General features: G+C 40.1%; 5 protein-coding genes and 1 pseudogene across 5 annotated transcripts in view; all 6 read right to left on the reverse strand.

Moving 5' to 3' along the window:
• Positions 1-2,183, reverse strand: part of LOC105921765 (extracellular calcium-sensing receptor-like) — a 3,727-nt gene extending 1,544 nt beyond the window's left edge. Inside the window, exons 1-4 of the mRNA XM_021313569.2 lie at positions 1,908-2,183; positions 1,451-1,740; positions 990-1,285; positions 29-234 (exon numbers count right to left, since the gene is read on the reverse strand). Of these exons, the coding sequence (XP_021169244.2) occupies positions 29-234; positions 990-1,285; positions 1,451-1,740; positions 1,908-2,168 (1,053 nt within the window). The 5' untranslated portion in view covers positions 2,169-2,183. The remainder of the gene's footprint in view (positions 1-28; positions 235-989; positions 1,286-1,450; positions 1,741-1,907) is intronic.
• Positions 2,184-11,337: 9,154 nt separating this feature from the next.
• On the reverse strand, positions 11,338-15,879 carry LOC105921763 (extracellular calcium-sensing receptor). Its single transcript, XM_036128875.1, has 8 exons — positions 15,569-15,879; positions 14,884-15,178; positions 14,506-14,795; positions 13,967-14,262; positions 13,055-13,260; positions 12,742-12,963; positions 12,509-12,632; positions 11,338-12,368 (listed from the first exon to the last, which is right to left on the reverse strand). Exons 1-8 carry the CDS (start codon positions 15,877-15,879, stop codon positions 11,470-11,472), a joined length of 2,643 nt encoding a protein of 880 aa, XP_035984768.1. The 3' UTR covers positions 11,338-11,469.
• Positions 15,880-21,246: 5,367 nt separating this feature from the next.
• LOC118558360 (extracellular calcium-sensing receptor-like) lies at positions 21,247-27,042 on the reverse strand. The gene is made up of 5 exons (XM_036128876.1): positions 26,794-27,042; positions 24,666-24,854; positions 24,318-24,539; positions 22,228-22,349; positions 21,247-22,147 (listed from the first exon to the last, which is right to left on the reverse strand). The coding sequence occupies exons 1-5, from the start codon at positions 27,040-27,042 to the stop codon at positions 21,247-21,249; spliced, it is 1,683 nt and encodes a 560-aa protein (XP_035984769.1).
• Positions 27,043-29,367: 2,325 nt separating this feature from the next.
• Positions 29,368-39,226, reverse strand: LOC118558365 (extracellular calcium-sensing receptor-like). The gene is made up of 8 exons (XM_036128886.1): positions 39,093-39,226; positions 32,913-33,207; positions 32,543-32,832; positions 32,043-32,338; positions 31,128-31,333; positions 30,812-31,033; positions 30,584-30,707; positions 29,368-30,433 (listed from the first exon to the last, which is right to left on the reverse strand). Exons 1-8 carry the CDS (start codon positions 39,197-39,199, stop codon positions 29,535-29,537), a joined length of 2,439 nt encoding a protein of 812 aa, XP_035984779.1. The 5' UTR covers positions 39,200-39,226; the 3' UTR covers positions 29,368-29,534.
• A 19,809-nt stretch (positions 39,227-59,035) lies between these two features.
• LOC118558364 (extracellular calcium-sensing receptor-like) lies at positions 59,036-63,014 on the reverse strand. Its single transcript, XM_036128879.1, has 7 exons — positions 62,739-63,014; positions 62,361-62,650; positions 61,828-62,123; positions 60,640-60,845; positions 60,292-60,513; positions 60,059-60,182; positions 59,036-59,978 (listed from the first exon to the last, which is right to left on the reverse strand). Exons 1-7 carry the CDS (start codon positions 62,997-62,999, stop codon positions 59,080-59,082), a joined length of 2,298 nt encoding a protein of 765 aa, XP_035984772.1. The 5' UTR covers positions 63,000-63,014; the 3' UTR covers positions 59,036-59,079.
• A 4,451-nt stretch (positions 63,015-67,465) lies between these two features.
• Positions 67,466-71,115, reverse strand: LOC118558363 (annotated as a pseudogene).
• Between the last annotated feature and the right edge of the window lie 506 nt (positions 71,116-71,621).

Below are 71,621 nucleotides of genomic sequence, written 5' to 3' on the forward strand. Positions count from 1 at the left end.
GTTTTGGATACACTCTATTCAAACTGACCTGTTTTGACTCCAGTTTCTTGTATTTTTCACATTGAGTGGTTATGTTTGTCTCCTCACAAACAGAATTATGAATGGCATGTGCTATTGCATAAACAGCCTTGTACACCATGTTAGTAATTCTTAACTGAGATGTTTCAGTGTACGGACTTAAGAGTGTTTTAATATCTTCTGATCCATCACACACTCTATTTTCTTGATCAGAATCTAAAGGTAGTACAAGAAAAATATTGCATAATGTTATTTGTTAGGACAATGTATACTAAAAACTGCTGATGCAGATCTTTCTTAAATTTCCCCAAAATGCGAGGCTGGAAAGAGAGAGCAAAAAAAAAACATAGACAACAAGATAATGTAATACAACTTCTAAAATGTAGCCATTGGCAGTTGCAAAATGTTTGATTCACTGTAAAATCACTAACGGAGTAATGAGTTAAGATATCTGGCTCATATAGTTCTGAGTAAAATTAATTAATTAATTTTTTTAATCAAGAGAGTGTGGAAAATTTTCTGGGTAAGTAATTTAGTGTAAATATTTTAATGCAACCATCTAATTGCTAAAAAAATAATATAAAATGACAATTATTGAGCTTAATATTTTTTTTATAATTATTGGCTGTGTACAAATATATATATATATATATACATACATATACGTATATATATATATATATATATATATATATATATATATATATATATATATATATATATATATGTAATAAAACATTTTAGTAAAATGATGCCAATATGTTTTTTTTTTACCAAGAAACATCACAATAAATAACTAATATAATTAATAAATTATAAAATACATAAATAAATGATTAATGAGACATCTTTTTTTTTCACTGGTTGATTACATAGTTTGACAAAGCCTGTCAAAATAGAGACTGAACATAAAATGGCATTTGGAATCAACTGTTTTTACTGAATTTTTCTAATTGAAAATATCTTCTCACTTCTTGTCAGCTTGCAATCGAATGCATCCTCCCAGAACTCAGTCAGCACTGAGGAGGCAGCCACTTCAGAGGCAGAAAGATTCAGAAGGAAATCTCTCAGACCTGGGATGACAGATTGCTGAATGGCAACGCCTATGGCACCTGCACAGAAACTGAAGCTCATCAAATGCGGGTCAGTTACCCAGCCCTCACTTCCAATCCACTGGCGGGGTGGAGGAGGGTTTAGAGCCAGTTCTTCCAACAGTGCCCTCATATCACCAGAGGCTGTAAATGCCACAACAACAATGGCTTTTGACCTGGAATGACATTTACATATGTTGATTTATACTAGCATGATTCAGAATTTAACCATGTGTATTTAATGTAACTTATTCTGTAAGCATAGTATTGATGAATATTGAACTCTCTTTGAAGAAGATTCATAACAATAAATTGACATGCGAAATTCTTAATTTACAAACCAACGGATAACATCTGCAACTCTTTGGATTTTGCTTCGTGGGTCAGTTCGAAAGTAGGATTCAATGTATTCGACGCAGATCCCCTCTCGAAGTGCTGCATCAAGAAAAGACGCCATGCCATTATTCCCATAATCTGAGTCAGAGTGGACAGCACCTATCCAACTCCAGCCAAAATGTTTCACCATTTTGGCCAATGCGTCAGCCTGATAATGATCACTGGGAATCGTTCTGAAAAAAGTTGGGTACTCCTGCTTGTCTGACAGGCAGGCACAAGTGGCAAAGTGACTCACCTATAAAAAAACAACAACAAAACAAGGTATATATATATATATATATATATATATATATGTATATATATATATATATATATATATATATATATATATATATATATTAATAAATACAATGTAAGCACAGGTATATATGAAAATGTTTGCAATAAATTTAGAAAACATACCAGTGGAATGTTAAAGGACCCGATGATGCGCAGCATGCCAATCGATGGTGTGGATCCGGAGTCTCCAACAACAGCCATCACAACTCCAGATTGTGAGCAGTTACTGCCTTTGTAAAACACTGGGTTCTGTCCATTTGACAGCTGAAATGCCACGTGCATGGCCATGGGCACGGAGGCACAGGAGTCATAGATCTGATATCCAAGTTTGATTTCGGGAAGCAGTTCAGTGCTGTTATTAATCTCTTCAATAGCAAAGATCATGGTGCGGGAGAAACGCAGATCTCGAGCATTAAAGCTGCACAGAATCAAATCATGTAAGCTCTGATGTCAAAACGAAACAAAGTGTTTCACAGTGTTTCACATAGTGGAAAAAGAAAGGAGACTGACTAATGCTATAGATCACCATACTTTAAATCAAAAGGTTCACAAATAAAAAAAAATATTTACATGTTATTTCTTTATTTTGAATTCTAAATGATTAATATGTATAAACCAATACTCATTTAATTTAAAATGTGTTTGTAATATTTATTTTACGGAATTAGTAAATTCAAGTGCAAAATATAATTTATTAATGTTTTTATTAAAGAAACAAACTATGCCAATGTAAAATTTCAACTTACAAAATATATATTTACTATCCAAAACATGTTTAAAACAACATAAGAACATAAGCATTTCAATCTCAGTCACAGTGCCAATTCACAACAAATATTACCTGAAATAACTTTATACAAAGAAGTCAAATTTATATACAGAAATACTTTATCCATTCAGTCCAATCAAACAGACAGATGGGTTGGACTGAATGGAAAAGTCAGTTACAGGTATTCCAATTTGATCCTAGTTTTAAAACAATGCAGTCAAGTTTAGTTTATTATTCCAATTGGGGAAAAAATGCTTTCTACCTAAGAAAACCTATTCTTACACATTAATCCTTTAATATTTTTTTCCATTCCACCCTCTTACCTCCCAGTGCACCTTGGTGACTCAGGCTGGGTGGTGTAGTCATAAATTAGATTGTACAGTTTGTAGTGAAAGGAAAAAACGCCTCCAATGATAAAGTCCCCGTCTGCTGAAAATGCAGGTAAACCTGGGGTTCCCTGCAAGGTACATTTCACTGATGAGTCCTCTGGTCTGATTCCAACAACCTCTGCAGGCTCAGTCCTTTTCTTCTGATCATTAGCACACCAACTCAACTCAATAAGTAACACCAGCTCCAATAAAGTCAGAATTAAATTTGGCCTAATAAAGAGATGGCAGATATCCATCACTCAAGTGTTATCAGCTCTAAGTGAGCTTTGTTGGGTTATAAATGTCTGTTATTTGTCAGGTGATCATCATAAAGGGAAAAGCCTCATTGGTAAGCATGGTGTATACACACACTCATTCTTTGCCAGGGGAGGCTACTTCCTTTCTAGCCCCCACAGACAAGACTGGCTCATAGAGCTCCTCCACCATGACCGTGAAGTAATTCACAGAAAATATATAGTGATTGTATATTTGGGTCAATTCAAAAATACTTTTTGACCCTGACCCTTTGATATTTGTTGATTGAAATATAGTGTTAATTCAGATAAACAGCATTCTATATTGTTAAATAATACACCTGTTTGCGGTCACCCCAGGTTCTTATTTCTGATAAATGTGCTGTTTCTATAGTAAACTTCTGTAGTAAAAAAGAGATTATTGAAACTGTAACTATATATTACCATATTTAATCTAAAAGGCAGAGGGATGTTTACTGCTTCAGTACTGCACTCCCACACACAACAACGAAACAGGTACCAGAGAGCCCCGTTTATTCCTCCAAGAGACATTAAGTAGGACCCATTGTGTACGTGCACAGTATGATGTCCGTGTTCCGCTTATCACATTGGTGGAGAAGATCATGCTATAATGCAGACGTGTCCTTGCTGACATATCTTCTCCTAATCAGTCATTCTGTCCAATCCAAGTATGTCAGACCCTGTGCCACCAGAGTCTGTTTATCTGTAATTTCCATGGTAACCAATTTTGCAGTCTAGTCTCTGTAATCTCATAATCTCTAAGAATAGTGATGTTCTCTGGATATTCATTTAATTTCTTTTAATAAATTATTGAATTTGAGGAGAACTTGTCACTCATTTATTTTACATGTGTGCAGAGTTTGCTGTTAAAAGAACATCAAAACTTGAATCATTCCTTTCAAGTATTGTCCCGATATCAGGCCTTGGGCCGATATTCACCAGTTAAAACCTGACAGAGAGAGAGTTATTTCTTAAACAGTAAATAACTTTAAACAGTGTGTAATAGCACAACACTACATTGTGGACATGACCAAGCTGACCCACTTATCCTTTATCAGTCATTTTGTCCCATTTATGTATGTCAGCCTCTGAGTCTCCAGTGTCCGTGTATTATCTGTTGTTAACTGCTTTCTGCAGCTCCAGCATCAGTAATCTCATAGTTTTTAACAGTTTTAATTTGTTACCAAGGTTAAACCCTTTCATACTTTGATATTTTTATCCATGCTTTTATCTCAACTTGTTAAGACTACTGCTACACGTTTTGTTTTGGGCTGAGTCAGTCATCACTCACTTAACTCCAGTTGGTTAAAAATGTCGCTGCACAGCTTTTAACGAGTACCAAAAACCATGAGCACATCACTCCAGTTTTTGTGTCACTACATTTGATCCCAGTTTATTGGACATGTCAGTGTCAGGGGTATGTTAGGTTTGGGTTGGTTCCCTCCCGTCCTGATGATGGGGTTCACCTCCCAAGTCTGGGGGCTGGATACCCCTCTGGGGTGCTGGAAAATGGACCTGGGAATATAGGATGTGTGTGATTAGTGTGTGTACAGTGTCCTTTTTTATGTGTGGTTAAGAGCGTTTGCATGTGGGGGCACTAGGGTGGGAACATGTGAATGTGACTGTATACCTGGTTTTCTGTTTGTCTTTTTATCAGGTTGGGATTTGGACTGCCCACCTCTCCTGGAGCATCTGAGGTCTCCATTAAGTCTGCCTCAGCACTCTTGGGGTGGGTCTGTGGCTTAATCACTATCAAGCTTATTTTTTTATGGATAAACCTTACATATACAAGCTTGCTCTCACAAACACCTACAGGGTGGAATCCAGGTGGTTAGAGATTCACTTCTACACAGACTAACCCTATAATTTGTGTGTGTGTGTGTGTGTGTGTGTGTGTGTGTGTGTGTGTGTGTGTGTGTGTGTGTGTGTGTGTGTGACAGAGAGAAACAGAAACAGAGATGGGGAATGAGGAGACTATCTGATTTCCTCCAAAGTTTGCCCTACCGGAGAGGTCTCAAACTCAAATCATCCAGGGTCCTAAACTAGCTCAACAGCATGCAGTCAATCTCTGCAGGGCTCTGCTAATGAGCTCATAATAGAGTCAAGTGTGTTAAAGCAGAGACAGATCTAAAAGTTGCAGGACACTGGCCCTTGAGGACTGTAGTTTGAGAGCATAGCCTTAAATAGTGGTGGCTTAGTGGTTAGAGCATTGTGCTTGGGAACCTGGAGGTTCAGATCTAAAAGGAGCAAATCATAAAAATCTAATAAAATCAATACGGCTCATCTTGAACCAAAAAATAAAACAATTGAATGTGGTCTATTAAATATAAGGTCTCTCCCTCCAAAGACTTTGTTAGTTAATGAATTGATTTCTGTGGAGGGAGGTCAACACTGATCTCTGCAACATCTTACAAGCGGTCAGAGGCACCACCCTGAAGAAGCTGGAAAGAATGGGTAACTATGACTATGGATCGGAGCGGTTCGGAGTGGTCGAAGGCAAACGATCTACTCCGACAATCTCCACCATGTCCCGAAGGCAGACGGAGATAGACAGGCTAGTAAAGGAGAGGAGGCAGCTGAAGAAGCAGTGGAGGAAGGCCACGGAGGAGGAAAAGGACGGAATAAACGTACTGCAGGAAGAGATCAAGGGCAGGCTTGTAACTCTGAGAAGAGCAGAGAATCTTATGAAGAAGCTCAGAAGGAAAGAGCAAGCAAGATTGTGGTCCTACAAAGACCCCTTCAAATTTGTGAAGAGTCTCTTCACAAAGGAGAAAAGTGGAAGTCTCTCTGTGTCAACACCTGAAAAGAACTTGCACAGATGAACGATACCAGGAAATGGTTACACTCCCACCTGACATGCCACCCCTTAACACACCAGCGCACGAGCTGGATATCAGTCCACCCACCCAGGTGGAGTGAAGTAGAAAAAACTATGCATAGAGCAAGGGCTGTGTCAGCGCCAGGCCCTATTGGAGTTCCATACAGACTCTACGAAAATGCACCAGGTGTCCTTCAATTCCTCTGGAAGCTGATGAAGATCATGTGGAAAAAGAAGGATATTCCAACATCCTGGTGGAGAGCTGGAGGGATCCTTATCCCCAAGGAAAAGGGCACCTCAGAAATGGACCAGTTCCGCCAGATCAGCCTTCTGAATGTCGAGGGAAAAATCTTTTTTCAGCATTGTTGCTCATCGGTTAGCAAGTTATCTGCAAAGAAACCACCTGATTGACACATCAATCCAGAAAGCAGGCTTCTCAGGATGTGTGGAGCATGGCAGCATAATCTGGCATCGAATCCAGCTCGCCAGGAAGGAGGGGACAGATCTCCATGTAGTATTCCTGGACCTTGCAAACGCAAGTCCCTCACAACCTCCTGTGGACAGCCTTTGATTACTACAGAGTCCCATCAGGGCTTACATGGATGACCTCACCACACTTACTGTGACCAAGGCTTGCACAGTACGGCTACTGGGAAAACTCAGGATTAATCGCTGTCAGTAGCTACACCGAGTGATATGGAACTCACACTTCTCAACACACAGTTTTCTACCAGCCTCTGTAACATCAACCTGACATGCTGCCAATGATTGTTAAGGCTATGGGAGTAAACAAGAATGTCATCTAAAAAGTAGAAAACAAAGTTATGGATGAAGTCTTTGATCAGAGCCTGGGAGACTGCTGGGACCTTAGTGATTCCAAATGGCATGACAACGCATTCAAAGTGAATCATAGTGTTTTGAAAGTGATTTTCCATTCATCCAAGTCCCTGGTGCGGACCAAGTCGTAAGTATTACAGAGATCAAGTTTCATGAAAATAGTAAAACCGTGAACAGAATCGAAGGCCGAGGTGAGTAGGGGCAGTGAGTACTTATTTTTTACTGTTACTTGGTTAAGTTCACATTGACTAATGCAAGGCCGTAGGGAAGTCTTTTTTTGTTTACAAAAAATGAACACTGCTCCAACAGGAGACAAGGAGGGTCTAATGGAGACCCACCTGCATGGGCTCCTCCAAAGAGGGCGCTCCAGTAGCCTTTGCATCCCCACTCTCTTCATTGAAATTACTAACAGAGGGCGAGGTGGAAGAACAAGCCCATTTTTTCTCATTAATGCACTTCTGCAAGTGACTATCTATGCAAATGGCCAAACTGATTGATTCATCTGGAGTTTGCAGTTCATCGTGACTAGTCAGTTCATCCTTCATTTTCTCATTCAATCAATTCCTACAAGCATCCTTAAGTGCAAGCTGGTTCCAACCAGCAGCTGCGGCTAAAGCCCTAACCTTTACTGCTAAAGATGTCACAGGGTGATGACCTTGCTTTAACACAGATAGTCGATTACCAGCTTCAGCTTCTCCAGACTTAGGAGCAAAGGTCTTTTTAAAGAGATCCACAAACTGCTGATAGGAATACACAGTGATATAGGATTCATTGAAAATAGACTTGGCCCAATATAGAGCCTGGCCTTTCAAGAGAGAAATAATGTAAGAGATTTTACTCACATAGTGAAAAAACACTAGAGCACACTGTAAGACATAACCCAGACATTTATCAAACTGCCCAGAGAGTTTAGAGCTGGGCAACACCGACTCCTGGCCAGTAAGGGGAGAAGGAATAGTCATGATGCCAGGAATTGGGGTGACGGAGGAACCACAGGTAAACCAGGAAGTTGATCACAGATTTCGGCTAACTGGACTGACAAGTTCAATATTTGGACCATGAAGTCTTGCTGACTGCACGTGGATTGAAAGTGAGCATCATGTTGTCCTTGGAGTGCACCCTGGTGAGAGACTGCACTCTGTATTTTAGCTCAAGGGTCAGATAGATCAGAGCATTCTGTCATGATTAGGTTTTCCATAGTGACCCAGAAGCAACAAACACAGAGGCAAGTTACGGTTTGGATATTTATTGAAGGAATACAGTACAGAAAGGTTAATGGGTGGAATGTTGTAATGGCCGACTGGGAAGACTCTGGTCTCAGTCTGTGAGAGAGAGCAAGAGAGGGAGGTTGTGTTCTGGCAACATACACGTAGCAGTTCAGGGGAGGAGAGCCTGACATACAGATGATGGTTTTCTGTAGGACTGGGGACGGTAGTCAGGCAGTGGTAGTCAGTGACAGACTGAGGGGTGGTTCAGGGATAGGTAGAGAGTTCTATGGTGGAGGGTGGACAGGCCTGTTGTTCGGCAGGACGCCAACAAGAAGAAAAAACTTCAAATCGACAGGAGCTCTAGGAAGACTCAAGGAATTCAGAACTGTCAGCGGACTGGGGTGCAGATAACTACAGAGAGACCAAACAGGATGAACAGAAGAAGGACTGGATCTGAAGAGGTAAAAGAGGAAGCATTGGCAGGATGGAAACGGGGAACCAGGAATGACAGGGACCTGTCTCACCCTGGTGAAGAAATGTAGGAACAACTTCACAACACCACAGCTTCCCTGAACCACATAGCTGACAGCCATGCTGGCATTGACTATGCTCCAAAGACTGGCCCATTCTTTCAAATATGTTTGTAGAAACAGTGGTTTGGTTATCCTCAAATCCTGTTTGTAATTGTGAAACTCCTGCTATAGATGTCGAAGATTAATTAAAAGCTGACTGACTTCTGCTGTTTGGAGAGTTAAAGTGTGCAAATAAACAATTTAAGGTGTTGGGGAGAGCTAGGGCTTTGCCTAGCTGCTGACAGCCATGCTTATAACCTGTGATAGACCTGATGCCTGTCCATATGTTATGTGAGTTGTTGATGAAATGTTCCTCGATGCACTGTTTGTATCTGGTCTTTGCCTTCTGGATACCTTTTTTCAGCTCACTTCTAGCCCTACTTTATGGCAGTCTGTCTCCTGATCTGTATGCTGCATTACATGCCTTCAGCAGCGACCACAATGTGCTGTTACCCATGGTTTTTGGTTAGGAAACATTGTGATCATCATAGGTAGGTCAGTATCAGTGCAAAAGTGAATATAGGTGATGTGTATTCCACCAGATCAGTGCACTCTTTAAACACTCCCCAGTCTGTGTGTTCAAGATAGTCTGTTAATGCTGAGGAGGCCTCGTCAGTCTGTTAAGAAATTAACCGTACCTTTTTATGATACTCCCAGGTTCTGTATGCAAAAAAGTAGTCTTCTCTAATGTAGACTTATGTAGTAATAAAGAGTCTTCAAACAGAAATTATACTTTAACACATTTAATCTAACAACGCAGAGGGATGTTTACAGCTTCAGTACTGGACTGTCATACATACTGTAAAACCATGCGGACAGATTAAGATCTGGAAGCAAGAGGGAGTCCCACTCTCGGTTATCAGCTTATATAGATCAGTAAAGCCCAGCTCCAGGATTGGTGAATTTGGCCCATGTTGCCTTTGGGATATGTGTCACCATTATTCTACCCAGACAGAGCACACAAACACAGAGCTGATCTTGAGAGTTTATTGCAAAGAAGGAGTAGTGGAAGGTGAAAACCAGAGTCAGTTACCAGGCTGGAGTTGATGAGTTGCAGGAGCAGGCTGACTGGAGAAAACAAAAGTAATGAAAGACTGGGGTGACAGATGTTCCAGCCGCAAGGTAGTAAACAGGCGTGGAGTGCGTGGAGGTTGCAGGTGGAGATTGCAGACGACCCGGCGACCAGGAACAAACTGAGCAGAGTATTTAAAGAGGGGTGAGCAGGTGGAGCCAGTCACAGGTGATTGCAGCCTGACAGGTGATCCTGATCGGGCTGCGCTGGGAAGGAGGAGGCAGGAAATGCTAAAAATGCAGCCACCAGGCTGCATCATGACAATCCCTATGTCCATTCTGCTCCGAGATAGCTGTCCATTTGTTTATGCATGCAACATCTGTGACATCTTTAGCATCCATCGGTTATTTGCTGTGTTCCTGTTAAAGGCATACTATGCAACATTTTTCAGTTAATTAATGTGTTCCATACCGTTTTGGATGATTAAATGAGTCATTTCAGGTCGAACAAAGGTTTTCTCGGCCGCCCTGGGGGTCTGTGGGGGAAATACTACACTTGCAATTGCAAGAGCTCTCGGCCCGCACACACAGAAGTCTCGCTTTACGGCGAGAACTCCATGTGTTTTTGCCCTGCCATTCACTATATGCACGCGCGAAAGCAACAACAAAGAACAAAGAACCGCGTGTTAACGTCAAATAAACATGCAAGCATATTGAGTTTTATTATTATTATTATTTTATTTTTTTATGTTGGCGAGACGCTACCGCGGCGGCGAGGCGGCGGCGGCTGCGGCTTGGCGAGGCGGTAGCTTCTCGCCAACATAAAAAAATAAAAATAAAATAATAATAATAAAACTGGCGAGGCGGCGGCAGCGGCGGCGGCAGCGGCGGCGGCAGCGGCGGCGGCAGCGGCGGCGGCGGCTTGGTGAGGCAGCCGCCGCGGCCGCCTCGCCAAGATAGCGTTGCGGGAAGCTTGATGTTCATACCTTCACTGTGTTAGTCATTGTTTGTACTGCCGTTTTTTCCACTTTTCGTTTCGTTCGCCTGTCTGCTAAGCTCAAAACAACCGCGCCTGGCTTGACGGAGAAACCAGAACAGCTGAGCATCTTTACGACAGTGCACTTTTACTTTCGCCCTCTGGGGGGAGCCTCGCTGGAAAATCAACCCCGGTTGCATAGTATACCTTTAACTGCTTTCTGCAGCTCAAGCCTTTGTGATCACATAATTCTTAACAAGTCCAAACCTGAATGTTTCTGATGACTGGTCTTATTCTGGAAATCCGCATTTTGATGTACTGTATTAATACATGAAAGGTACTAGTTTATTTGAATGAGTTCTGCATTTTACATTAACACTGTTAATTGTATATTACCATACACTGTATTTTTGAAGCTGTATACTGACTAGGATGGTTAACAAGCTTTAAATAACTAATCTACAAGGCAGAATTAAAATAAAATTCTACTCACTACATCAAACATCAATATACGTATCTAAACTGAAATCCCACTCATAAAGCTGTGAAAAAATTTATGAAGGAATGAATAAATTAATGAGAGAGAGAAATTCAAAAGGGATTTAATATTGTTTATTTAATTTTTTCATAAAATGTCAGAAAAAACAAAAAAATTGCATATTGATCTACTTATGTATAGAGTAAATATTTAATAATTTTCAAATTATTAGCTGGTTTCAAATGTTTAATGCTGAAAATGTTTCGAATGTCTATTTCTGAAGCAGCCTAAAACACAACATAAATGTTAATTATTTACCATAAGCTGTCATATTATTAAGATTGTGTCAGTTTTTACATTCCAGAAGTTCGTGTTAGTTTTTGTTCATCACATACTTTTTGGTGTTTTTCTCTGGTTGACACAAAATGATGAAACACTTTGGAGCAAATATACACAGAATCAGTCCAAAACTGGAGGACAGAATGGCAAATATCTCCACAGCCACAGTAAATTTTCCAGGAGAGCTGACATAAGCTGGGATGAAAGTGATCCAAACTGCACAAAATATCAACATGCTGAAAGTTATCATCTTGGCTTCATTGAAATTATCAGGCAGTTTCCGAGCTAGAACAGCTAACACAAAGCAAAGTACAGCCAGCAGGCCGATGTAGCCGAGCACAGCCCAGAAGCCAACAGCAGAGCCTAATGCACATTCCAGGATGATCTTCTCCTGGTATGTAGTTAGATTTTTCATTGGGAAAGGAGGACTCAGAACTAACCATACAGTACATATTAAAACTTGAAAAAACGTTAGAGCCAGTACAGTCATTCTTTGCTGTTGTGGACCAAACCATTTCATGACATTGTTACCAGGAAGAGTAGCTTTAAAGGCCATTAAAACCACTATAGTTTTCCCCAGGACACAGGAAATGCAGAGAACAAAAGTGATGCCAAATGCTGTGTGTCGCAGCATGCAGGACCAGTCAGAAGGTGCTCCAATGAATGTTAATGAACATAAGAAACACAAAGTCAGAGAGAAGAGCAGCAAGAAGCTCAGCTCAGGATTGTTGGCTCGGACAATTGGGGTTGTCCTGTAATTAAAGAAAACCACTGCTATTATGATGGCCAGAAAGGCCCCACTAACGGAGAATGCAGCCAGGATGATTGATAGGATTTCCTCAAAGGAGAGAAACTCCACAGGTTTGGGGAAACAAGCATTTTTCTTTGGATTTGACCAGAACTCTTTGGGACAGGAGAAGCAATCAGGAGAATCTACAATACAAAACTTATTTTAGGTCACATGTTAATATAAATATATATATATATATATATATATATATATATATATATATATATATATATATATATATATATATATATATATATAATGTGTCTTTTTTTAACATACACACCCGTCATATTACTGATCTCCCCTTCAGGACACGGTATGCAATCATAGCAGCAGCTGGGCTTTCCTTTTTGCAGCACTTTACGAGTTCCAGGGGGACAACTCTCGGAGCACACTGACACTGGTACCTGTTAGAAAACCAGTAGCAAAAATATTTTAATATTCTCATAAAAGGAGCTTTGACAAAACAGTTTACAAAGTTCTTATCTGTTCAATTATTGTCGTTAGGGCTATTACTTGGGTTTCGCCATCCATCCAGGTTAAGTTTCTGTTGATATGAAACTCCTGGCCCGTGGGAAGTGATGCATCATAGTACCCGACTGTTACCAGTTCAATAATTCCACTATCACCTCTCTGCCAGTTAACCAGCTCATAGAAAGCTACAGGATCCCCATTAGCATCAAATGACACGTTGTAGCCATTTATGGAAAAGTTTACGTCCTTTAATTCTTTAAAAACCTTTAAAGTAAAAACAGACATGAAGACAGAAACCAAAAAAGTCTTTTAAAATAATGTTCAAATTTATTTTTTTCTATATCAAGTTACTGACCTGTTTGGGCTCCAGTTTGATATGCTTGTTGCATTGAATTGTTGCGTTTTTTTCCTGACACACTGCATTGTGAATGGCATGTGCTATTGCATAAACAGCCTTGTACATCATGTTTGTTACTCTTAACTGAGATGTTTCAGTGTATGGGCTTTTGAGCTTTTTAATATCTTCAGTTCCATCACAGTCTCTCTTGTTTAGATTATTAGCTGAAGACAAATACATACAAAGGCATATTTTTTATTTGTTTGTCCATGCAAGCATTTACCTTATTCTATGAATTAATTAAAAGCATTTGTCGTGGATACATTTAGCAGCTGTTTAAATATTGAAACACCTAGGTGCTTTTTTTTAAAAGCAATTGGTGAACTTTTCATGGGCATTATTTGTTTGTAATCATATAGAAACGCTCAGCACATTTGAAAAGACAGAAAAACAAAAGCAAAAAACAAACAAACAACAATACCCTTGATAATAAAAGTATATATATATATATATATATATATATATATATATATTTTTTTTTTTTTATATATATATATATATTTTTTTTTTTTTTTTTTTTTACAAATTCTTAAAAATACAAACATGTTCATTGCGGTGGCTGCTAGTCAATAGTTTTATGGATTTCTTAGGGCAACATCATTATCTTAAAGAACTAAGAATGTACACAAAATCTTTTAGCATATTTAATGAGCAGATCTTATGTTAATGAAGACTAGATAAAACAAAAGTCAGAAGTTAATTTGTTTTAAGTGGAAATTATTAAAAGAATTGATGTCATAGATGAATAATTAAAATAAAATAAAACATATGGTATAAATACATTGATCCATGTAAATATGTGATTGAAGCATTTGTTAAAAATGCCTTAAAGAATGTAAAAAACAACTTTGTATTGATGACACATCTCACCTGCTGTGAGGCTGCAATTGAATGCATCCTCCCAGAACTCAGTTAGCACTGAAGAAGCAGCCACTTTAGAGGGAGAGAGATCCAGAAGGAAATCTCTCAACCCTGGAATGAAGGATTGCTGAATGGCTACTCCGATTGCGCCTGCACAGAAACTGAACCTCATCAGCTCTGAATCAGTTGCCCAGGCCTCACTTGCTATCCACTGACGAGGTGGAGGAGGGTCCAAAGCCAGCTCTTCTAAAAGGACTCTCATATCACCAACAGCTGTAAATGCCACAACAACCTTCGCTGTTGATCTAAAGAGACATTGGAATGTATTTATTCATTTATTTATTTGCAATTAAACATAGACAACTCATTTTGAAGAAGAAAGTATTAACAATGACACTGATCATCTTTGCTTTGCGTTTCCAGTTTCCAGCCTGTCTGAAAAATACCTAAATAATAGAAAATGTGTCTATACATTAAAAGCACATTCTCTAATGTTACGGTTCCTTCAGGTTTCAAATTTCCAAGGAAAACATAACAATATTACAAACCTACGGATAACATCAGCAATTCTTTGGATCTTTCTTCTTGGATCAGTTCTAAAGAAAGATTCAGTGTACTCCACACAGACCCCTTCCCTCAGGGCTGCTTCAAGAAAAGATGCTATGCCATTATTTCCATAATCTGAGTCTGAGTGGACAGCACCTATCCAAGTCCAGCCAAAGTGTTTCACCAGCTTGGCCAGTGCATCAGCTTGGTAATGGTCACTGGGAATTGTTCTGAAAAAAGTTGGGAACTGCTGCTTATTTGACAAACAAGCACAAGTGGCAAAGCTGCTAACCTATACAGAGCAAATAGAAAAACAAATCCAAATGAATATCAGCACAGATGTTTTAAAACTTCAGGTTACAATCATTTTACTCTCTTACCAATGGAATGTTGAAGGATCCTAAGATACGTGATATGCTGATGGAGGTAGAGGATCCTGAGTCTTCAACAGCAGCCATTACTACACCAGACTGTGAACAATTCATGCCTTTGTAGAACAAAGGGTCCTCTCCATTTGATAGTTGAAATGCAACATGTGCTGAAACAGGCACTGAAACGCATGAATCAAATATCCGATATCCAAGTGTGATGCCGGGCAGCAGCTCTGTGCTGTTGTTTATCTCCTCAATGGCAAAGATTATTGTGCGAGTAAAACGCAGACCCCGGGCATTAAAGCTGAACAGAATTAATCAGGTAATTGTGTACATGAAACTGGAATAAAGGACTATAATGGAAAAAGATAACATTTAAACAATCAAACATAAAAGAAAAAAAAAGTCTGCCATTGGACGATGTGTAAGTATAAAGAACTAATCTGCACAAAAAAAACATTTTCTTGTCTAGCCAGTCTAAGAGGTTCAAAGCAAAAAATGCTTTTATACATTCAAGTAAATGCTTCTACTTAAGCTTCAATTTAACTTGTTCATTTTTTCAAACAATCATAAATAAGGCTGTAAAGACAATTTCTGACTACAGAGCCAAGATTTCAGCATTTTCTAAAACAAAAATATGTGTCTCACATCACAACAAAGCTTGCAGAAAACAGAGATTACACATGCAACTAACCTTCCTTTGCATCTAGTCGACTCAGGCTCGGTGGTGTAGTTATAAATCACTGCATAACGTTGGTAATGGATGGAGGAAACACCTCCAATAACAAAGTCCCCATATGTTGAGAATGCTGGTAAGCCAGAGTTACCCTGCAGAGTACATTTCACAGATGAAGTCTCAGTAGTGACACCAGAAGTCTTTAAAGGTTCTGCAGATTCAAACTGTATTTTCAAGCCATGTACAAGGCCGGGCAAACCAACTAGTGACGTTAGTTCAAACAAACCCAGCGTCAATCTCAAGCCAATAAAAACAGCCCTGGTCCCCATTTGGAAAACGTCTCTATTTGAATGTAACTGTCCTATTACTAATTTATAAATATCCTCTTCTTATACGTCAGATGATCTTTTTAAAACATGTAGCCCTCCCCATGTTATTATTTATGAAATGTAGATGGATATAATTTCCATTATATGTTTATTACGATTTTCTTTCCTCAAAAATTGGCATCAGTAATAATCTCTTATTTTTTTTAAAAGATAAATTGTTGCCCCTCTTTTTTGTCCTCTGGGTGTGTTTATAGGACATTATTTCTATACTGAAAAACACTGAAAAACCTTTTTTCCATATACGATGAAAAAAATTATAAAAAAAACATGATTGCCCTCAGACTAACGTGCAAGCACTGTTTAAGGTAATCTCTTGAGTTGGGGTTCTGAATGAGTTTCTAACTGACCAGAGCTCATTGTTGATGTCTTACAAAATGAAATCCTAAATGGGCATCTATTTGCAGAAGCATCTTGTATCTGAAGACTCAGAGGTTGGTTCTTCTTCTGAAGACTTTGAAGTCCATCCTTCATAAATTTAATCAGGAGGATGAAAAAAAAGTTGAAGGAGGTTATCTGCAAATTATTTTATCCTTTTTTTGCTGTTGTTTCCCAAAATGCCACCTTTTGAAAGAAAATGTGGAGGACTGTCTAAGCCCATTTAAAAAAGAACATTATTTTTTAGACTTGAGTGGAAAACCAATGAGTGACTATAGAAGAATTTGCTTCAATTTCCTTTATGAGACAAGGTGCTTGTATTAAGACTCCCACCCACGTGGGCTTACTGTGTGCATACTGTGAGCCGCAGAGACTCTCCACTGATATTTTACCCATCCATCCATCCATCCATTTTCTGATCCGCTTAATCCCTCATGGGGTCGCGGGGGTTGCTGGTGCCTATCTCCAGCATTCACCGGGCGAGAGGTAGGGTACACCCTGGACAGGTCACCAGTCTGTCACAGAGCAACATAGAGACAAACAGGACAGACAACCATTCACGCACACCTAAGGACAATCACACCTAAGGTCGTAAAAACTGCGCTGAGTACAGACAGTTGTCTTAAACAGCATGACCTGTCGGAGGATATCAGCAGGGTGTCTGTGCATACTCAAGGCGGACTCCATGTGGACGTCCACACACTCATGTCCACACAAGTATGTGCAAGCCTTTACGCCTGGTTTTAAGCTCCCAATAAATTACCAAGTGGCATATGGAAGAAGGTACCTTGATTACAAAGTTGCACTTTGTGACATAGGTGGAGAAAATCCGATATACTACCTTAACCTCCTTAATGTGTGAAATGAGGCTCAGGCAGTTTCTATGATGAGTGCAGTGAAGGATAGGCACCTGTCCTTCTCCTGCTCTGCTCCACTGAGCTAATTGGGTTATCAGCTTCACCTGCCGTTGTTCTAATTACCTGCAGGTGTTTCCACCTGAGACTCTGTCATCAAATCTTACTGCCAGTCTCCGCCAGATTGTCTTATTTCCATGTGTGAGCTGCTTTCCAGTGCTTGTGTGCGCCAACTTCCTGACCTGTTTTCTGTGTAAATTATCTGCTCACCCTTCCCTCACTGGATACCTCATCGCCTTTTTGATTCTGGTTGTGACCTGGACTGTTCTTTGGTTTAGATTCCTGTCTCGCTCACTGAAATGTTCTGCTGGTCCTATCTGCCTGTCACCAGCCTGTTCAGCCAGTCACCCCTATTGTGAGCAGCTTGTCTTCAGTTCAGTCTGTGTCTGCTCACCCTGGAGTCCAGCCTGCCCTAGCCACTCTTTTTATTTACAATAATCCTTTTAAATGCAACACCGTGCCCGGCTTGAATATTGGATTTTCTGGTTCAGTCATTATACCTCATGCTTGCGATCTACAAGATCCTGGACCGGTTCGACACAGCTTTTTGATGACACTGAATTTGACCAAGGTCTACTACTTGACTCTCCTTGCTCCAGAATTCGAATAATGAATGTCCTCATCCACTTTTGTGAGTCTTACATTGGGGTTGCTTGTTCCCCCAGCTACCTTGCAATTACTTACTCAACTACTTACTTTGAATTACTTACACCATTTTATCCAGATTTTCTACCGTTACATTCCTTTTTCTTAAGGTCACAAGGGTGACATGTATCACAGATTAACAGAATATTGTGACGAGGTGTGCGGCAATCAGTTTGATTGCCTTAAACAGTAAAAGAAACTTGTTCCGAATGGTCAAAATGCCACTTAGACTCCAGCATTGCATTATGCTTGGGAAAGTGGTTGGCTGGTCTCCCTCCCTCATCTGTTGATCTGAATGCACAGCCTCAGAAGAATCTGAGCACAGAGTACGGCTGTCATCTGATGTTTAAAACAGCAATCAGGTTTAATTTCTAAGAATTTTTTTTATCAGAGAAACATGTGATTTTACCTGATTAACACATTTAATAAACAACTCTCTGTGGATTTTCTTTCAAAGTTTATTTGCTTTTTCTCTGTGGTTCCCACTTCACCAAGATGAAAAAAAGTCAGCTGACTAATTTGAATACACATTGCTTTTAATGAGGTGCTTTGCATTGACTATTTATGGTTGAATATGGGTGAATATGGTATGCAAACATTCAGGTACAGCTGTGATCTATAAAGGAAAATTGTGTGCTGGTGTGCGTGGTTTTACAAATCAGATTGTTTAATTGTTCTGGCATACACCATTTTCTTTTGCTTTGGTGTGCGTACACTTTTAATATGGATTCCATGCAATGTTTTATAAATGACACTCCATAACATCAACATGCAGTTACATATACCTACTCAACACCAAATCCAAAGGTACAACTGGAGGATTTCTTTAACGTCATAAGCCTTACTACGAAATCTGATCACTCAATCTTTCTATAGTCAAACTCAAGAATATTTATAGTGTCTGGGTGCCAATGATTATAGACCAAAAAGCAGAGCTGGCGACATCGTTTTTATGTAAAAGACAATGTTACTAAATGTGAACATGTTATCTATGAAGCAAAAACACTCTTAAATTTGTTGCCATTAAAATTATTTTATCTCAGCTTGTCTTCAGAAAAACCTATATTGAAGGAACTGAGAGAGTTTATTCAAGACAGCTTTGCTCTTGCTTTCTTTAAACACAATATGATAAGACACATCAATTGGAAAATCCTAAGTGCAGAAAATGTTTAGCTCATAAAAATGCTCTAAAAGCAGATATCAGCAACAATAAAATATTTTAAGTAACATAAAATGCTTTATCCTACCCTATTACTCATTTAATTTAAGTGTCTTTTAAATATGGTACGTTAAAGCTACTGCCCCCTTTCGGCAGTTAGACACCTCTTTGTCCTGTCCGGTCCATTTACCCCAAAGAAGGGGTAACACACTGAATACCTCTTTTTTATCTGCCTAAGTGTACATGTTGCCTCAAGATAACTGACCGCTTCCTTTATCAGTCCCATTGTCTATATCTATGTATGCCACATGTGACATCCACAATGCATGTGAATTATCTATTATTTTCCCAATAACTGCTTTCAACAGTTCCAACAATCTGTAGTTTCATATGATACCTAACAGGTATATATCCTGAAGATTGGAAAAGTGCCAGAATCACATCTATTTTTAAGGTTGGAAACTGTCTTGAAGCTATATATGGTAACTACCAGAGGTGAGACCAAAAGTAAGTCTCAAGTCTTTATCCTCAAGTCCCGAGTCAAGTCTCAACTAAAGACAATCAAGTCTCAATTAAACACAGGTAAGTCTCCAGTCAAGTTCCAAGTGTGAAACGTAGAATTTTAAGACGTTTTGAGTCTTTTAAACAACAATTAAATTAATGTGATATGTAAACGATGGACAATGTGTTCTTTTTTAAATCTGTATTTATCTCAACATGTGATAAAACCACGGCAACTGATCTTACAAAATATACAAAAAGTGTAAATTAAACCTCTATGTTGTACAGTAAAATTTAATTTGACAGCAAGAATAGTCTTAATTTGAACTATTAATTTCCAGAACTGTGATGGAATTAAGTATTTTCTGTTCAGGAGTTTTCTGTTCTGTAGCTTTTGCACCTCATGGTGGTTTATTTGTGCATTATATTCTTCCAAGAGCTAACCAGTGAGAGTTTCACATGTTTCCCATCCATTGGTATACATGCCTTTCCAAGTTGAAAAATACTACTGTCTGTAAGTAATATTGTTTGTTATCCTTGAAGCTATGAATGTCCATTACTATATGTTTTGGAAAAGTTGTAGATTTTGTACCTGACATTGAATTTGAATGAGTGTAAAATTTAAGATAGTAATGATTGATTTAAGTCTCATGCCATGTGGTTTCTCTGACATTTTGATTTTAAATGCATCTAAATCAGTTAAATTTCACTTGATGTTTATCTGATGAGTATTTACCTAGATAAATAGTGTATTGATGTTTAGTGGATATGTGGTTTTACTGTATTATATTGGATACTGATGTAACATTTATTGGTTTATTTCTATTTTGCCAACAGTTTCACACTTTATTCTTCATCTAACTCAACATATAAGCCTGTTCCTTGGATTTTGATTAGGAGAGTGTTTAGCTGTCTGTATAGCTAAGTCTAAGTCTATGTTCAAGAGGACAAGCGACACAAGGAACCAAAATAAATAAAAATCAATGTCTCACATCATTTTCATGCGGTTGCGAATGCGGGTCAGGCTATGGAAGCCGTACAACGCTGTGAAAACATTACGCAGGACACCGCAGCGTTCCCAGGATCAGGCTCCCGAATTCCACCAGCCAAATGGGAAACATTGCCCGCCAGAGACTATAAAGGTTTGCCACCAACTTAGGTAGCTTGACTAATGTGAACAAAATGTCAACACAGAAACATGCAAATGGAGGCTTTTGGAGGATTATTATCAAATGTATTAGATATTTATTATATTATTATAATTTCCCAAGACAGATATCTCAAAATATGACCCATCCTCTGATGGAAGCAAACTGTTTATCTGCCGTTTCACTGCATAGCTGCAGCCCACCAGCTTTCTTGAGCTGAATGACAGTAGCACTTTGCGGGGAACGGCTTTGGGTAGCAAGTGCATAATCATTATTGAAACTGCTATAACATCACCATTCACCTGGTTTTAGGTTTTGTGATTATATATATATATATATATATATATATATATATATATATATATATATATATATATATATATATATATATATATATATAACCATGATTATTGCACAGGTGTGCCTTAGACTGACAATACATGAGGAGGAAACAACAGAATTATACATACTCTGTGCCCCAAAACATATATCTGTTATAAATTGAGAATACAGATATTTCTGGAATAAATGTCCCTAGGTTAAAGGCAATATGGTTGTTTATGTTTTAGTTTTTGTTTATTAAATATTTCTTGGTGTTCTTCTCTGGCTGAAACAAAAGGATGAAACACTTTGGAGCAAATATACACAGTATCAGTCCAAAACTAGAGGCCAGAATGGCAAATATCTCCACAGCCACAGTAAATTTTCCTGGAGAGCTGACATATGCTGGGATGAAGGTGATCCAGACAGCACAGAATATCAACATACTAAATGTTATCATCTTAGCTTCATTAAAATTATCAGGTAGTTTCCGAGCTAAAACAGCTAATACAGAGCAAAGTACAGCAAGCAAGCCAATGTAGCCGAGCACAGACCAGAAGCCAACAGCAGAGCCTAATGCACATTCTAGGATGATCTTCTCCTTGTATGTGGTTATATTTTCCATTGGGAAGGGAGGACTCAAAACTAACCACACAGTGCATATAATGACTTGAATAAATGTAAATGTCAATACAGTCATTCTTTGTTGTGGAGGCCCAAACCATTTCATGGCATTACTACCTGGAAGTGTAGCTTTAAAGGCCATTAAAACCACTATAGTTTTCCCAAGAACACAGGAGATGCATAGAACAAAGGTGATGCCAAATGATGTGTGTCGCAGCATGCAGGACCACTCAGAAGGTGCTCCAATGAAAGATAATGAACATAAGAAACAAAGGATTAAAGAGAATACTAACAGGAAACTCAGCTCAGAGTTGTTGGCTCTGACAATTGGAGTTGTCTTGTGATAGAAGAAAACCACTGCTACTATGATACCCAGACAGGCCCCACTAACAGACAATGCTGCCAGGATGATTGACAGAATTTCCTCAAAGGAGAGAAACTCCACAGGTTTGGGAAGACAAGCATCTTTCTTTGGATTTGGCCAAAACCTTTTGCCACATGGGAAGCAATCAGGAGAATCCACAATAAATAACATTAAACAAATGATTACTAATACACATTTTTTAAGGATATGGTTATATTTACACATTTGATTTTACCCGTCATATTACTGATCTCCCCTTCAGGACACGGTATGCAATCATAGCAGCAGCTGGGCTTTCCTTTTTGCAGCACTTTACGAGTTCCAGGGAGACAACTCTCGGAGCACACTGACACTGGTACCTGTTAGAAAACCAGCAGCAAAAATATTTTTATATTCTTATGAAAGGAGTGTTGTGCCAGTTCAGACGTGACAGAAAGCGGTAACGGACTACGTTACCCATGATGCAATGTGGTCAAAATGGCCACCAACTCATGTGGTCAAAATGGCCACCAACTCCCATCACGCAACACGGCAAAATGGCCGCCGATCAAGGAAACGGCATCAATTCGGGACGTAACGGACTGCGTTACCCATGATGCAATGTGGTCAAAATGGCCACCAACTCCCATCACGCAACACGGCAAAATGGCCGCCGATCAAGATAAGGTTGCTATAGTGATGGCTATAAAAGCCGATCACACACGATGAGCTTCCTTCTTCCCTGGCTTTTAGCCAACCCGAGAAGACACGCACAGCTGATTCCCACGCCACGTGTTCGATTGCTCGCTGGACCGAGATTTTTCGACGCAACGGTTATTCCCTGCTTTATAACAGGAGGTCGACTTAAATAAGTACTTTTAAATTCCCTCTGATCAAAAGACTGAGAGACGCCGCATCTCCCACTGATCGAAGAGGACCCCGCTTTTGTCTGGCCAACAAAGCGACTGTTGAACCCGGAGGAAGAAACGAAGCAGCTTCTTCCCCGTGCCGCTGCAGCCTGTGGACAACTGCGCTCGTCGAAGCGCATCCAGAAAGCCGCAACACTCGGGAGCGCTCCGGACCAGCCCCGAGGCATCTCAAAGTAACGGACTCTCCCTTTTTATTTCTGTCTCACCAACAGGGTGTTTAGAAGTGCCTGGGCAGGCGTAGAACTTTGTAGGTGTTGGTTAATGCTTTTATTCCACGACGAAGTTGGAATTATTTTGCTGAACATTTTCTTTGTATGTGCATGTATTTTACAATTGATTTTGCTGTGTTGATTTGTGATCCATCAAGAACCCCGCCGTGGGTTACCGATTTATCTCTTTTCATCTTCTTCCCTGCTTCCCCCCTCTCTCTCTTTTCGCTCCTTATCAGTTTAATTTCTTTGTCCGAGCTCAAGTCGCGGGCTTTGCTTTAAACTCCTAGTTAGCCCCCCCCCTCTCGAAACGAGGCATTGTCCCATCAGCGTAAGCGTGGTTACGTTATTAGGACCTCCCCTCATACGTCATCGTAGCAGCCATCTTGGGAGGGTCACGTGTATCTGGACTGTAGGTAGCTTAGCTGAACTAGCTTTGTGTAAGACATCAAAGCGTCCAGTGAGATTCCCGAAGCTGTTCTGTCTGTCAATGCTGATACGTGAAATGCCGATGTTTCGAGGGCGGTGTTAAACAACTTTGAGTTAAGTTAAGATCTGCTAACCGCTCATTTTAATCCATTGTTTATTTTTGTTTTGTTCTTTATTTCCACATATATATTTTGCATGTTTTAGTTTAGTAATGAGTAAGAATTCCAAAGTTGTTTGAATCAGAGAATTACTGTAACAGGGAATTGCTTTTGGTTCAATAAAACCAACGACTGCGGAATAGAAATTGTTTTGTGTTCAATCCAATTCACAGTTGCATGGGTATTCAGAAATCAGAGCTAACCTCCTTTGGAGTTAACATCTGACATTAATACAGAGACAATATCATTGGATGGTGATAAGGAATAAGGATTTAAACTCTAATTGCAGTTACATTGGGGTTCTCACAGCCTGCTGGATAAACCTGGTCGGTTAACAGTCCGACCTGATCATTTATTCCAACATAAATGAGTTCATAACAGAAAGTTAACTAATGCATTAGTGGTATAAATACTTATAAGCTTATAGCTAACATCATCACCATTTGAACTATATTTGTTATAGCGAAATTTTGAGTTGAATGATTTATTATTTAAATTATAATACCAAATTATAATTAATAATAATAATAAGCATATTCAACCAGCTTATGGCATAGCAGGAGCTTTGACAAAACAGTTTGCAAAGTTCTTATCTGTTCAATTATTGTCTTTAGGGTTATTACTTGTGTGCCACCTTCCATCCAGGTTAAGTTTCTGTTGATATGAAACTCCTGGCCCGTGGGAAGTGATGCATCATAGTACCCCACTGTTACCAGTTCAATAATTCCACTATAACCTCTCTGCCAGTTGACCAGCTCATAGAAAGCTACAGGATCCCCATTAGCATCAAATGACACGTGGTAGCCATTCTTGGAAAAGTTTACGTCCTTTAATTCTTTAAAAACCTTTAAAGTACAAACAGATATGAAGAGAGAAACTAATTCAGTGTTTTAAAATAATGTTCAAATTAAGTCACCAGTGTCAAAAGGCTTGTGAAAAATTAAGTGTTTTTAATATTTAAATTTACTGACCTGTCTGGGCTCCAGTTTAACCTGTTTGTCACATTGAATGGTTCCGTTTATTTCTTGACACACTGCATTATGAATGGCATGCGCCACCGCATACACAGCCTTGTACATCATATTACTAACTCTTAACTGAGATGTTTCAGTGCATGGGCTTTTGAGCTTTTTAATATCTTCAGTCCCATCACAGTCTCTCTTATTTAGATTAGCAGCTGAAAACAAAGACATAAAAGGACATATTAACTTTCATTTGTTTCCCTTTACAAAAGCATTTCACTAATTACATAAACTGATTTTAAACATTTGTTGTGGATACATTTAGCAGTTGTCAAATCACGTAACCGCTCATTTTACTTTTTGTCCCTAGGACAAGCCAAGGACAGCAAATAAAACCAAAAGAATAATAGAAACCTAAAAATACCCTTCATAATAAAAAGTAGTTGTTTCTTAAAAATACAATTTTGATTGCAGTGACTGCATATTGTTGTAGTAAATTGTTTTATGGATTTCTTAGGGCAACAGCATTATTTTAAAATAGATTTAAGAACTGAAAATGTACACAAAATCTCTAAGTATATTTTATGGACAGATCTTATTTTAAAGAAGATTAGATAAAACAAACGGCAAAATTTAATTAAAGTAGAAATTATTGGAAGGTGGGGCTGCACAGTTGTGCAGTGGGTAGCGCTGTTGCCTTGCAGCAAGAAGGTCCTAGGTTCAAATCCAACCCTGCGTCTTTCTGCATGGAGTTTGCATGTTCTCCCTGTGCATGTGTGGGTTCTCTCCGGGCACTCCAGCTTCCTCCCACAGTCCAAAGACATGAATGTTAGGTTAATTGGTCTCTCTAAATTGTCCTTAGGTGTGAGTGTGTGCGTGAATGGTTGTTTGTCTCTGTGTTTCCCTGCGACAGACTGGCGACCTGTCCAGGGTGTACCCCGCCTCTCGCCCGGTGAACGCTGGAGAAAGGCACCAGCAACCCCACCGAGCCCATGAGGAATTAAGCGGGTCAGAAAATGGATGGACTGATATTGGAAGATGACCATATTTTACCCCAATGAGATGCCACAGAAGAATCAAATCAAAATAAAACATAAAAATATAAAAAAATAAATCTATGTAAATACGTGACTGAGTTATTTTTTCAATTGCTTTAAATAATGTAAAAAACAACTTTGTATTGATGACACATCTCACCTGCTGTGAGGCTGCAATGCGGTACCGCGCACGTGACGTCACCGTCTCAAGAGCAACGCCCCTTTTGCCGCTTAGGTAGGGCATACAGGAGAGAATGCATACAGGAGAGAACGCACGGATAACGGATATGACCGACTTTACAGCCGTTAAACTTTCCCAAGACGATGTCCCAGGCACACGGATTACTGGTCGCACTGTCGAAGAACACACCAACCTTCAGCTCAAACGATGGCTTGAGGTTCGATGGCTTAAAAAGACTGGAAAACTGGCCGAGTTGATGAACGGTAAGCTTTGTTTTTTTTTCCTGCGCGGCGATCATGGCAGCGTCGGCTGTTTTTTTTTTTTTTTTGTTGTTTGCAATCACCGTCCAGGAATGGGTATATGTTTAATGTTTGTCTCATTTGAAATGTTTTTGAGTAAGCCTGGTAGCAGGCTATCATGTTAGCGCCTGCTACCATGATAGCCTATATGCTGTCATGGTAGCAGGCGCTACTTTATTAACATGTCGGCCACCAAAATACTCTTACCTTGACTTGATGTCGCTGGAATTGGGTCAGGATGTTCTTCGGTTGTGCCCTTTCCTCCGACAAAATGCTTGCTACATATGTACTTGAATTTGGTAACTTTTTCCGGGTTGAACTGTTGTGCAGGCCGACCGCCCCGGTGTTCCAAGCGTACACATTTCTCCTTGGCAGTCTTGAAGAAAACATCCTTCATATGCGGCCGATCAGCGTACCTCGAGTCGCTGTTGCACGTTCCATAGCAACAATGTTTAAAAACCATGGTCTTAGATTTGGAAAAAGCAGTCGTTTACCGAGTAAAACCTAGGCTAACGCACGTCTCTTTTACAGCAAAACAACGGCGGCTTTCCGGAGTTTGCCCCACTGCGTACCACGTGATGTGACGTCATCGTGACGTTGTGTTTCTAAAAATAGCTCGCGCGCGGTACCCCATTGAATGCATCCTCCCAGAACTCAGTCAGCACTGAAGAAGCAGCCACTTTAGAGGGAGAGAGATCCAGAAGGAAATCTCTCAATCCTGGAATGACGGATTGCTGAATGGCTACTCCGATTGCCCCTGCACAGAAGCTGAACCTCATCAGGTTTGGATCAGTTGCCCAGGCCTCGCTTGCTATCCACTGACGAGGTGGAGGAGGGTCCAAAGCCAGCTCCTCTAAAAGGACTCTCATATCACCAACAGCTGTAAATGCCACAACAACCTTTGCTGTTGATCTGAAGAGACATCAGAATGTATGGTTTATTTATTTATTTTTCTTCCCCCAGCCACCTTACAATGCCTCATTAACTTGGAGCTATATCTGTACACATCATATGCTGCTGATAAAAAATCAGTAACGATGACTTGGTGAAACATATGTTTATGCTTTGTAAATAAAACAAATTTAATTAATTGGTGCTGTAGTTTTTAGATTGGTGTAAACATTCAATACAGTCAATGATGTTTTCATATCCAAATTGTCTACATTTAATTGTTCACCTTGCACATTGGCTCATATCATCATATTCATCAAACCTTCTACACTGTGTTAAAGAGATTTTAGGTCTAGTTTAGAAAAGTTTATAACAGACATATCAGGAAGATCAGTATTATGAATTCCATTGTTTAGTCTTTACATGAATGATTTGTCCAGAACAATGTATTGGTGCAAATCTATAAATATATGCAGATGAGACTGTTGTAAACATACGTATGTCCTATTTCAGCTGACATTGTACATGCTCATTCCTTGTTAGTTTCCACTTACTGGCTGTCCATGCGCACTGCTAGTGTTTATGTATCCAGTTAGCTTAGCAGTTAGCGTCTGTATTAGCTTTTCATTGTAGCCCCGCTTGTCATAATTTGCGGGTGGTGATGACCAAAGTTGCAGCAAATTCAACACAGAGCCATCAAAAGTTAGTTTTCAGTTCATTATTAATGTTCAGCTCAGACCATTACTTTGTTTTCAAAGATGCAACAACAGAAACTCTAGCCCTTCACTGGAGTAAACCTCCTGGAGCTGGTCTGGGTCATCACAAATTGTGCTTATTTAATTCCCAGTCTGCAGTCAAAACAACAGATAAAATACTATTTTCATGTTGTATGTTTTAATGTTTTACATGCTTTACTGTTTCAGAAGAAACACTTTCATATCATTGAATTAGTGGTGGAAGGAAAACCATCAAGAGTCATTTGATTGTCATGTGACATTTTAGGTGTACTAGTACATAGAGGTATGAGATAACAATAGTGCTTTTTAATTCACCAGCACTTTAGGTGTACTAGTACATAGAGGTATGAGATAACAATAGTGCTTTTTAATTCACCAGCACTTTAGGTGTACTAGTACATAGAGGTATGAGATAATAATAGTGCTTTTTAATTCAATTCGTATTTTTTATGATTAGAAACTTTCAAATTTGTCTCCTAAAATGGTATGGGATTATTTAGGAAAGTTATCATTTAAGTCATTTTAGGAACAATGAATTAGGGAAAGTGTTTTCTCATGGGCAATCAGAATTAAACTTCCTTGCACAAGTTTTCACACCACTGGCATTTTTCATGTTTTGTTGTCTTACAACCCAGAATTAAAATGGATTGTTTTAGAGTTTACACTATTATAGCTACAAAAAACGGCTACATGTTTGATAATGTATTTTTTTATATTGTGGTCAGTGTAGAGCTACCGCTGTCGATTTAAATCTCTCTGGACTTTGACAGGGCCATTCCAAGACATTTGAATATTTCCTCTTAAACCACTTGATTTTTGCTTTAGCAGTGTGCTTTGGGTCATTGTCATGCTGGAAGGCAAGTCCAAAATTTCGGGTTGGTTTTTGAGTACCATATGCTTTCCATTTAAACATGTATTTGATTGTGCTCCAGAGAAGCATAGAAGATTTGGATATTTGTTTAAAACCCCACCCTGACTTGTACTTCTCAACAACTTTGTCCCTTACTTGTTAAAAGAGATTCTCATTCTTAAGACTTCTCAGAAAACCATATACACTTGAAAATTTTAACAATCACACCTTAGGTCCCTCTACCTTGCTCTCTGCTGCATACAATGTATCAAATTAGGTAAAACAAATCAAGAAAGGTGAACACTTTAGTGAGGCGCTGTATCCAAATGTGTCACCATCCAAGAAATGTAAACATTTGTATTGACATATCAGTTGAAATCTTAGAAAAATGACATAACATAGCTGTACAGCAAAACCCAGAGACTGATCAAGACCATTTACTTGGTTTCTGCTTTTACTCAAATGTAAAATGCATTTTTCATGAGTAAACAAACCATAGCTTAAGGTCTTCTGAGTAAGTTGTATGTTTAGGCTAAATATATGATCAAAACGTGTGTATGTTGCTCTACAATGATGTATACACGTCTTGTTTTTACACCCTGGAAAAACATGTATTTGAAAGGAAATGTCACTCCTCAAATAATTTAGACAAATTACTTAAGGTAACATAAATAATTGCAATATGTTTAGATTTTACAACCAATGCATGAGGAAGAAACATGAGAGTTACACTTGCTCTGTGTTCCCAAGGAGTGATTTCTCTTATAAATTGAGATTACAGAAATTCCTGGAATAAATGTCACTAGGTTAAATGCAATGTGGTAGGTTTAGTGTCATTTTTATTGAGTACATTATATTTTTTCTTCTGAAAGTGTATTATGTTTTACTTTTTGTTCATTAAATAGTTCTTGGTGTTCTTATCTGGCAGAAACAAAAGGATGAAACATTTTGGAGCAAATATACACAGTATCAGTCCAAAACTGGAGGCCAGAATGGCAAATATTTCCACAGCCACAGTATATTTCCCAGGAGAGCTGACATATGCTGGGATGAAGGTGATCCAGACTGCACAGAATATCAACATACTAAATGTTATCATCTTAGCTTCATTGAAATTATCAGGTAGTTTCCGAGCTAGAACAGCTAGCACAAAGCAAAAAACAGCGAGCAGGCCGATGTAGCCGAGCACAGCCCAGAAGCCAACAGCAGAGCCTAATGCACATTCCAGGATAATCTTCTCCTTGTATATGGTTAGATTTTCCATTGGGAATGGAGGACTCACAACCAACCAAACAGTACATATTAAAACTTGTAAAAATGTGAGAAAAACTACAGTCATTCTTTGCTGTGGAGGACCAAACCATTTCATTACATTGTTACCTGGAAATGTAGCTTTAAAGGCCATTAAAACAACTATAGTTTTCCCAAGAACACAGGAGATGCAGAGAACAAAGGTGATGCCAAACGCTGTGTGCCGCAGCATGCAGGACAACTTAGAGGGTGCTCCGATGAAAGTTAATGAACATAAGAAACACAGAGTCAGAGAAAAGAGCAGCAGGAAACTCAGCTCGGAGTTGTTGGCTCTGACAATTGGAGTTGTTCTGTGACGAAAGAACACCAATGCTGCAATGATGGTCAGGCAAGCCCCACTAACAGAGAATGCAGCCAAGATGATTGACAGGATTTCGTCATAGGCAAGAAACTCCATAGGTTTGGGGAAACATGCATCCTTTTTTGCATTTGGCCAGTACTCTCTGGGACACGGGAAACAGTCAGGCGAATCTAAAATAAACAATACAAGCAGAATTCTTAGCACGGTTTTAAGGATGGGTGTATATATATATATATATATATATATATATATATATATATATATATATATATATATATATATATATATATATATGTATGTATACATGACTTTGACTGTACCTGTGGTATTACTGATCTCTCCTTCAGGACACGGTATACAGTCATAGCAGCAGATGGGCTTTCCTTTCTGCAACACTTTGCGAGTTCCTGCAGGACATCTCTCAGAGCACACTGAAGCAGGTACCTGTCATAGACACAGTAAAAAAATATTGTTTAAAATTTTTTGCAGCTTTGACAAAAAAATTAATCACTTTTCTTCATCTAAAATACTGTAATTAGGCTTATTACTTCTGTTCTCCCCTCCACCCAGGTTAAGTTCTTGTTGATATAAAACTCCTTGCCGTTGGGCAGTGATGCATCATAGTAACCCACAGTTACCAATTTAATAACTCCTTTATCACTCTTCTGCCAGTTGACCAACTCATAAAAAGCCACGGGATCCCCATTTGTATCAAATGACACACGATAACCATTCTTTGAGAAGTTTACTTTCTTTAACTCAATAAACACCTTCAAAGAAGAAAAAAAAACAGTTGAAAATCAGCAACAGTTTCTAAAGGCTCGTAAAAACTTTAGGGATTTTTTTCTAAATCGATGGACTGACCTGTTTGGGCTCCAATCTGATGTGTTTGTCACATTGAATGGTTGCATTTTTTTCATGACACGCTGCATTGTGACTGGCATGTGCTATGGCATAAACAGCCTGGTAGATCATGTTGGTAATTCTTAACTGAGATGTTTCAGTGTATGGGCTTTTAAGGGTTTTAATGTCTTCAGTTCCATCACACTCTCTCTTGTTTAGATAGGTAGCTAAGGAAAAATAAATCAGAGATAATTCAGTCCAACTAAATAATCAAACAGTAGCATATGTCACAACACTTGTTGCCGCTTATGTTATTTTCAATAAAAAAAAAAAAAAACTGAGAAAATGAAATTATATACACTTATTAGTACATGCAGCACTATTGCTTTGGCTCTGTATTTTGCCGTCTGAGCTTTACAATTTTAAAACAAAACATCATGTCCGATGAAAAAGAATTAAAAAAAACCCACAATGGTTAAAATAAGGGTTGCAAAATCTACACAATATGTTGTCTTCTGCAGAAAGATTTTTGTGGCAATGCTGAATTTAAAGAACAATTAAAAAGGTATTGACTATGTATATGTCACCATTGAAAAAAATACTGGTATAAATATGAAAAGGGCAAAATGTTCATTTAACAGCCAGTCACAAAAATTACGAAACGTCACACAGCTTATATTATTATATTAGGTTAGATAAAACAAAAGCATGGATCTTGTGTCTTTTGAAAAAGAAACTAATACATGTAAACAGCAATTTGCTTTGGTGAGATGCTATAAAAGAATATAGTCGATTTTGACTAACAAATATCAGAAGGTGTTTTATCCAAGAGTCAGAAATACTAAAGATAAACAAATTCACTAGTAGTTTCCTGTTATACTCTTCTGTAAATAAAGAAATGTTAGCTTAAAGAAAAAAATTCTTATACTTTCTCACTTTTTGTCAGGCTGCAGTTGAATGCATCCTCCCAGAACTCAGTGAGCAGTGGGGAAGCAGCCACTTCAGCTGGAGTGAGATCTAGTAGGAAGTCTCGCAGACCTGGAATGACAGCTTGTGGAATGGCTAATCCAATGGCCCCAGCGCAGAAACTGAAGCTCATCAAGAGCGGGTCTGTTACCCAAGATTCACTCCCAATCCACTGACGAGGTGGAGGAGGGTCCCGGGCCAGCTCCTCTAACAGGACCTTTAAATCACTATCAGCTGTAAACGCCACCACAACCATTGCTGTTGATCTGGGGAGACAATTAAATCTGTTGGCTTCATCTCGTAACACATAAGCAACTAATTCAAAAGGGAAGCATAAAGAAAATGGCACTAATCATATCTGAGAATATCTAAAACAAAAAAGTGATTAAGAAAATGCTGCTTGTTCAGTAATTGAAAAATCTTCAACATTATCTTGAAAAAAAATAAACTGAATGTAAAACTGCACACACCTACGAATGACATCTGCGACTCTTTGGATCTTGCTCAGTCTGTCGGTTCTAAAGAATGATTCAATGTACTCCACACAGATCCCCTCTCTCATTGCTGCTTGAACAAAAGACGCTATGCCATTAATTCCATAGTCTGAGTCTGAGTGGACAGCACCTATCCAAGTCCATCCAAAGTGCTTCACAAGCTTAGCCAGTGCGTCAGCTTGGAACTGATCACTGGGAATTGTTCTGAAAAAAGTTGGGAATTGCTGTTTGTCTGAAAGGCAGGCACAAGTGGAAAAGTGGCTCACCTGAAACAAAAACAAAAGAGAGAGAAATATTAGCAGAGGAAGCATAAATGTACACATTATGATATGTTCAGAGTATGTACCTGGGGTATGTTGAAGGGCCCCATGATGCGTGACATACTGATGGTACGAGTGGATCCAGAGTCTCCAACCACAGCCATCGCCACTCCAGTGTGTGAACAGTTACTGTCTTTGTAAAACACAGGGTCCTGACCGTTTGACAGCTGAAATGCGGTATGTACAGCTACAGCCACTGAGCCACATGAATCATAGAGTCGATATCCAAGTTTGATGCCAGGGAGGAGCTTTGTGCTGTTATTTATCTCCTCAATGGCAAATATCATTGCGCGAAGGAAGCGCAGACCCCGGCCATAAAAGCTAAACAAAATCAATTAAGTGAATTGTCACATTTATGAAAAAAACATTAAAATCTCCATAAAATCAAAAGACATTAGGTCTAGCAAAGAAATATCAAGTACATATCAAAATGAAACCTGCTGTTGAAGGAATTATTATATTACATATTGTAATACACTTGTATACTATGCAAAGATATTTAAATAACTGAATATGCTATTCAGTTAAATATATTGTATAAAACAGTAAACCAGTATATTGAATTTTACAGGATTTGAATTTACATTTAGGATGAAGATGAATTCAATACCCTTGTCATTTAATTAGAAGTCAAACATTGCATTTGTTAAAATTAATAAATGTACAGGGCAACAATCCCAGCAAGCTAATGTATCTTTCTGTTTATGAATACAAATATTTATAAAATAAACATATCTGATTACCCTCCCCCAGCATTACAGCAAACACAAAACACACTTGTAACATTGCATTCAACTTATCCTTCCTACTAACCTTCCAGTGCATCTTGGAGGCTCAGGCTTTGCAGTGTAATTATAAATCACTGTGTAAGGTTGGTAGTGAATGGAGGAAATACCTCCTATAATAAAGTCTCCATCATTTGAAAATGCAGGTAAACGAGGTGTACCCAGCAAAGTGCATTTAATAGATGAACTTTCAGTGCTGGCTCCAGCAACACTAATAGCAGCTTCAGGCTTGGTCCTCTCTTTCAGACCATTTACAAACCGAGCCAAGAGAACTATTCTAATCAGCCCCAATAAAGTGACTGAGAATCTTGGACCAGTAAAGATCATTTTCATCCCTCATGCTTCTGTAGCAGGATGTAATTGTTGTGTTGCAGGCTTAACAACATTTATATAATGTTGGGTGTTCATTGGAGAGAGGGTGGATTCACCTATGAGATTAAACCTCTTAATGACATAGACACCAGTGCTCATATTCACAAAGAATCCTAAAACTAACTCTTAGTGATACAGTAAATGTTATTCACAAAGCATCTTAAGCCTTAAGAGAGCTCCCAAAGGGAAAAAATGTTAGGAGTAGCGAGGAGGACTTTTGGCCTTAGGTAGGGACATCTTAAGCAGAGAAAATGGTTGAGACATAGAGAGCTGTTTGGCTGATCCACCACCTAAACAGTGGTGGAGCACATAAGCCTCTTTATCAAGCATACAAGTACAAACATGTACATAAGATAAACTTTATCATCCCCATCGAGGGAAATTAATTACTTTCAACTGCCTGACGGGTTAAAGGTACGGCTCAAGTAACATAATTTTATTGAAGATAGATAAATAGTTGGACAAATATTGAATAATCATGAATAAAAAGTGGGGAAATTTACAGAAAATATGCATTAAAGAGGTAAAAAACTAAGTTATTTGTTGTACATGTTGAAGTCAGTAGACTAACTGGTCGTCTAGAAGTTCACTTGTGTGATGTCATCTCCTCACTTTTGATTGCTACATAGAGTGCTTCTTACTTTCCTGGATGGTACGTATCAGTACCCAATACGTACATAGAAAAAGATACATTGATCTGCTACAATAAGGTTCAAAGTTTCTGTATTTGCATCATGATCCAGGAACCATACCTCCTCACTAAGATGAAAACTTCTTTCATCTCCTTACTCAGAGTTGTTCTCAGCATCTATCTAAATCACCATTAAGCAAGGACTCCTAAGTAGAATTTATTTTGGCTAAGACAAGAGCTCTCTGAGGAATCTGAGAATCTTTGTGAATACAGGCACAGGTCTATTTTCACTTCCTTCATCCCCCAAATGCATGTACCAGGAGTCTCACTTTCAAATTAATTACGTGTTTGCTTGCTGACAGATTGTAAACGCAAGATCTGAGAAACTTTTTCTGAGAACTTTTTCAAACCTTTTTTCAAAATTTACAGATTTTGTACATTTTGCCAAAAAATCTGTATTGTGACATTTTGTCAAGTTTGCATATGTAGGATGTGTTTGAATGCCAATCAAATGGTGCTGGCTTACTATGTTTTCACATCAATAATTTACTTAAGGTATTTTTCCCCCATTTTACTAAATGTAGCCAAAGGAATGGATTGACATTCTATGTCAGGGAATGCAATATGTAAGTGTTCAAAATATGTAAACAAAACAAAAAAGAATCATAATTACTCAATAGGATTGCTGTTGTTACATACAGTACAACATAACATTTAGAAAACACATTTCAAAGTGACAATGAAATGTATGAACATAGTTAAAAAGGTACAGGCAATAAATATATTAACTCAACCTCATCAACAGGTTATAAAAGATAATTGTGAAAGAGGATAGGATCCCTTGGAGCTGCCAGGAAACTGTATCTATAATAGAAACTAGTGCTGTCAAACGATTAAAATTTTTAATTGCGATTAATCGCTTAATTTCAGTAGTTAACTCGAGATTTTATCTTTTTATTTCTGAACGGGTAAAAGCCTATTTGGGCATTTTAATATGCAATTTTCAATAAATGACTATAGTAAAAAAGATGCTTGTACAAAAAATATTTTTATTTTTTATTTTGAAGCACTTTTCAGAATTGGAATGAAAACATCCTGTTGCCATAAAATGTTAAACTCTGGTGTTATGCTATAATTACGCCATGATGAATAATTGATTTCAGATTGAATTCTGAACCTGTAGAATGGAGGGGGTCACAAAGGAATTCCACTCTGGCTGCAACATGAGAGCCTGACATCTTGGACGGCCCTTCCTCTCACCAGGGGTCCTGCTGCTATAAAACCTTCCTCCCACAGACACAGACTCTCTCTCTTCAGCTCTTCGCTTCTGCAGACCTCTTCAGCTCTCTCTCTTAACCTGACAAAAGCCAGACGTATGTTGCTCCGCCTAGCTCCACTCACATACATCTGGGACATCGCCCGTAGAAAGGGATTTCTTCAACCAATTTTATGGTCTGGCCAATCAGGACGCAGGGCTGGCATTTCATAGGTGTGACGTAGTGGAGACGCGACCATGACGGGAGAGTGTTTTGATAGCAATGGCGGCTCGTTGAAGAAGCGTTAACATTGATGCTGCTATTTCTCCGTGTTGTCCAATCTACCTAATATAGTTTCATTAAAAGAACATCAGAGAACGCCTCTGAAGGCTTTTGTTGGTGGAAACGATGTTTTTGCCCTTCTCCCGACCGGATTGGCAAGTTTTGTTTTCCGGGGCGTGTCCGCTGCAGACGCGGACGCGCCCCGGAGCAGTTAGCGCGAACCATGTTAGGAGGCCTTTAGTCCTCAACGCGGTTGGCCCGGGATCGACTCCGACCCGCGGCGCTTTGCCGCCTGTCTTTCCCCCTCTTCCTGTCAGCTCACTGTCAATAAAATGCGTGCCTCTAGAGCCGCAAACACATACATTTTTTTTTTCCTGCGTCGCTATCATCAGCGTCACGGGTTGGCTTCGGTGTGAGTGGTTGAAATAGCACGTCGATAAAGATTCAATTCAATTCAATTCAATTTTATTTATATAGCGCCAAATCATGAAACATGTCATCTCAAGGCACTTTACAAAGTCAAGTTCAATCATATTATAAAGATTGGGTCAGATTATACAGATTGGTCAAAAATGTCCTATATAAGGAAACCAGTTGATTGCATCAAAGTCCCGACAAGCAGCATTCACTCCTGGGGAAGCGTAGAGCCACAGGAAGAGTCATCTGCATTGTACATGGCTTTGCTGCAATCCCTCATACTGAGCAAGCATGAAGCGACAGTGGGAAGAAAAACCACCCATTAACGGGAAGGAAAAACCTCCGGCAGAACCGGGCTCAGTATGAACGGTCATCTGCCTCGACCGACTGGGGTTACAGAAGACAGAACAGAGACACAACAAGAGAAACAAAAAAGCACAGAAGCACACATTGATCTAGTAATCTGTTCTACATTAGATGGTAGTAGCGGGTGAGCCGTCTTCTCTGGATGATGTCACAGTTAACAGAACGCCAGACAAGGTGTACCTACTATGAAGAAAAAGAGAGAGAGCAAAAAGTTAAAAGCTGAAATGACGACAGTCATTTCAATGTAATACAATGCAAAACTGGAGAACAGTAGACTGAAGAACAGTAGAAATCAGTAGAGTGAGAAAATTAGACCCTGATGTCCTCCAGCAGCCTAGGCCTATCACAGCACAACTATAGAGATAGCTCAGGGTATGAGCCACTCTAACTATAAGCTTTGTCAAAAAGGAAAGTTTTAACATTAGTCTTAAAAATAGATAGGGTGTCTGCCTCACGGACCAAAACTGGGAGTTGGTTCCACAGGAGAGGAGCCTGATAGCTAAAGGATCTGCCTCCCATTCTACTTTTAGAGACTCTAGGAACCACCAGCAGACCTGCAGTCTGAGAGCGAAGTGCTCTATTAGGAACATACGGGGTAATCAGAGCTCTGATATATGATGGAGCTTGATTATTAAGGGCTTTATACGTTAGAAGGAGAATTTTAAATTCTATTCTTGATTTAACAGGAAGCCAATGAAGGGAAGCTAAAATTGGAGACATATGATCCCTCTTGTTGATTTTCAACTCTTGCCGCAGCATTTTGAATCAGCTGAAGACTTCGAACTGCATTTTGTGGACTTCCTGATAGTAAAGAATTACAATAGTCCAGCCTTGAAGTAACAAATGCATGGACTAGTTTTTCAGCATCACTCCTGGACAGAATGTTTCTAATTTTGGCGATATTCCGGAGGTGAAAAAAGGAAACTCTGGAAACCTGTTTAATATGGGATTTAAATGACATGTCTTGGTCGAAAACAACACCAAGATTTTTAACTTTATTACCAGAGGCCAAGTTAATGCCATCCAGATTAAGGGATTGATTAAGAACTTTATTTTTTGAAGACTCTGGCCCAAAGATTACAACTTCTGTCTTGTCAGAATTTAAATGCAGGAAATTTAAAGTCATCCAGCTTTTGATGTCATCAAGACATGACTGCAGTTGAAGTAACTGATTGGATTAATCAGGATTTATGGATAAATATAGCTGAGTGTCATCAGCATAACAGTGGAAATTAATCCCATGCTGTCTGATAATTTTGCCAATCGGAAGCATATATATAGTAAATAGAATTGGTCCAAGGACTGAACCCTGTGGTACTCCACAAGTGACCCTAGAGTTTGAGGAAGATTTATTATTAACATGAACAAACTGGAATCTGTCCGACAGATAAGATTTAAACCAGCCTAATGCTTTCCCCTTAATCCCTACAGTATGCTCAAGTCTTTGTAGGAGAATATTGTGATCAACTGTATCATATGCAGCACTGAGATCTAACAGGACAAGTATAGACACAAGTCCATTATCTGAGGCCATGAAAATATCATTGGTGACAGACAAGTGGCTTATCCAATCATATGCAAGAATTTTTGATAAGGCCCAGCCTTCAATAAATGCAATTCCTATGGCGGTGTCCCAGATGTATGTGAGTGGAGCTAGGCGGAGCAACATACGTCTGGCTTTTGTCAGGTTAGCTCTCTCTGGAGCAGACAAAAAAGGCCTGGACCATGAGGGCCTGGTCGGCCCTGACCGACACACAAGCCAGCAGTTGAGGGAAGGTGCCTGGACCAGCCATGCTTGATCCAGGGTTGTCTGCCGGTTTCAATAGAGGACCTGACTGAATCCGGATAAACAACACACTGGGACAGAGCTAAGTTTCACTCTGTTCAAAGCAAATTCACATCTAATTTATTTCTGCAACATCTCTCGCTCTAACTAAACTGTGGTCTAATATGAATTTCAGCTATCAAATATGACATAACGTAATGTACTGCTTTTCGTAACAAAAAAAGTAATTTCCCAATATCACTGCAAGTTTACAACAAACAGCAACAATATTTTGTTTACATGTAACACTAGTTTCACTAATCTTCACTAACCTTCCTGTGCATCTTGCAACCCCAGGCTTGGTGGTGTCGTTGTTAAGTACTGTGTGCACTTGGTAGTGAATGACAAAAGCTCCTCCAATTATAAAGTCCCCATCCATGGATAATGCAGGTAGACGAGGGGTACCCTGTAAGGTGCATTTTTCCAATGATGTCCCAGCCTTGCGAACCTCATCAGTCAAATTATCTGTTGGCTGAATTGCTTGGTTTACATCATTCAGAGACCCACCCAACACAACAGCCATGAATAGTTCACACACACTCACTGCTAATATCAGGTCAACCTCCATACTTCAAGTGTTTGTTTACTGGCTGCAGATGTGCCTTTATTGGCTTTACACGTCAATGACATGTCAGGTGACCATCCGAAACATGCTCTCATCATTGATCTTGGATTATGATTTATAGTCAATTGTGAGCTAAATTGATTCATACAGTTCCTTGCAATTTGATTTTAAACCTTGAACTATTTCACGTTTTGTAAAATTAAAACCACAAACATAATTTGATTTTATTTGAATTATATGTAATAGACCAACATAAACATATGTATGTTTGTATCTGTAAAGAATAAGGAACTTAAGTGCTTTTTAGTCACATTGATGACAAAAGTACAATGCTGATATTGTATTGGTGAAGATAAAACCTCTGTGTTACTATTATTGGAACTCGGCTGTATTTGGCACAGTTGATCATGACACACTTATTGATGATGGAAGGTGGGATTGTCCTCTATTTTTGTCAGATTATTTGAGAAAGTTATTTGGCAGATTGGGTCTGCTTTTTGTTATTGGAATATCATAAATCTGGATGAAAAAAGACCACATAAGGGTTCCTCAGTGCTCCATTGTCAGAGAACTTTTATTTACTACATACAGTATATCAGCTCTAAAATTGGATTATGGAGCACTTCAAACTTTTTTTATATATATTTGTGCTGATGACACAATATGTTTCACAAAATTCATAACAGTCACTAAATCACTATTCCATTAATATCAATGAATGCATAGTATAGAATATCCTCCAATCTAATAGAGAAAAAAATAGAAGTAGTTTTAAAATTGTTGTATTGGTGTCTTTACTGGTCTCTGAAAAAATATAGCAGTTACTATGAATTCAAAATGCTGTTGTGGCCAGATTCCTGGTCAACACAAGGAAACAATGTATCATCCTTAGTGCTTAAATCCCTGAGCTAACTTTGACTAAAGTTTAACCAGCAAATGTCAAAAAAGCAAAATGTGTGAAAAATAATATTAATTTCACTTGTAATTTACAACATTCAACAAATTAAGTCTTTTGTTTTTTACTCGGAGGCTTGCAACACAATTTTGTTCAAATGTTCATCGTGAATGTGCATTTGAATGACAAAGTCTGTTTAAGTCTAAGAGGATCTGGTTCAACCAATTACACATAATTAGTGAAATTAAATCCATCTGTGTGTAATCTAAATGTCAAACGATCTGTCCCCTTTTTTCTAATGTTGTCTAAATCTTTCATATTTCCAGCCAGGCAAGCTCCAAAAATGTATTTATGTTTACATTGCAGCATCTAACATAAATAAACACTTCAAAGTCGTGGCGTCAATCATCATAACAACACTTAATTTACTCACACAGACAAACAAATGTTATAGACACAGCTCCACAAAAACATCACAAACATACACTGCCTGGCCAAAAAAAGCCGCCACCTGGAATTTAACTAAGCAAATAGGTATGATCCTCCCATTGGATAATTACTGAATGAGCAATTATGTTTCAGCTGGCAATAAGTTATTTAACCCAAACTGATGCAATGAGTTGCTTCACATTTCTTAAAAAAAAAACATGCTTAACGACACATCCCGTGGTCGTAGAGAAGCTGTCAGTCTGTTTTAGAAGGGTCAAGTCATTGGCATGCATCAAGCAGAGAAAACATCTGAGGAGATTGCAAAATTGGGTTAAGTACTTCCAACGCATTATTAAAAACTGGAAGGATAGTGGGGACCCATCATCTTCGAGGAAAAAATTTGGGCAGTAGTGATGCTCCCATCATGCCTGGTGCATACTGTACAAGCCTGTGGGGGCAGTACTATGATCTGGGGTTGCTGCAGTTGGTCATGTCTAGGTTCAGCAACAGTATGAGCTCAAAGAATGAGGTCAGCTGACTACCTGAATATACTAAATGACAAGTTAATTTCATTAATGGATTTGTTTCCTTCCCTGATGGCTTGGGCTCAAATTGTGAATTGTGAAAGAGTGGCTCAGGGAACAAGAAACATAATTTTCACACAGATTGGCCACATCAGAGTCCGGATTTTAACCCCATTGAGAATCTTTGGGATGTGCTGGAGAAGGCTTTGCACAGCTGGCAGATTCTACCACCATCAATGCAAGATCTTGTAAAAATTAATGCAGTACTGGGTGGAAATAAATCTTGTGACAATGCAGAAGCTTATGCATGTCGTAATCAAGGCTGAAGGCATTCAAACAAAATAATATTGTATGACCTTTTTTATTTATTTGTGGCGACCTTTTTTGGCCTGGCAGTGTATAACAGTACACACACACACACACACACACACACACACAGATCTTGTGATTTTTTTTGCTAAAGTTGTCTAAATGATTGCCCAATTATTAAACCCATTTCTCAAATAGTTTGACTCAGATTAAAGCCGAATCCCTCAGATGCTCACCCAGAAGGGCGGGAGGATCCGGGAGCTCTTTTGATTTTGACATGTCGGGCATTGTCGCAATCACACACAGTCCTACGCTTTGGTTCCATCAGGATTTATTTCTTTATGGAACACCAGAACCCTTGTTCCTATAACATATTACGGAGTTTTACACAGTAGATTCAATAAGTTATCGCACTTGTCCCTAAGAGCTTGGTCCGTCATCCTAATGTGTCCCTGCTCTTCTGTGACGTACTTTTAGAGACTAAGAAGTCTTTTAAAGTCTCTGAGATACAGGGAGCCAGTGTAAAGACTTTAGAACTGGGGTGAACTGTTTGATTTTCTGAAGGATCCCACATACTAGGGCATGCTGTGAGCCGCGCAGACTCCACACTTACTATCCCCGGATGTTTTACCCTTCATAGTTGAGCGCACCTCTACTCACAATGCCTACAATTGCCTACATTTCTTGGAAATACCTACATTTCCTGGAACAAATTCTTAAATTTCCACACTACCAGTGGGACAAAGCGCGGGGTGGGGTGGTAACATTTTTTAATCACTAGTTGAGCACCCAGAGCCATTTCTTTTCCAGCAGGCATCCACAGCACATCTGTCAATGTGCACAAAGACGGAATCTAATGTTGTGCATCCTTGCAATTTCCTACCTGAAGCAACTCATTGTATCAAGCTCTGTATTAGTTAGATGTGAATACTTCTTTCCGGCAAGCATTTTTAGTGTGACACCACGTACACAGTCATAAAAATTTAGCTCAGCACATACCTATCAGTGTGGAGTCTGTGCAGAGTCCACCCTGAGAATGCACGGACTCCGCGAGGATGCTAACTTTGATCGCTCCTCTATTGGTCCAAAAATCTGCATTTCAGTTTTATTTTTATACAACTGAAGAAAACTTTGGCACATCCATGCATTGATATCTTTATGCAGAGCTTGAAATGGTTCATAGTCTCTTGGCGACATTGTGATGTAGAGCTGTGTGTCATCTGCATAGTTATGGTAACTTATGTTGTTTTTATTAATGATCTGAGCTAACAGAAGGATGTAGATATTAAACAAGAGGGGACCCAAGTATGTGATTTTTGTGGTCGACAGTATTTGAATGCTGCACTGAGGTCCAATAATACCAACACTGTGTTTCTTCCACAGTGTTCATTTATATGCCCTTGAAAAGAGAAGTCTCTGTGCTGTAGTGAGCTTGTGAACCTGACTGGAAAACATCAAACTGACTGGCCATTGTTAAGAAGGTATTTAATTGTTGAAACATAGCTTTTTCAATAATCTTACTGATGTAAATGAGGTTTGACAAGTGTCTGTAGTCCTGTAGATGCAGTTTGTCCAAATTGTTGTTTTAAACAATTGTTTGATAATTGCTGTTTTTTGGGGCTGAGAGACTACTCCTGAGAGAAGGGACATATTTATGATTTGAGTCAAATCAGACATTGTGACAGGCAAAGCTTTCTTGAAGAACGCTGTGGGTAGAACATTAAGAAAGCAGGAGGAAGAGCTTAGTTAGTATATGATTTCTTCTAAGCTTTGGTAGTTTATTTGACTGACTGGGGACATTTTGTCAATTTCATTTCTGGTTGGAGGCAACTTTGCTAATGAACTTGACATGGATATACAGACTCCCCCTCTAATTTTTTGGATTTTCTCAGTAAAACGTTAGCAAATTTGTTGCAGGCCCTGGTGAAGTGGAATTCAGATGCCACATACACGGGGAGTTGTTAACCTGTCAACTGTGGCAAAAAAGGCACAAGCATAATTGATATTCTTGCTGATGATGTCAGGGAACAAAGATTCCCTTGCAATTTTTCAGTTTTGAATTACCGTATTTTTCGGACCATAAAGCGCACTGGCTTATAAGGCGGACAGTGAATTAACATGTCTTTATGTGTCATTGTCCACATATAAGGCGCACCGGATTATAAGGTGTACTAAATATTCTTCCCAACTGTGTAATATCACTCCACGCATTCACATACACAGATCTCTCCTGAGAGGGAGAGCTATCGGGAGGACAGAGTAGTTGGACTACACTGCCCTCTTTCTAACGTAAGGCCAAAAGAAACATATCTTTTATATTAATTAATTTATTAGGTTTATTGTTGCTAGTGCATACTCCGGGCGCAGGCTACCTAATGGCTCCCACATCCTCGGGTGTACTGTGCGCACACTGTGAGCTTGGCAGACTCCACGCTGACTATCCGACGGTGTTTTATTCTTTAGTCGAGCATATTGTTGACTACATTTCTTGTGGCAAATTCCCACAATTTCCACATTTTTTGCCAGTGGGACAAAGCGGCAGGACAGATGGTAAAATTTGTGATTAGCTAACTGAGCATCTACAGCCGTTTCTTTTCCAGCAGGCTCTCACCTGTCAGTGAGAAAAGAGAGGGACAGAGAAGTTTATAGTGTGAAACTGTTATGATTTGTCTAGATGAACCTGGACAGAACATGCACACACAGAGCTTGTTGTGAGAGTTTATTGCAAGTTGTGGGTTGTAGATGACAAAAACCAGAGACAGTTACCAGACAGGAGATAAAGTGTGCAGGAGCTGGCTGACTGGAACGGACAGGAGATGACTGACAGGATCTGGAGGACGGACTGCTGAAGTGAGTTCCTTGGATGCCGGGGCAACAGTTAATCCAAAACTGAGCTACACAGAGTTCCTTGGACTCAGATGCTGCAGTAAATCCCACAGGGCCGCAGAGAGAAATCCTGAGGCTCTGGGCTGCTGCGGAACCAGGACTGCAGACTAGAGGACAACGAAGACGAAGGAGCAAAAATCCAGCAGCGCAGCTTAACGGGTACTTATCCTGGCACACAAGAAGCAAGACGTGACAGACGAGAACTGGACTTGACAGGCTTGAAGATGAAAGAGACTGAAGCGAACTCAACTTGACAGGCTTGGAGATGAAGGAGACTGAAGTAAACTGGACTTGACAGGCTTGGAGATGAAGGAGACTGGAGTAAACTGGACTTGACAGGCTTGGTGTTAAGGTGGACTGCAGACGAGCTGGCGACGAGGAACAAACAGCGGTTGTTCCTCGTCGCCAGTCTATAGTTGATTGGAGCCCGACAGGTATGTCCAATCAGGGCTGCACTGAGGAAGAAGGAGCCAGGAAATGCTCCTGGTGAAGTCAGCAAGGCTGCACCATGACAGAAACTGTGTACGCGATCGTGAAAATTTAGCTATGCATGTAGTACCTGTATGTGCAGAGTTCAGGCAGAGTCCGCCTTGAGTATGCCTTGCGTACGCCTTGAGCATGCACGGACCTCCGCGGAGTGAACTACGCCTGAGTATGTTGGGGCTTTTACATTAATGCACTTCTGGTTTAGACATTACAGTCAGTCTTGCAGACAGCTCAGGGATCCCGTCAGGTAATGACACAGTGTACCGTAATGCTCCGAGTACCCATTGAGCGGAGATACTTTGTTGCTAACCAAAGTCGTACTTACACATTTTAGCAGATTTCTGAGAGCATTGTACCACATAAAAATTGCTCAGTAAACACAACGGTAATCATATGTAAGGTGCACCGTATTATAAGGCGCACCATCAATGTTTGAGAAGATTTAAAGATTTTAAATGCACCTTATACTCTTAAAAATACAGTATATCTGTAAAGTCTGTCTTTATAGATGTCATGGTGAACCTCGAATGTAGTCCTTTTCCAACTGCGTTTAACTTTTCGACACTCCATGTTTCCACTTCAATCAGTCCATGATGTCTGAAACAGACTGAAAGTTATCTACTAGTTTGTCTGAGTTACATGGAAAAGTGGAAGTAGAAGAGTAAGCTTGGTTAAAGGTTTTGATACTTTTTTGCAACTACGCCTAAGGTTTCTCTGCAAATTTTATTGATACCTACTTATTGAAAAGTTTTTCACATTCTTGTTTTATTGATTTAATTTTGCTCCTTAACATTGTTTTCTACAAATTTCACAGATCACATCTCGGCTATGTGAGGAGTCAAAATAACTCCACACATGACTTCCTTTACCATTTTCCATTGCATCTAAAACAGAGTGAATGATTGAGCAGTCACTCAGTGCAGGCTCAGGTGAGAGCCTGATCTCTATCCAATTAATCTAATCTTCTATCCAATTAATATAATATATGCATCATATTTTGTTTCCGTTTCTTCCTGTAAATAAAAAGTGCCAAATGTTACCATAATTGTTTTTCAATTCTCACCGTTTCACAGCATAAAGCTATACCTGCTTAACATGCAGATTAATATAGTTTTTTTTTTCAAACTCAACCCTTTATTCAACCAACTTTTTACAAAAACTCCACGATTTATTTTATTTTATTTTTTCCCCCCAGTGTCCTGTCTAGCAATGTGGCAATAGGAATTGATGTCTCAATTCCAGATAGAGCTCGACAGATTTTGCTTTCACAAGTGGAGCGAACAGCTTTCACCATAATGCTCCGCTTAATTTATGCATGTTAATAGCTTTATTGTGATTCCTGCAGGGAGACTTTCAAGTTATATGGACACTACAATGGGAGAGTAAAGGAAGAACAAGAAGAGAAAAAAAAGAAAGGGAAGAGGTGATAGGAAGAGGAGAGAATGATAAAACGTTCTCCGTCTGCTCCATCACCTGGAAAGAGAGATGCAAAAAGAACAGCACAACCAACAGACATAAAGCTACAGATACAATCGAATAACACCTAGATGCCATTGCTAAATCATATGTACTATTTTTTAAGCTGACATGTGTAAAGTGAAACCTGAAAAAAGAAAGTGAAAGAACATAAATACACAAATTACAGGCTTTCTGTATATAAGTGAACACTTAATACCTGGAACCCTGCACCTGTGGGAGTTTGTGAGAGTGCACTAGTTTAGGTGAAAATTATCCAGAAGGAAATAGCTCGATAGTGGTTGTGGAGAACCAAAGGCCCGCCTTCCCCAAGAACAGAGGCAGGGGTCAGGGGACCCATAACCCTGGACTCCCAAAGGGGCCCCCAAAGCAGGGCGCCCAAGAGGGGCCGACACAGGATATCTGTAACCCCCCCCCCAAGGAAAGAGGAGAGACGACCCCGAGGAAATCCCCCAGCCACCGCAATGCCGACGCCCCCAAGAGCCACGGGGACAAGCCCGATTAATATAGTTCTTAAGAAAGAAAAGGTAAAATGTATAGTGTTGTATGGTAAATGTGTAATGATCAGAGGCAGGGGACCCAAAATTCAGCCAGACCAGCAGAGGTTCAGATCAGGTTCTTCTTTTATTAACAAAAATCAAAAGCAAGAAAAAAAAAAACAAATAGACCGTCAAACCAAAAGACGGCACAAAAAATAAACAGACTAGCAGGGCAGACAAGGCAGGAACAGACAGAACAGGATGGCTCAGGTAGTGTTGTTACGTGATGTGCCGAGGCTTCGAGGCGTGTGTCGAGTAATGGAGGGGGCGTTTCCGTAAAGCGTGTATCGAGGCTTGCTTCATTTAGGGGAGGAGCTGAAAACGATGACGTCTGAAGCCTCGCTGCCCGGCTGTACCACGTGACTGCATCGGGAATTGGCTCAGAGTTTGCCAGATGACCGGTTCATTCAGAACCAGTCATGGCTGCACGCTGGATCATAAAACAGTTCTGCTAACCAGATGTAGTTTAAAACGCCACTTGGTCTGTTTATAAGTTTTGTTTTTATTAATTCTGCATTTTTTAACTACATGCACCGCATTTCTGTGCTTCATGCTCTTTTAAACATAGAATCAGTTGCGCTTCGGTGGGCGTGCTGCCTCGCCTTTAATTCAGGTGCGCACTTTTAAGGGTAATTTTAAAGAACTTGTAACATCAGGGGCTTCATCTCAGACCTGTAAGTACCCTTGTTCCCTTTATAGGAGCCCTTTACAGTATTTAGTTATGCATTTTCCCCACTGTTTATCCCTCGCACGCAGCGCACCAACGAGGGTAAAATCGCCCACAGCACTGCCGCACTGACAAGAGCAATAGAAATTTGTCTGATCAGCGCGGCGACTGACTGAGAAACCTGTCGCTGTGAAAGGTGATGAGAATGGTTATAAACTGTAACAGTCTAGAAGTGCATTGATCTGAAAGGAGGGAGACATTAGCAGCTGGATCGTGCGTAAAGACGCAGCGTGAACCTCTGTGTGCTTCAGTGTTGCTGCTGAGGGGAAATTGTTGACCATAACCCTCGCCCCCAAAATTAGCATAATCTCACTCGTAACTTTTGATCAAAGTTGAGAGGTCTGATTGTTACACACCATGCCATATCATATGACACTAATTTTGTAAATAATTACACACAGAGAATACATTCAAACAATATTTTATTATACACATATGTGTATACGTGATCTACAGCTCTCACTGGAGCGGTTCGCAGCCGAGTGCGAAGCGGCCGGGATGAAAATCAGTGCCTCCAAATCCGAGGCCATGGTCTTGAACCGGAAAAGGGTAGAGTGCCTTCTCCGGGTTGGGGAGAATGTCCTGCCCCTAGTGGAGGAGTTCAAGTATCTTGGGGTCTTGTTCACGAATGAGGGGAAGATGGAGCGGGAGATCGACAGGCGGATTGGTGCAGCGTCTGCTGTGAAGCGGGCGCTGTACCGATCCGTTGTGGTGAAGAGAGAGCTGAGCCAAAAGGCGAAGCTCTCGATTTACCGGTCGATCTACGTTCCTACCCTCATCTATGGTCACGAGCTTTGGGTCGTGACCGAAAGAACGAGATCCCGGATACAAGCGGCTGAAATGAGTTTTCTCCGTAGTGTGTCTGGGCTCTCCCTTAGAGATAGGGTGAGGAGCTCAGTCATCCGGGGAGGACTCAGAGTAGAGCCGCTGCTCCTCCACGTCGAGAGGAGCCAGTTGAGGTGGCTCGGGCATCTGGTCAGGATGCCTCCTGGACGCCTCCCTGGAGAGGTGTTCCGGGCACGTCCCACCGGGAGGAGGCCCAGGGGAAGACCCAGGACACGCTGGAGGGACTATGTCTCCCGGCTGGCCTGGGAACGCCTTGGGATTCCTCCTGAGGAGCTGGCCCAAGTGGCTGGGGAGAGGGACGTCTGGGCCTCCCTACTGAAGCTGCTGCCCCCACGACCCGACCCCGTATAAGCGGAAGACAACGGACGGACGGACGGACATATGTGTATACATAATTTATGTAGACAAATGATTTCGTCCTACACCTTTTGTGAAGTCATTCCCAAGAGCCATAATAGACAAAAAATCAATATATCACACGTGTTAAGATACAGCTGGCTGTGATTATACACCTGGCCAGTAGGTGGTTTCGTGTGCACATGAAGCTCCAAGAAATGAACCCTTTCTCGAACCAGTTGGCTCAAGTGGTTCAATGCCTCATGAGGCTTCATCTCACCATCACTAGGCTCAGGTTTCTGGAGACAAAGGGGGTCAAAAATCCAAAAGCAAACCATAAACAGAACCTTGCAGGAGGAGACTCACTCATAACTCAACAAGACGACCTGGCACTGATGTCTGGCCTCAACCGTTTATATGGAGGTGGAAGCAGGTGAAACCGGTGAGAGGTGATTGCAGGAGGGGTGGAGTTAGGCAGGTGTGCAGAGTAAGTAATTAGACCAGACATCAGTGCTGAGGCTCAAAACAAGACCAGATCAGAAACCAAACTTAAAACTGTAAAAGAAACCTCAAAACTCACACTAAGAAACAAACCAAAACTAAGACAGAACTCCAACTATGACAGAACCTAAAACACAAATAAACCAAAAAGCAGGGAAAAGCTAACTTTAACCAAATCATAAACAGGAACCAAGAAAGAATATTACAAAATGTAACAAATGGCTTCCCTTCTCTGGTATTTTTACCATTTCACTGAAAAAATGAGCTGAACTAACTGCACATAATTTATAGATTAATCACTGTAAAGGTGGGCAGACATAGAAATTACTTTTCCTTTCTGTTGTTATGCTGTGAAGGTCAGTAGGTGCAATAAAGTACTACTGCTATAGTGTTACTAATGTTAAAATTGTGTTTTCATTTTAATTATTTCTAGAAAAATAGTCACAATTTCAACCTGGTCACGTGTTTAACACCATCCTCAAAGTTTTTTTAAGATAAAAGTAGGAAATAGGCTGTCAATCTTAAAATGCCTACCAGTTGGCACAGATGGGCGAGCAAAGCCTTCTGAGCCTCCTCTGCCGCATCAATCATCCCCTTGCTCGGATTTGCCTCCTTAATTGTGCCACCTCCTGTTCTGCCTGCTGGTAAAGCTGACCAATGACCAAAGAAACAGCAACATTGTGTAATGTACAGGAAACTGGATCCAGAATTCAGGTCAGTGACGTAACAAGTTTATTAAAGATGCGCCGCCGCAGGCACTCAGAGCTCGCTGCTCACTCAGAGACCGGAAACCTCCCTGCAGCAGAGACAACAGGTTAGTGATCAGCTGGTGGTGTCGGGCAAGAATGAGGGAGGCCGGATCTTTAACCTGGTAGGGGGACTCCAAAGCTTATGGTTTAACTTCGGGCCGGGGTTCCAGAGCTGAAGCCGTTGAGCGACTACAGGTGGGCAAACTATCGGTTCAGGAAAATCCAGGGGAGTTATCCAGGGGGGTCCGGGTCCAATCACAGACCCGGATCACAATTGCTTTTTTCAAAAGCAATTGGTAAACTTTTCATGGGCATTATTGTTTTGTAATCATATAGAATAGCTCAGCACATTTGAAAAGACAAAAAAACAAAAGCAAAAATTTGCTCACAAATAAAGCCAAAGATCTTCAAGTATCTTGGGGTCTTGTTCACGAATGAGGGGAAGATGGAGCGGGAGATCGACAGGCGGATTGGTGCAGCGTCTGCTGTGAAGCGGGCGCTGTACCGATCCGTTGTGGTGAAGAGAGAGCTGAGCCAAAAGGCGAAGCTCTCGATTTACCGGTCGATCTACGTTCCTACCCTCATCTATGGTCACGAGCTTTGGGTCGTGACCGAAAGAACGAGATCCCGGATACAAGCGGCTGAAATGAGTTTTCTCCGTAGTGTGTCTGGGCTCTCCCTTAGAGATAGGGTGAGGAGCTCAGTCATCCGGGGAGGACTCAGAGTAGAGCCACTGCTCCTCCACGTCGAGAGGAGCCAGTTGAGGTGGCTCGGGCATCTGGTCAGGATGCCTCCTGGACGCCTCCCTGGAGAGGTGTTCCGGGCACGTCCCACCAGGAGGAGGCCCAGGGGAAGACCCAGGACACGCTGGAGGGACTATGTCTCCTGGCTGGCCTGGGAACGCCTTGGGGTTCCTCCTGAGGAGCTGGCCCAAGTGGCTGGGGAGAGGGACGTCTGGGCCTCCCTACTAAAGCTGCTACCCCTGCGACCCGACCCCGGATAAGCGGAAGACGACGGACGGACGGACGGATAAAGCCAAAGATGGCAAACAAACAACAATACCCTTGATAATAAGAGTTTTTTTTGTTTTTTTTTACAAATTCTTAAAAATACAAACATGTTCATTGCAGTGGCTGCTAGTAGATTGTTTTATGGATTTTCTCAAGCAACATCATTATTTTAAAGAACTAAAAATGTACACAAAATCTTTTAGCATATTTAATGAGCAGATCTTATGTTAATGAAGACTAGATAAAACAAAAATCAGAAGTTAAACAGCATGACCTGTCGGAGGATATCAGCAGGGTGTCTGTGCATACTCGAGGCGGACTCCATGTAGACGTCCACAGACTCATGTCCACACAAGTATGTGCAAGCCTTTACGCATGGTTTTAAGCTCCCAATAAATTACCAAGTGGCATATGGCAGAAGGTACCTTGATTACAAAGTTGCACATTGTGACATAGGTGGAGAAAGTCCGATATACCACCTTAACCTCCTTAATGTGTGAAAAGAGGCACAGGCAGTTTCTCTGATGAGTGCAGTGAAGGATTAACCTGACAACAGCCAGCTGCATGTATCGCTCCGCCTAGCTCCACTCACATACATCTGGGACATCGCTCATTGAAAATGATTTCCCCAACCAAATTTTTGGTCTGGCCAATCAGGACGCAGGGCGGGTGTTTCATGGATGTGACGTAGTGGAGAAGCCACCGTGAGATTCCAACAACAATGGCGGCTCGCATCGAGGAAGCAAGCGTTAGCATTGATGCTGCTATTTCTTCCGTGTTGTCCAATCTACCTAATATTGTTTCATCAAAAGAACATCAGAGAACGGCTCGGGCGGTCAGCCCGGGATCGACTCCGACCCGCGGCGCTTTGCCGCCTGTCTTCCCCCCTCTTCTTAGCTTCGGTGTGACCACTACAGTGTTTCCCGCAGGAATTTGCTTCTGCGAGGCGGACCGGCTCGCGGAGCGGGGGGGGGGGGGGGGGGGGGTGGACGACACGTTTTCCGCGGCCGCCTCGCCAAGATAGCGCTGCGGGAAACCCTGCACTACAGCCGCAAACACATAAAAAAAAAAAAAAAAGTTTTTTTTTTTTTCCGCGTCGGTCTCATCAGCGTCACGGGTTAGCTTCGGTGTGAGTGGTTGAAATAACACGTCGATAAAGATGACAGACAAGTGGCTTATCCAATCATATGCAAGGATTTTTGATAAGGCCCAGGCTTCAGTAAAGGCAATTCCTATGGCCGTGTCCCAGATGTATGTGAGTGGAGCTAGGCGGAGCGATACATGCAGCTGGCTGTTGTCAGGTTAGCGAAGGATAGGCACCTGTCCTTCTCCTGCTCTGCTCCACTAAACTAATTGGGTTAGCAGCTTCACCTGCCGTTGTTCTAATTACCTGCAGGTATTTCCACCTGAGACTGTCATCAAATCTTACTGCCAGTCTCCGCCAGATTGTCTTATTCCCATGTGTGAGCTGCTTTTCAGTGCTTGCGTGCGCCAACTTCCTGACCTGTTTTCCTGTGTAAATTCTCTGCTCACCCTGCCCTCACTGGATACCTCATCGCCTTTTTGATTCTGGTTGTGACCTGGACTGTTCTTTGGTTTAGATTCCTGTCTCGCTCACTGAACTGTTCTGCTGGTCCTGTCTGCCTGTCACCAGCCTGTTCAGCCCACTGAGCTATATAATACACTGGAGTGCTGATTTTGCCGAAAAACTGAAGTCACTGGCCGCCATCTTGCTACTCCCTACTCTCTCAGAATCCCATAGGATTTGGTTGCAACAACAAGCAGTTTTCTGGCTGTGGGAAAACGTTTCACAGGTAAAACTACAGTCAGTGTATGTACTAACACTATCAACTACTAGGAAATTAGGTGCTGAAATATTTTACATGTTATTCATATATATATATATATATATATATATATATATATATATATATATATATATATATATATATATACCCAGACATGCATGATTTAGATGCATTTAAATTTTTTTTATTTTAAATGCATCTAAATCAGTTAATTTCATTTGATGTTTATCTGATGAGTATTTACCTAGATAAATAGTGTATTGATGTTTAGTGGATATGTGGTTTTACTGTATTATATTGTATACTGATGTAACATTTATTGGTTTATTTCTGTTTTGCCAACAGTTTTACACTTTATTCTTATTAAATCATCCAACTCAACATATCTGCCTGTTCCTTGGATTTTGATTAGAGTGTTTAGCTTTCTGTATAGGGTAGTTCCCGCGTGACGTCAGCGCTACATCCGGGTCCCGCGGGTAGGCAAAAACAGAGCTGCCCTCGTCTACTATCATTACAAAATGGGTGATTTAGAGCGTACTTTTAGTTTGTTTATTTTTGGAATCTAAGCAATGCCTACGACTTGTTGTGCTCCCGGTTGCACAGAGAGGCATTCCAAATCGTTGGATGTACGTTTCTGTCGTTTACCGAAGGAGGAAGGACGAACAAATAAATGGATATTTTCAATGAAAAGAGTGCAGGCAGACACTCCCAATGGACCGGGGGAGCTATCATACTACGACAGAATTTGCAGTCTACACTTCATCTCCGGTAAATACAAGTTCATTCTGCTCTAGTTATTGTTCTACTTAAATAGCGGCGGAGGGGTGGCGATCGCTACACGGGCCGGAGAAGTGGTAGCAGCAGCAGCCGTTGTCTGAGGCAGCAGCAGCCGCTGCTGCTTCAGACAACGGCGGCGGAGCAGGCAGCGGCGGAGCAGGCAGCGGCGGAGCAGGCAGCGGCGGAGCAGGCAGCGGCGGAGCTGGCAGCGGCGGAGCTGGCAGCGGCGGAGCTGGCAGCGGCGGAGCAGGCAGCGGCGGAGCAGGCAGCGGCTGCTGCGTAAACGCTACACGGGCCGGAGCTAGCAGCAGCTACAGCAGCTGCTGCTGCTATTACGCCCCCGTTCACGGGCGCTAGTACTTATGTGTTTACGCTGCAATGTCACCGACACCGCCACCCATTTTAACAAGACAAAAACACCTAAATAATCCGTAGTGAAAAATGTTTTTTTTTAACCTACCGGGCCTCTGCTGAGACACGGCCTGTGTCCGACGCCGCTTTGTGCAGTTGCACAAACATGTGTGAAAAACATCCATCCATCCATCCATCCATTTTCTGACCGCTTAATCCCTCATGGCGTTGTGGGCGTTGCTGGAGCCTTTTTCCTGATATAAAATAATTGTAGCCGTCCAGTGGTTTCAGGGGCTTTCGTGCTGTCTCGTGTGTACTGGCCTGCCATGTTTATAAGGCAGCTGTATGTCGCGGTACGGAACACTTGGCCAGCATTTCACAGACTCGCTCCGTCCCTTCAGGCTTTTGCTGTGTGGATCTGGCAATCTGATACCATCAACCATCAACTTACTCTTAAAACGATCTTGTTATACGTTATCTAAAGAAGAAAAATACGTGGAGAACTCGTCAGTTTCTCTGTTTGCATCCGCCATTGTGTTCGCCTTTTGCCTACCAGTCCGGCGCGCATGCGCGAAAAACCCGCATCAAAACAATAACAACGAACTACCCTATAGCTAAGTCTATGTTCAAGACGACAACACTTAGTGAGGAAAGAACAAGAATATTCAGTGAAAAAAGCAAAAGCAAAACTTTATATTCAGACAAAAAGTGCATATATTTCCCCAGTGCTTTGCAATGAACCATTAGAAAAAATATATGCTCTTTGGTCCAAATCTTTTGGTCATTTGATTTTCATTTTAGAAACAGGAATTAAAAAGACAAAAACAAATGGCGATTTGATTTTTGTTTTAGCCAATACAGGCGTATTTTCTTAACTTTATTGCTGTTTGTTTAGCTGCAGTTACTTAGCTTGCATGAGATTGAAATCATACAGCTATTTATAATAAACAGATAAATCAGAACAAACTGCCCTAAATATGTTATTTTTTGACAGAGACACAAAAAGACATTCAAATGTTTGGAAACTCTGCAACTGATGAAATGTATATGAAGCAATGATTTTTTATTTTTTTTTTTTTAAACAGTTACATCCTTTACGGTGCCTGCAATCTCAACCCCATACTATACCACGCTGATTACATGGGTCACAAGATTCATTTGGACCAAAATGAAAAACTGGCTATGCTTGGGGTCACCCATGTTCTAGCCATCATCGATTGTTTCAGCAAAAAGGTTGTTACTCATTCCACGTATAAAAAAAACAACCTTGCTATCTATGAAGATGTTTTCAGGTAATGACTAATGCATTATAGTGGACACTAAAGGGATTACATATACATGAATACTATTCATATGAGAACATATAAAAATGGAGCTAAAGCGAAAATTCAGACTGAAGAAACTCTATTGCCTACCTCCATCATTTAGACTCATCCGCCTCCGACGCAAGCAAATCAGTTTTGAACTGCTCTGCCTCGAAGCCAATCAGCATCCTGGGTTCATCTTAAAAGAACTCAACATCCTCGTCTCGGCCTTCTGCTCAGCGAGCAAGCGGTGGCGTGCCGTGTCCGGTTTCACGGACTGGTTTCAAGAGATAATAACTTATCCTGAAATCCTCCTGCCATAGGAATACCGTCTAGCCGCACATCTTCCTTTCCGACCTCTGTTTTCGTCAGCTCCGATTCCTGGCGCAATGAACTCACAAGCGACGCAGACGCGTCCCAACTCTGCCTAAGTTCCGGTCAGCTTCGCTTCATAGCGCGCCGGGGTCTTTCTCAAACTGATCCCGTGGGGCTGGCTCTTGGTTCGCGGATCCGCCGTCTCATCCGGGACCTTCTCTGGCTTTGATCGGCTTTGCAGCACCGCCTTGCCGCTTGTCCCAGCCGCAACTTTTCAGCCGGATCTACTCTCTCATTCACTCGCTAATGTGTTCGGAGCCAGCTCAGGTAATATGTATTCACCCATGTTCGTCCTCTATTCAGGTGAACGTATTTCATTTTACTGTTTGTTTTCGTTTTCTTCTTCTTCTGGTGTTTCCGGTAGCCAGCGGGCTTGCGGTGGCATTGCTGCCACCTGCTGGTTGGAGTATGAAGTGCATTTTAAATTCAGCAATTGATACCAATCGTTATTAAACCGCTGCAACTCTGGTGCAATTTGGCATCCGCTTGGACTGGTCTGCATGCGGCCTGCCCTGCCATGTTCCCTGCCATGCTCCCTGTGTGTTCCCTGCATTCTCTGCCATATTCCCTGCGTTCTCGGCCATGCTCCCTGCATGCGGCCTGCCCTGCCATGTTCCCTTCTATGCTCCCTGTGTGTTCCCTGCGTTCTCTGCCATATTCCCTGCGTTCTCTGCCATGCTCCCTGTGTGTTCCCTGCGTTCTCTGCCATATTCCCTGCGTTCTCTGCCATGCTCCCTGTGTGTTCCCTGCGTTCTCTGCCATGCTCCCTGTGTGTTCCCTGCGTTCTCTGCCATGCTCCCTGCATGCGGCCTGCCCTGCCATGTTCCCTTCTATGCTCCCTGTGTGTTCCCTGCCATGCTTCCTGTGTTCCCTGTGTGTTCCCTCCCATGTCCACTGCATGCTTCCCACCATGCTCCCTGCTATGATTATTCATTCATCACGTGCATCAGCCCGAAACTGACCATTCACCTCACCCTTCACCTCTCCATCCACCTCACCTCATCTTTCCATTCATCTTGTTTATAATTTGGAAAGCATTTGCGGCAATGGCCCTCTTTGCTAAGCTTTCACATCTTTTCTCCTTCATTGCTCATCCTTCTCTCTGCCTTCTGAACTTGCTGACGCTCTGGCCTGGACCTCAGCATTTTTTGGGGGGAATGTCCCCATTCTCATACATCTCTTTATCTACGTTGAAGTATAAATCATGTTTCCTGATTTATGTTTCCTGCCGAGGTCCAAGCGCCAAAGTTTAAACTATTGTATCAATAAATTCTTCTAATCGCCTTTTCTCTCTTTGTGAGTCTTTAGTTTGAATGAAGCTAAAGGCGGAAATACAACTGAAGAACTCATGCTTACTTCCATCCAATCAGAGGCTGGTCCGCCTCCGATAGAGCAATCCGCTTCGAGTCAAACCTCCTCGAAGCCCAATCATCATCCAGTGTTCACCTTAAGCAGCAAATCCAAATCATCTCTCGGCCTGCTTTTCAGCAAGTGCAAGAACCATTGCACCAATGTCGTATTTCGATTTAGACGTTCCCCTTTGCAAGCCTTTCAGTTCCAAGTATCATCCTGAGACTGACCATCTCTATTCATTCACCTTAACATACACTTCACCTCATCTCCCCATACATCTCACTCAACTTTGGTAGGCCTTCGCGGCAACCGGCCCTGTTTGATGCACTGGCCTCGACCTCGGCAATTTTTGGGGGGAAATATACCTATTCTCATACGCCTGCTTATGCATATTGAAGTATAATTCAGCGTGAATTTTTCCTGCCGAGGTCTGAGCGCCAAACTCTTAAAATATTGTATCAATAAAATTCTTCTAATTGCCTTTTCTTTCTGTGTGAGTTTTTCAGATTGAAATGGAGCTAAAGCAAAAATTCAGACTGAAGAAACTCTATTGCCTACCTCCATCAATCAGACTCATCTGCCTCCGACGCAAGCAAATCAATTTTGAACTGCTCCGCCTCGAAGCCAATCAGCATCCTGGGTTCATCTTAAAAGAACTCCACATCCTCGTCTCGGCCTTCTGCTCAGCGAGCAAGCAGTGGTGTGCCACGTCTGGTTTGGACTCTAATGACCGGATTCAACCCACCTCCATCCCCTTCTCCACCACCATAGCACAGCTCCGCCTGGCTTTCCTACGGTCCTCCTTCAACCTCGTCCCTATCAGAGTGTGATTCCTCCTGGACTCTTATGGAATTCCCAGTCACTCCTTCAAACGGTCCGGCAGAAGACCGCCATGTTGAGCCTGGTTCTGCCAGAGGTTTCTTCCCAAAGGGGAGTTTTTCCTCTCCACAGTCGCTTCATGCTTGCTCATCATGGACAGTTCATGCAAACCTGTGTTTATCAAGTCGGACATCTAGCTCAAACAGATCATCATATGGACTGAACAAACTTTGTTTATCTCCACTCCACCACCAGTTTCAGACCCGGGGGGAAATATACCTATTCTCATACGCCTGCTTATGCATATTGAAGTATAATTCAGCGTGAATTTTTCCTGCCGAGGTCTGAGCGCCAAACTCTTAAAATATTGTATCAATAAAATTCTTCTAATTGCCTTTTCTTTCTGTGTGAGTTTTTCAGATTGAAATAACTATATAATAGCTGTTTAACATTTACATTGTTATGAAGCATATTATACTAAGAATAACTGACAACAGTTAATTTTGAAAAGTTTTTACACAAAATACAATAAAAAAATTCATCCAATGGGCCTGCAGAACTTGATTATTGTACTTCAGCAATACATTTGTATGTCTGCTTTAATTATTATTACATTTTCTTCAGCAACAAACTATCTTTTATTGTAGTCAATCTCTTCCCTCCAGGTATTATCTGCGTACGTGTACATGTTGCTTCAATATAACTGACTGTTTCCCTTACTTACTTTTCCCAATTTTAGGGTAATTAATCATTAAATTATCCATGGCCAAAAAAAGTTTCTTGTGTAAATATTGTTACAGCTTAACAAAAATATAAACAAAACACTTTTGGTTTTGCTTCCATTTTTAATGAGATGAACTCAAAGATCTAAAACTTTTTCCACATACACAATATCACCATTTCCCTCAAATATTGGTCTTAATCTGTGACAGTGAGCCCTTCTCCTTTCCTGACATAGCAAATCCATCCCACCTCACAGGTGTGCCATATAAAGATGCTGATTAGGCACCATGATTCAGAAAAACCTATATTGCACATATTGCACAGGTGTGCCTTAGACTGACAATACATAAGGAGGAAACAACAGAATTATACATACTCTGTGCCCCAAAACATATATCTGTTATAAATTGAGAATACAGATATTTCTGGAATAAATGTCCCTAGGTTAAAGGCAATATGGTTGTTTATGTTTTAGTTTTTGTTCATTAAATATTTCTTGGTGTTCTTCTCTGGCTGAAACAAAAGGATGAAACACTTTGGAGCAAATATACACAGTATCAGTCCAAAACTAGAGGCCAGAATGGCAAATATCTCCACAGCCACAGTAAATTTTCCTGGAGAGCTGACATATGCTGGGATGAAGGTGATCCAGACAGCACAGAATATCAACATACTAAATGTTATCATCTTAGCTTCATTAAAATTATCAGGTAGTTTCCGAGCTAAAACAGCTAATACAAAGCAAAGTACAGCAAGCAAGCCAATGTAGCCGAGCACAGACCAGAAGCCAACAGCAGAGCCTAATGCACATTCTAGGATGATCTTCTCCTTGTATGTGGTTATATTTTCCATTGGGAAGGGAGGACTCAAAACTAACCACACAGTGCATATAATGACTTGAATAAATGTAAATGTCAATACAGTCATTCTTTGTTGTGGAGGCCCAAACCATTTCATGGCATTACTACCTGGAAGTGTAGCTTTAAAAGCCATTAAAACCACTATAGTTTTCCCAAGAACACAGGAGATGCATAGAACAAAGGTGATGCCAAATGATGTGTGTCGCAGCATGCAGGACCACTTAGAAGGTGCTCCAATGAAAGATAATGAACATAAGAAACAAAGGATTAGAGAGAATAGTAACAGGAAACTCAGCTCAGAGTTGTTGGCTCTGACAATTGGAGTTGTCTTGTGATAGAAGAAAACCACTGCTACTATGATACCCAGACAGGCCCCACTAACAGAAAATGCTGCCAGGATGATTGACAGAATTTCCTCAAAGGAGAGAAACTCCACAGGTTTGGGAAGACAAGCATCTTTCTTTGGATTTGGCCAAAACCTTTTGCCACATGGGAAGCAATCAGGAGAATCTACAATAAATAACATTAAACAAATGATTACTAATACACATTTTTTAAGGATATGGTTATATTTACACATTTGATTTTACCCGTCATATTACTGATCTCCCCTTCAGGACACGGTATGCAATCATAGCAGCAGCTGGGCTTTCCTTTTTGCAGCACTTTACGAGTTCCAGGGAGACAACTCTCGGAGCACACTGACACTGGTACCTGTTAGAAAACCAGCAGCAAAAATATTTTTGTATTCTTATGAAAGGAGCTTTGACAAAACAGTTTGCAAAGTTCTTATCTGTTCAATTATTGTCTTTAGGGTTATTACTTGTGTGCCACCTTCCATCCAGGTTAAGTTTCTGTTGATATGAAACTCCTGGCCCGTGGGAAGTGATGCATCATAGTACCCCACTGTTACCAGTTCAATAATTCCACTATAACCTCTCTGCCAGTTGACCAGCTCATAGAAAGCTACAGGATCCCCATTAGCATCAAATGACACGTGGTAGCCATTCTTGGAAAAGTTTACGTCCTTTAATTCTTTAAAAACCTTTAAAGTACAAACAGATATGAAGAGAGAAACTAATTCAGTGTTTTAAAATAATGTTCAAATTAAGTCACCAGTGTCAAAAGGCTTGTGAAAAATTAAGTGTTTTTAATATTTAAATTTACTGACCTGTCTGGGCTCCAGTTTAACCTGTTTGTCACATTGAATGGTTCCGTTTATTTCTTGACACACTGCATTATGAATGGCATGCGCCACCGCATACACAGCCTTGTACATCATATTACTAACTCTTAACTGAGATGTTTCAGTGTATGGGCTTTTGAGCTTTTTAATATCTTCAGTCCCATCACAGTCTCTCTTATTTAGATTAGCAGCTGAAAACAAAGACATAAAAGGACATATTAACTTTCATTTGTTTCCCTTTACAAAAGCATTTCACTAATTACATAAACTGATTTTAAACATTTGTTGTGGATACATTTAGCAGTTGTCAAATCACGTAGCCGCTCATTTTACTTTTTGTCCCTAGGACCAGCCAAGGACAGCAAATAAAACCAAAAGAATAATAGAAACCTAAAAATACCCTTCATAATAAAAAGTAGTTGTTTCTTAAAAATACAATTTTGATTGCAGTGACTGCATATTGTTGTAGTAAATTGTTTTATGGATTTCTTAGGGCAACAGCATTATTTTAAAATAGATTTAAGAACTGAAAATGTACACAAAATCTCTAAGTATATTTTATGGACAGATCTTATTTTAAAGAAGATTAGATAAAACAAACGGCAAAATTTAATTAAAGTAGAAATTATTGGAAGGTGGGGCTGCACAGTTGTGCAGTGGGTAGCGCTGTTGCCTTGCAGCAAGAAGGTCCTAGGTTCAAATCCAACCCTGCGTCTTTCTGCATGGAGTTTGCATGTTCTCCCTGTGCATGTGTGGGTTCTCTCCAGGCACTCCGGCTTCCTCCCACAGTCCAAAGACATGAATGTTAGGTTAATTGGTCTCTCTAAATTGTCCTTAGGTGTGAGTGTGTGCATGAATGGTTGTTTGTCTCTGTGTTTCCCTGCGACAGACTGGCGACCTGTCCAGGGTGTACCCCGCCTCTCGCCCGGTGAACGCTGGAGAAAGGCACCAGCAACCCCACCGAGCCCATGAGGAATTAAGCGGGTCAGAAAATGGATGGACTGATATTGGAAGATGACCATATTTTACCCCAATGAGATGCCACAGAAGAATCAAATCAAAATAAAACATAACAATATAAAAAAATAAATCTATGTAAATATGTGACTGAGTTATTTTTTCAATTGCTTTAAATAATGAAAAAAACAACTTTGTATTGATGACACATCTCACCTGCTGTGAGGCTGCAATTGAATGCATCCTCCCAGAACTCAGTCAGCACTGAAGAAGCAGCCACTTTAGAGGGAGAGAGATCCAGAAGGAAATCTCTCAATCCTGGAATGACGGATTGCTGAATGGCTACTCCGATTGCCCCTGCACAGAAGCTGAACCTCATCAGGTTTGGATCAGTTGCCCAGGCCTCGCTTGCTATCCACTGACGAGGTGGAGGAGGGTCCAAAGCCAGCTCCTCTAAAAGGACTCTCATATCACCAACAGCTGTAAATGCCACAACAACCTTTGCTGTTGATCTGAAGAGACATCAGAATGTATGGTTTATTTATTTATTTTTTTGTTTTGCATTTAAACATAAGCAACTCATTTTGAAGACGAAAGCATGAACAATGACACTGAACACCTGTGCTTTGCATTCACAGTTTCCAGCCTGTGTGAAAGATACCTAAATAATACATATACATTAAAAGCACATTCTCTAATGTTACCTTAAAGTTTTAGATTTCCAAGGAAAAAATAACAATGTTACAAACCTACGGATAACTTCAGCGATTCTTTGGATCTTTCTTCTTGGATCAGTTCTAAAGAAAGATTCAGTGTACTCCACACAGACCCCTTCCCTCAGGGCTGCTTCAAGAAAAGACGCTATGCCATTATTTCCATAATCTGAGTCTGAGTGGACAGCACCTATCCAAGTCCAGCCAAAGTGTTTCACCAGCTTGGCCAGTGCATCAGCTTGGTAATGGTCACTGGGAATTGTTCTGAAAAATGTTGGGAACTGCTGCTTATTTGACAAACAAGCACAAGTGGCAAAGCTGCTAACCTATACAGATAAAACAGAAAAACAAATCCAACTGAAGATCAGCACAGATGTTTTAAAATTTCAGCTTACAATAAATTTACTCTCTCACCAATGGAATGTTGAAAGGTCCTATAATACGTGATATGCTGATGGAGGGAGAGGATCCTGAGTCTTCAATAGCAGCCATCACTACACCAGACTGCGAACAATTCATGCCTTTGTAGAACAAAGGGTCCTCTCCATTTGATAGTTGAAATGCAACATGTGCTGAAACAGGCACTGAAACGCACGTATCAAAGATTCGATATCCAAGTGTGATGCCGGGCAGCAGCTTTGTGCTGTTGTTTATCTCCTCGATGGCAAAGATCATTGTACGAGAAAAACGTAGACCCCGGGCATTAAAGCTGAACAGAATTAATCAGGTAATTGTGTACATGAAACTGGAATAAAGGACTATTATGGAAAAAGAACATTTGAACAATCAAACATAAAACAAGAAACAAGTCTGCCTTTGGACAATGAGTAAGTATAAGGAATTCATCCGCACAAAAAACAGTTTCTTGTCTAGCCAGTCTAAGAAGTTCAAAGCAAAAAATGCTTTTATAGATTCAAGTAAATGCTTCTACTTGAACTCCATCTTAACTTATTAATTTTTTTTCAAAAGATCCTAAACAAGGCAGTAAGGATCATTTCTGACTACAAGACCAAGGACTCAGTATTTTGTGAAACAAAAGTCCCCAAAATCACAGCAAAGTTTGCAGAAAACACAGATTACACATGCAACTAACCTTCCTGTGCATCTTGTCAACTCAGGCTTGGTGGTGTAATTATAAATCACCGCATAATGTTGATAATGAACGGAGGAAACACCTCCAATAACAAAGTCCCCATGTGTTGAGAATGCTGGTAAACGAGAGTTACCCTGCAGAGTACATTTCACAGAAGTCTCAGTAGTGACACCAGAAGTCTTTAAAGGTTCTGCAGATTCAAACTGTATTTTCAAGCCATGTACAAGGCCGGGCAAACCAAAAAGTGATGTTAGTTCAAACAAACTCAGTGCCAATGTCAAGCCAATAAAAACAGCCCTGATCCCCATTTGGCAAACGTCTCTTTGGATGTAACTGTCCTATTACTGATTTATAGATCTCCTCCTCTTAAACATCATGTTTAAAACGTGTTGTGCACCCCCCTCCCCCTGTTATTGTCTATGAAATGTAGATGGATATACTTTCTATTAGATATTTAGTTCTCACCTCAAGTATTGCATTAGTATTAAACTCTTACATTTTTTAAACAAAACCTGGTGTCCTTTTTTCTTCTCTGGGTGGGTAGTTGTTTCTATACTGACAAAGACAAAACAAACTGGCTTGTTCACATTTTTTCTTCAGCTTTCTTTGTTAATGCATAGGTCTTAAGTGGGCAAATACAAAATAACACTGAGAAACCTATTATTTGTGTCATACACCAAAAAATAGCAGCATTGTGATTCAATCTGGAGGATGAAAGAAATTGTGCAGAAGGTTGTCTGCAAACCACGTTCCCCTTTTTTCCTGCTACTACCTAAAAGGCCACCTTATGAAAGACAATTGCGAGGATTGTCTAAGCCCAACTAAAAAGAAAATTCTGTATGTTTTCAAACTAAAAAGGATAGTTCTATGAAGTCATTATGGAGAAAATTCAATTTCCTTCACGGGACAAACTGCTTATATTACTAGTGGCACATGGCAGAATGTTAATTGAATAGAAAAGTTGTAGAGAAAGTCAGATATACCACATTAACCTCCTTAATGTAATAACTGAGGCTGTACTGGCTGTACAGTGGCGCAGTGGGTAGCGCTGTTGCCTTGCAGCAAGAAGGTCCTGGGTTCGAGTACACCCTGGGTCTTTCTGCATGGAGTTTGCATGTTCTCCCTGTGCATGCGTGGGTTCTCTCCGGGTACTCCGGCTTCCTCCCACAGTCCAAAAACATGACTGTTAGGTTAATTGGCTTCATGAGGGAGAAGCGGTTTGGAAAATGGATGGATGAATTAAGGCTGGAGTTTCCAAATTCAATCAGTCTCTGTCCATTCCTTGGTGATGATCATTGTGAAGCTTCCCAGAGAGGAGATTATGCCCAGTGGCAGAAGTGCTTTGCTGATATATCTTCAACCTTGTCAGGAGGCACAGCTCACATTCAACATCATGCTGAGATTTTCTAGGTCATTACAGTGGGTTCAGTGCTCTAGAGACTTCTGGAATACAAAAGAAAAACAGTTTTAAAGGAACTGAAATATATGTGAGATGGGATTAATAGAAGCCTTGTAGCCCCATGACTCTCTTTGCAAAGAATGGTGGATCTATATGGTTTGGACCTTTGCATTATAGCAAAGCAAATGAGGTCAAATGTTTTAATACATACCTCATACTTGCCATCGACAAGCTCCTGAACAGGTTTGAAACTGCCTGTTTGACCAAGGTCAAATTCCGTTTTTACAGACTCTCTTGTTTCCAAAGTTTGAATAACAAATGTCCTCATTCTCTCTGTAAGAATTGTATCATTTTGGGACTCTTACGGTGCATTGCCTCTTCCCCCAGCCACCTTACAATGCCTCATTAACTTGGAGCTATATCTGTACACATCATATGCTGCTGATAAAAATCAGTAACGATGACTTGGTGAAACATATGTTTATGCTTTGTAAATAAAACAAATGTAATTAATTGGTGCTGTAGTTTTTAGATTGGTGTAAACATTCAATACAGTCAATGATGTTTTCATATCCAAATTGTCTACATTTAATTGTTCACCTTGCACATTGGCTCATATCATCATATTCATCAAACCTTCTACACTGTGTTAAAGAGATTTTAGGTCTAGTTTAGAAAAGTTTATAACAGACATATCAGGAAGATCAGTATTATGAATTCCATTGTTTAGTCTTTACATGAATGATTTGTCCAGAACAATGTATTGGTGCAAATCTATAAATATATGCAGATGAGACTGTTGTAAACATACGTATGTCCTATTTCAGCTGACATTGTACATGCTCATTCCTTGTTAGTTTCCACTTACTGGCTGTCCATGCGCACTCGTAGTGTTTATGTATCCTGTTAGCTTAGCAGTTAGCGTCGGTATTAGCTTTTCATTGTAGCCCCGCTTGTCATAATTTGCGGGTGGTGATGACCAAAGTTGCAGCAAATTCAACACAGAGCCATCAAAAGTTAGTTCTCAGTTCATTATTAATGTTCAGCTCAGACCATTACTTTGTTTTCAAAGATGCAACAACAGAAACTCCAGCCCTTCACTGGAGTAAACCTCCTGGAGCTGGTCTGGGTCATCACAAATTGTGCTTATTTAATTCCCAGTCTGCAGTCAAAACAACAGATAAAATACTATTTTCATGTTGTATGTTTTAATGTTTTACATGCTTTACTGTTTCAGATGAAACACTTTCATATCATTGAATTAGTGGTGGAAGGAAAACCATCAAGAGTCATTTGATTGTCATGTGACACTTTAGGTGTACTAGTACATAGAGGTATGAGATAATAATAGTGCTTTTTAATTCAATTCGTAATTTTTATGATTAGAAACTTTCAAATTTGTCTCTTAAAATGGTATGGGATTATTTAGGAAAGTTATCATTTAAGTCATTTTAGGAGCAATGAATTAGGGAAAGTGTTTGCTCATGGGCAATCAGAATTAAACTTCCTTGCACAAGTTTTCACACCACTGGCATTTTTCATGTTTTGTTGTCTTACAACCCAGAATTAAAATGGATTGTTTTAGAGTTTACACTATTATAGCTACAAAAAACGGCTACATGTTTGATAATGTATTTTTTTATATTGTGGTCAGTGTAGAGCTACCGCTGTCGATTTCAATCTCTCTGGACTTTGACAGGGCCATTCCAACACATTTGAATATTTCCTCTTAAACCACTTGATTTTTGCTTTAGCAGTGTGCTTTGGGTCATTGTCATGCTGGAAGGCAAGTCCAAAATTTCGGGTTGGTTTTTGAGTACCATATGCTTTCCATTTAAACATGTATTTGATTGTGCTCCAGAGAAGCATAGAAGATTTGGATATTTGTTTAAAACCCCACCCTGACTTGTACTTCTCAACAACTTTGTCCCTTACTTGTTAAAAGAGATTCTCATTCTTAAGACTTCTCAGAAAACCATGTACACTTGAAAATTTGAACAATCACACCTTAGGTCCCTCTACCTTGCTCTCTGCTGCATACAATGTATCAAATTAGGTAAAACAAATCAAGAAAGGTGAACACTTTAGTGAGGCGCTGTACTCAAATGTGTCACCATCCAAGAAATGTAAACATTTGTATTGACATATCAGTTGAAATCTTAGAAAAATGACATAACATAGCTGTACAGCAAAACACAGAGACTAATCAAGACCATTCACTTGGTTTCTGCTTTTACTCAAATGTAAAATGCATTTTTCATGAGTAAACAAACCATAGCTTAAGGTCTTCTGAGTAAGTTGTATGTTTAGGCTAAATATATGATCAAAACGTGTGTATGTTGCTCTACAATGATGTATACACAGTCTTGTTTTTACACCCTGGCAAAAAAATGTATTTGAAAGGAAATGTCACTCCTCAAATAATTTACACAAATTACTTAAGGTAACATAAATAATTGCAATATGTTTAGATTTTACAACCAATGCACGAGGAGGAAACAAGATAACTGTACTTGCTCTGTGTTCCCAAGGAGTGATTTCTCTTTTAAATTGAGATTACAGAAATTCCTGGAATAAATGTCACTAGGTTAAATGCAATGTGGTAGGTTTAGTGTCATTTTTATTGTGTACATTATATTTTTTCTTCTGAAAGTGTATTATGTTTTACTTTTTGTTCATTAAATAGTTCTTGGTGTTCTTATCTGGCAGAAACAAAAGGATGAAACATTTTGGAGCAAATATACACAGTATCAGTCCAAAACTGGAGGCCAGAATGGCAAATATCTCCACAGCCACAGTATATTTCCCAGGAGAGCTGACATATGCTGGGATGAAGGTGATCCAGACTGCGCAAAATATCAACATGCTGAAAGTTATCATCTTAGCCTCATTGAAATTATCAGGTAGTTTCCGAGCTAGAACAGCTAGCACAAAGCAAAAAACAGCCAACAGGCCGATGTAGCCGAGCACAGCCCAGAAGCCAACAGCAGAGCCTAATGCACATTCCAGGATGATCTTCTCCTTGTATGTGGTTAGATTTTCCATTGGGAATGGAGGACTCACAACCAACCAAACAGTACATATTAAAACTTGTAAAAATGTGAGAAAAACTACAGTCATTCTTTGCTGTGGAGGACCAAACCATTTCATGACATTGTTACCTGGAAATGTAGCTTTAAAGGCCATTAAAACAACTATAGTTTTCCCAAGAACACAGGAGATGCAGAGAACAAAAGGTGATGCCAAACGCTGTGTGTCGCAGCATGCAGGATAACTTAGAGGGTGCTCCGATGAAAGTTAATGAACATAAGAAACACAGAGTCAGAGAAAAGAGCAGCAGGAAACTCAGCTCGGAGTTGTTGGCTCTGACAATTGGAGTTGTTCTGTGACGAAAGAACACCAATGCTGCAATGATGGTCAGGCAAGCCCCACTAACAGAGAATGCAGCCAAGATGATTGACAGGATTTCGTCATAGGCAAGAAACTCCATAGGTTTGGGGAAACATGCATCCTTTTTTGCATTTGGCCAGTACTCTCTGGGACACGGGAAACAGTCAGGCGAATCTAAAATAAACAATACAAGCAGAATTCTTAGCACATTTTTAAGGATGGGTATATATATATATATATATATATATATATATATATATATATATATATATATATATATATATATATGTATACATGACTTTGACTGTACCTGTGGTATTACTGATCTCTCCTTCAGGACACGGTATACAGTCATAGCAGCAGATGGGCTTTCCTTTCTGCAACACTTTGCGAGTTCCTGCAGGACATCTCTCAGAGCACACTGAAGCAGGTACCTGTCATAGACACAGTAAAAAAATATTGTTTAAAATTTTTTGCAGCTTTGACAAAAAAATTAATCCCTTTTCTTCATCTAAAATACTGTAATTAGGCTTATTACTTCTGTTCTCCCCTCCACCCAGGTTAAGTTCTTGTTGATATAAAACTCCTTGCCGTTGGGCAGTGATGCATCATAGTAACCCACAGTTACCAATTTAATAACTCCTTTATCACTCTTCTGCCAGTTGACCAACTCATAAAAAGCCACGGGATCCCCATTTGTATCAAATGACACACGATAACCATTCTTTGAGAAGTTTACTTTCTTTAACTCAATAAACACCTTCAAAGAAGAAAAAAAAAACAGTTGAAAATCAGCAACAGTTTCTAAAGGCTCGTAAAAACTTTAGGGATTTTTTTTCTAAATCGATGGACTGACCTGTTTGGGCTCCAATCTGATGTGTTTGTCACATTGAATGGTTGCATTTTTTTCATGACACACTGCATTGTGACTGGCATGCGCTATGGCATAAACAGCCTGGTAGATCATGTTGGTAATTCTTAACTGAGATGTTTCAGTGTATGGGCTTTTAAGGGTTTTAATGTCTTCAGTTCCGTCACACTCTCTCTTGTTTAGATAGGTAGCTAAGGAAAAATGAATCAGAGATAATTCAGTCCAACTAAATAATCAAACAGTAGCTCATGTCACAACACTTGTTGCCGCTTATGTTATTTTCAATAAAAAAAAAAAAAGAAAACTGAGAAAATGAAATTATATACATTTATTAGTACATGCAGCACTATTGCTTTGGCTCTATATTTTGCCGTCAGAGCTTTACAATTTTAAAACAAAACATCATGTCCGGTGAAAAAGTATTAAAAAAACCCACAATGGTTAAAATAAGGGTTGCAAAATGTACACAATATGTTGTCTTCTGCAGAAAGATTTTTGTGGCAATGCTTAATTTAAAGAACAATTAAAAAGGTATTGACTATGTATATGTCACCATTGAAAAAAAAGTACTGGTATAAATATGAAAAGGGCAAAATGTTTATTTAACAGCCAGTCACAAAAATTACGAAACGTCACACAGCTTATATTATTATATTAGGTTAGATAAAACAAAAGCATGGATCTTGTGTCTTTTGAAAAAGAAACTAATACATGTAAACAGCAATTTGCTTTGGTGAGATGCTATAAAAGAATATAGTCGATTTGGACTAACAAATATCAGAAGGTGTTTTATACAAGAGTCAGAAATACTAAAGATAAACAAATTCACTAGTAGTTTCCTGTTATACTCCTTCTGTAAATAAAGAAATGTTACCTTAAAGAAAAAAATTCTTATACTTTCTCACTTTTTGTCAGGCTGCAGTTGAATGCATCCTCCCAGAACTCAGTGAGCAGTGGGGAAGCAGCCACTTCAGCTGGAGTGAGATCTAGTAGGAAGTCTCGCAGACCTGGAATGACAGCTTGTGGAATGGCTAATCCAATGGCCCCAGCGCAGAAACTGAAGCTCATCAAGAGCGGGTCTGTTACCCAAGATTCACTCCCAATCCACTGACGAGGTGGAGGAGGGTCCCGGGCCAGCTCCTCTAACAGGACCTTTAAATCACTAATCAGCTGTAAACTGCCACCACAACCATTGCTGTTGATCTGGGGAGACAATTAAATCTGTTGGCTTCATCTCGTAACACATAAGCAACTAATTCAAAAGGGAAGCATAAAGAAAATGGCACTAATCATATCTGAGAATATCTAAAACAAAAAAGTGATTAAGAAAATGCTGCTTGTTCAGTAATTGAAAAATCTTCAACATTAACTTGAAAAAAAATAAACTGAATGTAAAACTGCACACACCTACGAATGACATCTGCGACTCTTTGGATCTTGCTCAGTCTGTCGGTTCTAAAGAATGATTCAATGTACTCCATACAGATCCCCTCTCTCATTGCTGCTTGAACAAAAGACGCTATGCCATTAATTCCATAGTCTGAGTCTGAGTGGACAGCACCTATCCAAGTCCATCCAAAGTGCTTCACAAGCTTAGCCAGTGCGTCAGCTTGGAACTGATCACTGGGAATTGTTCTGAAAAAAGTTGGGAATTGCTGTTTGTCTGAAAGGCAGGCACAAGTGGAAAAGTGGCTCACCTGAAACAAAAACAAAAGAGAGAGAAATATTAGCAGAGGAAGCATAAATGTACACATTATGATATGTTCAGAGTATTTACCTGGGGTATGTTGAAGGGCCCCATGATGCGTGACATACTGATGGTACGAGTGGATCCAGAGTCTCCAACCACAGCCATCGCCACTCCAGTGTGTGAACAGTTACTGTCTTTGTAAAACACAGGGTCCTGACCGTTTGACAGCTGAAATGCAGTATGTACAGCTACAGCCACTGAGCCACATGAATCATACAGTCGATATCCAAGTTTGATGCCAGGGAGGAGCTTTGTGCTGTTATTTATCTCCTCAATGGCAAATATCATTGCGCGAAGGAAGCGCAGACCCCGGCCATAAAAGCTAAACAAAATCAATTAAGTGAATCGTCACATTTATGAAAAAAACATTAAAATCTCCATAAAATCAAAAGACATTAGGTCTAGCAAAGAAAGATCAAGTACATATCAAAATGAAACCTGCTGTTGAAGGAAGTATTATATTACATATTGTAATACACTTGTATACTATGCAAAGATATTTAAATAACTGAATATGTTATTCAGTTAAATATATTGTATAAAACAGTAAACCAGTATATTGAATTTTACAGGATTTGAATTTACATTTAGGATGAAGATGAATTCAATACCCTTGTCATTTAATTAGAAGTCAAACATTGCATTTGTTAAAATTAATAAATGTACAGGGCAACAATCCCAGCAAGCTTATGTATCTTTCTGTTTATGAATACAAATATTTATAAAATAAACATATCTGATTACCGTCCCCCAGCATTACAGCAAACACAAAACAAGCTTGTATCATTGCATTC

This window comes from Fundulus heteroclitus, unplaced genomic scaffold (genome assembly GCF_011125445.2).
Source record: "Fundulus heteroclitus isolate FHET01 unplaced genomic scaffold, MU-UCD_Fhet_4.1 scaffold_124, whole genome shotgun sequence".
NCBI lineage: Eukaryota > Metazoa > Chordata > Actinopteri > Cyprinodontiformes > Fundulidae > Fundulus > Fundulus heteroclitus.

Bases quoted from the DNA above. Each gene is read 5' to 3' on its own strand.
- LOC105921763 (XM_036128875.1), bottom strand. From the start codon at position 15,879: ATGGGGACCAGGGCTGTTTTTATTGGCTTGAGATTGACGCTGGGTTTG. The intron at 14,796-14,883 runs GTAAGAGAGTAA...TGCTCTGTATAG, and splicing joins GATCCTTCAACATTCCATTG to GTTAGCAGCTTTGCCACTTG. The intron at 14,263-14,505 runs GTTTGTAATATT...ATGTCTCTTTAG, and splicing joins ATTGCTGATGTTATCCGTAG to ATCAACAGCGAAGGTTGTTG.
- LOC118558360 (XM_036128876.1), bottom strand. From the start codon at position 27,042: ATGAGAGTCCTTTTAGAGGAGCTGGCTTTGGACCCTCCTCCACCTCGT. The intron at 22,350-24,317 runs GTAATAACCCTA...GTTTTCTAACAG, and splicing joins GGATGGAAGGTGGCACACAA to GTACCAGTGTCAGTGTGCTC. The intron at 22,148-22,227 runs GGGTAAAATCAA...GTTATTTATTGT, and splicing joins GGGGAGATCAGTAATATGAC to GGATTCTCCTGATTGCTTCC.
- LOC118558365 (XM_036128886.1), bottom strand. From the start codon at position 39,199: ATGGATGGGGACTTTATAATTGGAGGAGCTTTTGTCATTCACTACCAA. The intron at 33,208-39,092 runs GTTAGTGAAGAT...GATTTTGTTTAG, and splicing joins GTTGCAAGATGCACAGGAAG to CTTTTATGGCCGGGGTCTGC. The intron at 31,334-32,042 runs GTGAGAAAGTAT...ATTTTTCCTTAG, and splicing joins CAACTGCAGCCTGACAAAAA to CTACCTATCTAAACAAGAGA.
- LOC118558364 (XM_036128879.1), bottom strand. From the start codon at position 62,999: ATGATCTTTGCCATCGAGGAGATAAACAACAGCACAAAGCTGCTGCCC. The intron at 62,124-62,360 runs GTTTGTAACATT...ATGTCTCTTCAG, and splicing joins ATCGCTGAAGTTATCCGTAG to ATCAACAGCAAAGGTTGTTG. The intron at 59,979-60,058 runs GTAAAATCAAAT...TATTTATTGTAG, and splicing joins GGAGATCAGTAATATGACGG to ATTCTCCTGATTGCTTCCCA.